The 62,998-nt window shown below is 36.5% G+C and overlaps 4 protein-coding genes and 1 long non-coding RNA gene across 5 annotated transcripts; 3 read left to right on the plus strand and 2 right to left on the minus strand.

Annotated features, from left to right (window-relative positions):
- The first annotated feature begins 7,316 nt into the window (after window positions 1-7,316).
- On the plus strand, window positions 7,317-8,093 carry LOC113272536. Its single transcript, XM_026522359.1, has one exon. It carries the CDS (start codon window positions 7,317-7,319, stop codon window positions 8,091-8,093), a length of 777 nt encoding a protein of 258 aa, XP_026378144.1.
- On the plus strand, window positions 8,093-8,614 carry LOC113272537 (ATP-dependent DNA helicase pif1-like). The gene has a single exon (XM_026522360.1). It carries the CDS (start codon window positions 8,093-8,095, stop codon window positions 8,612-8,614), a length of 522 nt encoding a protein of 173 aa, XP_026378145.1.
- A 17,179-nt stretch (window positions 8,615-25,793) lies between these two features.
- LOC113275538 (phosphomannomutase/phosphoglucomutase-like) lies at window positions 25,794-28,820 on the minus strand. Its single transcript, XM_026525066.1, has 7 exons — window positions 28,197-28,820; window positions 27,678-27,944; window positions 27,277-27,586; window positions 26,608-27,017; window positions 26,411-26,523; window positions 26,154-26,294; window positions 25,794-26,054 (listed from the first exon to the last, which is right to left on the minus strand). The coding sequence occupies exons 1-7, from the start codon at window positions 28,728-28,730 to the stop codon at window positions 25,973-25,975; spliced, it is 1,857 nt and encodes a 618-aa protein (XP_026380851.1). The 5' UTR covers window positions 28,731-28,820; the 3' UTR covers window positions 25,794-25,972.
- Window positions 28,821-31,063: 2,243 nt separating this feature from the next.
- LOC113275539 lies at window positions 31,064-38,835 on the minus strand. Its single transcript, XR_003323653.1, has 3 exons — window positions 38,580-38,835; window positions 38,431-38,491; window positions 31,064-31,414 (listed from the first exon to the last, which is right to left on the minus strand). It is a non-coding gene; the product is annotated as an uncharacterized LOC113275539 (long non-coding RNA).
- A 747-nt stretch (window positions 38,836-39,582) lies between these two features.
- LOC113272538 lies at window positions 39,583-41,074 on the plus strand. Its single transcript, XM_026522361.1, has 2 exons — window positions 39,583-39,997; window positions 40,104-41,074. The coding sequence occupies exons 1-2, from the start codon at window positions 39,583-39,585 to the stop codon at window positions 41,072-41,074; spliced, it is 1,386 nt and encodes a 461-aa protein (XP_026378146.1).
- The last annotated feature ends 21,924 nt before the right edge of the window (window positions 41,075-62,998 follow it).

Consider the following 62,998-nt stretch of genomic DNA (forward strand, 5'->3'; position numbering starts at 1 on the left):
ACAAATCTTTCTCTTTAATAGACTTTAAGGAAACATAACTTTTATTTCTGGCGATGCGTTTATTAGAGACTATATCGTCCATCCTAAAATCGCTACAACACACAAACTTCTAAGGTCTTAAATGTGTTTGTCTACTCTGATACCAATTGAAAAGGCAGGGGTCTAACAACCACACCCAACAATTCGTTTGGAAATATGAGAGGACTTACTTCAATACACTTTTTAGAGAATCAACTAGACAGTCAGACTCAATCTAGATTAAAGTATATCAAAGAGTATAATATCTTTAACTCTTAATTCAATCCGCAATTAGCAAATAGAAATCTGCGAGCCTGATTGAGTATAAGAGGAGTTACTTGAATGGTACCAAAGACCAATTTTCAAGTGTCAATCAATGTAAATCAACAACCAAAGGTTGGATATTCTAATTGATCGATCTTAACGCACAACCTGTGATATTTCAATTATATAACAAAATATAATGCGGAAAAGAAGTAACACAGACACCAGAATTTTGTTAATGAGGAAACCGCAAATGCAGGAAAATCCTGGGACCTAATACAGATTGAACACCACACTGTATTAAACCGCTACAAACACTAGCCTACTACCAATTAACTTCGGACTGGACTGTAGTTGAACCCTAATCAATATCACACTGATTCAAGGTACATTTGCGCTCCTTATGTCTCTGATCCCAACATGATATTACACACTTGATTCCCTTAGCTGATCTCACCCACAACTAAGAGATGTTACGACCCAAAGTCGAAGACTTGATAGAAAAATCTGCCTCACACAGAAAAGTCTATAGGATTAAATAAACATGTATCCCACAGAAATACCCAAGAGTTTTTGTTCCGTCTTTTGATAAATCAAGGTGAACAGGAACCAATTGATAAACCGTACTTATATTCCTGAAGAACAGCTCAGTATTATCAATCACCTCACAATAAACTTAATCGACTAGCGAAACAAGTTATTGTGGAATCACAAACGATGAAACGAAGTTTGTTTGTGATTACTTTTCTATCTTGCCTATTGGAAATATAAAATCTCGAGCCAATTATTTCAATTGCACTCAACACGATAGAAACAACAAGATCAGATCACGCAACTATAAAGATAATAGTTGGGTCTGGCTTCACAATCCCAATTAAGTCTTCAAGTCGTTAAGCTACTGGGTCTCGAGAAGAAACTTAAGGTTAAAGGAGAATCGACTTTAGTTATGCAACTAGTAACACACATGAGGTGTAGGGATTAGGTTTACCAGTTGCTAGAGTTCTCCTTTATATAGTTTTCAAATTAGGGTTTGTAATCCAAGTTACCTTGGTAACAAAGCATTCAATAATCACCGTTAGATGAAAAACCTGATTCAACCAAGCTAATATCTTTCAACCGTTAGATCGAACTTAGATTTATATACACAAATGAAATGTACCCTCATTTAGGTTTATGTAACCGTACCTAAACGTGTACACTATGTTGGTTCACAAATAGTTAACCGAGGTTAGCCATATGATTACTCTCATATCAACCTTATTCATCTTAACCATAACTAGTTCAAATGACTCAAATGAAACTAGTTAAAGAGTTGTTCAATTGTTTAGAAAACACAATTGAAATCAAATCGGTTTGATTCACTTGAATCAATCATGAACATTATAGCCACAGTTTGCAAAGATTGCATTTCTTATGATTTAAATGTTTAAGTTCATGGACTTGACCGATTTGACATAGTAACCATCTTAAGTATGCGTACGTGTTAGAGCACTGCTCGGTCGAACTTGCATGGTTGCTATCTCAAGCATGTTTTTCAATGTTAGTGATCAAAACTATAAGTATTGATTTCTAGTCTACTATAGATAAGTCTCAGACTAGGGTAGAAAGTGTAGTTGAGATCAAGAACTCCATGACAATCATCATACAAGACGAAGAACTACTCAAGGAACTGGTGGAACTTCATCGACTAAAAGGTATGTGGAGACTTGAACTTATCTATCACTCAAAAGTCTATCTACACTATCTCCTATCTTAAGACAAAAGTCATTTTTCTATATACACTTTGATCATACACATTTTTTATTTCGATCCGAGTTTATCTCGCTTATCTATTTATCAAAATATGTGTTGGTAAGCTTTTGCTTTGGCCAAGTTCATCCTTATCTAGTGACGAAAGTCATATTATGTTTCAATCACTTGAAAATGTCTTTGAAGAAAAATGGTTTGTGAATAACAACTATATAACGTCCTCTAAGAATGTTTCAATGATTGAAATGAGAGTTTAGATTATATAACCAATGTTGGATATAAGCATTATTTGGTAACACATATATGTATAAGTTCTTATTCCTTGAACCAAAGTATGCGTACTTTGTTGATCAGGAAAACCGGAACAAGAGTCCGCGAACTTTCGGAGGTTCTCATCCCGAGAAAATCTGCTGGAGTTTGTAAACTCCTTCCGGGAACTTAAGTCCGCGAACTTAGTCCGCGTACTTGAGTTGGTTATTCCTAAAGAAGATTATTTGTGAACTCTTACTTATATAAATGAAGGAATGCAATTTGCAACCCGTGGCTATAAAGTTCATGAATCGATTCGACTGAATCAAATCGTTTTTGCTTCGATTGTGTCTTGTATACTTCTATAAGATCTAATCAATTGAACAACTCTCTAACTAGTTCATTTGAGTCATTTGAACTAGTTATGGTGAAGAAGAATATGGTTGATATGAAAGTGCTCTTATGGATAACCATTTGGTTAACTATTGTTGAGCCAACAAATGTACATGTTTGGGTACGGTTACACAAACCTAAAATCGTGCATTTCATTTGTGTGCAACAAGATAAGTTTTAGATCTAACGGTTGAAATATATTAGGTTGAATCTAATCAGGTTTTCATCTAATGGTGAATATTGAATGCTTTGTTACTAAGCTAACATTGATTGCAAACCCTGATTTGAAAGATATATATAAGGGAGAACTCTAGCAACTGGGAAACCTAATCCCCACACCTCCTGTGTGATACTAGTTGTATAATCTAGAGTCAATTCTCCTTTAACCTTAGGTTTCTTCGAGACCCTGTAGGTTAGCGACTTGAAGACTTCATTGGGATTGTGAAGCCATACCGATACTACTTTCTCGTAGTTGTGTGATCTGATCTTGTTGTTTCTATCGTACGAGTACAATCGTAAAGATTGGCCTGAGATTGATATCTCTGATAGGCAAGATATAAAAGTAATCACAAACATCTTTATCTCATCATTTGTGATTCCACAATATCTTCTTTTGCCGCGTCGATTAATATTATTATGAGGTGATTGATAATACTGAGCTGTTCTTCGGGAATATAAGTCTGGTTTATCAATTGGTTCATGTTCACCTTGATTTATCAAAAGGCGGAACAAAACTCATAGGTATTTATGTGGGAGACAGATTTATCTACCGTAGACTCTTCTGTGTGATACAGATTTGTTTATTAAAGTATTAGACTTTGGGTCGTAGCAACTCTTAGTTGTGGGTGAGATCATCTAAGGGAATAAAGTGCGTAGTATCCTGGTGGTATCAGAGACGTAAGGAGCTCAACTGTACCTTGGATCAGTGTGATATTGATTGGGGTTCAACTACAGTCCAGACCGAAGTTAGTTTGTAGTAGGCTAGTGTCTGTAGTGGCTTAATACAGTGTGTGTTCAATCTGGACTAGGTCCCGGGGTTTTTCTGCATTTGCGGTTTCCTCGTTAACAAAAATTCTGGTGTCTGTGTTATTTCTTTTCCGCATTATATTTTTTTATATAATTGAAATATCACAGGTTGTATGTTTGAATCAATCAATTGGAAATCCGACCTTTGGTTGTTGATTGAAATTGATTGATACTTAAACATTGGTCTTTGGTACCGTTCAAGTGATTTCTCTTGTATTCAATAGACTCGAAGATTTTTATTTGCTTGAGTAAGTATTGAATCGAGAAAATGAGATATAACTCCTTGATATACTTTATTAAGATTGAGTCTAGTTGATTCTCTTGAAAGTATATTGGAGTTAGTCCATACAGATTGATAATTGAAATATTGGGTGTGGTTGTTGTACCCCTGCATTTTCAGTACGGGTATGCATACTTAAGCAACCGGTTTTGAGTTTGTAAAGTTTCCAAACTCAACAGAAATTTTATGGTTCAAAACTTGCCACCAGTTAAGGTAACTAGTTAAGAGTACGCATACTTAAGGTGACTAGTTAAGAGTTTTTCCAAAACCAAACTCAGCAGAAATTCTCGGTTCGAGAACTTCCGCCAGTATACGTACGGGTACGCATACTTAACCTGTCTCATTCACCAATTTCGTATACACACATATGCATACTCTTGGCTTCCGGTTTATGGACTTGTACACTAATGTGCGAACATACTATATATGATTATATCCAAAAATGGTTACATCATCAACTATTTATTTCAATCATTGAAACATTATTCTATACTGACAATATCCGTTTTCACACACTATTAACATCAAAGCAATTTTAAGGATATTGAAATAATCATTATTGAAACATTCCAAGCCTTACACCAAATGATTGTGTCACACAAACCATGTAAGATGTTACTCGGCAATTTTCTCATGATATAAGATGAACTTGGTCGAAGCGAAAGCTTACCAACACATATTTCGAGAAATATGTAAGCGAGATATACTCAACACGAAATCTCAAATGTGTATAGAGAAAACTATATCGTAACACGACTTATGTCTCAATATAGGAGATAGTAGAAATAGACTTTCCAAGTGATAGATAAATTCAAGTCTCCACATACCTTTTGTCGAAGAAGTTCCACAAGCTCCCCTTAGTAGTTCTTCGTTTTCAAGAGATGAACGTCGAGAGATTTAAGCTCAACTACACTATCTATGTCCTAGTCCGAGACATCTACAAATAGGCTAGAAATCAAGACTTATAGTTTTGATCAATAACATTGTAAAACATGCTTGAGATAGCAACACATGCGAGTTTGACCGAGCAATGCTCTAACACCTACTACCAATTAACTTCGGACTGGACTGTAGTTGAACCCTAATCAATCTCACACTGATTCAAGGTACAGTTGCGCTCCTTACGTCTTTGATCCCAGCAGGATACTACGCACTTGATTCCCTTAGATGATCTCACCCACAACCAAGAGTTGCTACGACCCAAATTCGAAGACTTAATAGATCAATGTGTCTTACACAGAAAATTCTATAGGATTGAATAAATCTGTCTCCCACAGAAATACCCAAGAGTTTTTGTTCCATCTTTTGATAAATCAAGGTGAACAGGAACCAATTGATAAACCTGACTTATATTCCCGAAGAACATCCTAGTATTATCAATCACCTACTAATAAACTTAATCGACTAGCGAAACAAGTTATTGTGGAATCACAAACGATGATACGAAGGTGTTTGTGATTACTTTTCTATCTTGCCTATCGTAGATATAAAATCTCGAGCCAATTATTTCAATTATACTCAACACGATAGAAACAACAAGATCAGATCACGCAACTACAAAGATAATAGTTGGGCCTGGCTTCACAATCCCAATAAAGTCTTCAAGTCGTTAACGTACAGGGTCTCGAGAAGAAACCTAAGGTTAAAGGAGAATCGACTCTAGTTATACAACTAGTAAGACACAGGAGGTGTGGGGATTATGTTTCCCAGTTGCTAGAGTTCTCATTTATATAGTTTTCAAATCAGGGTTTGCAATCCAAGTTACCTTGGTAACAAAGCATTCAATAATCACCATTAGATGAAAAACCTGATTCAACCAAGATAATATCTTTCAATCGTTAGATCGAACTTAGATTGTTACACACAAATGAAATGTACCCTCATTTAGGTTTATGTAACCGTACCTAAACGTGTACACCATGTTGATTCACAAATAGTTAACCGAGGCTAGCCATATGATTACTCTCATATCAACCTTATTCATCCCAACCATAACTAGTTCAAATGACTCAAATGAAACTAGTTAAAGAGTTGTTCAATTGTTATAGAAAACACAATTGAAATCAAATCGGTTTGATTCACTTGAATCAATCATGAACATTATAGCCACGGTTTGCAAAGATTGCATTCCTAATGATTTAAATGTTTAAGTCCATGAACTGACGGATTTGAAAAAGTAACCAGCTTAAGTATGCGTACGGGTATGCGTACTTAAGTAACCGGATTTGATTTTGTTTAGTTTCCAAACTCAGCAGAAATTTTCAGTTCGAAAACTTCCGCCAGTATGCGTACGGATGCGCATACTTAAGGTGACTAGTTTAGGAGTTTGTAGTTCCCAAACTCAGCAGATATTTTCGGTTCGAAAACTTATGCCAGTATGCGTCTCCTTTACCAATTTGGTATACACACATATGCATACACCTGGTTCCCGGTTTTTGGATTTATACACTAATGTGCTAACACACTATATATGCTTATATCCAAACATGGTTACATTCTCAACTTTTTATTTCAATCATTGAAACATTCTTCTATAATGACAATAGCCGTTTTCACACACTATTAGCATCAAAGCAATTTTAAAGATATTGAAATAATTATTATCGAAACATTCCAAGCCTACATCAAATGATTGTGTCACACAAACCATGTAAGATGTTACTCGGAAATTTTCTCATGATATAAGATGAACTTGGTCGAAGCGAAATCTTACCAACACATATTTTGAGAAATATGTAAGCGAGATATACTCAGCTCAAAATCTCAAATGTGTATAGAGAAAACTATATCTTAACACGACTTATGTCTCAATATAGGAGATCGTAGAAATAGACTTTCCAAGTGATATATGAGTTCAAGTCTCCACATACCTTTTGTCGAAGAAGTTCCACAAGCTCCCCTTAGTAGTTCTTCGTCTTCAAATGATGAACTCTGTGAAATCTAAGATCAACTACACTATCTATGTCCTAGTCCGAGACATCTATAAATAGGCTAGAAATCAAGACTTATAGTTTTGATCACTAACATTGACAAACATTTTTGAGATAGCAACGCATGCGAGTTCGACCGAGCAGTGCTCTAATACTATACCAATGAGTAAGAACTTCATAGCGGATAATAGATTTGTGGTGCCTTACAATTCTTGGATTCTTCAGGTATACGATTGCCACATCAATGTAGAAGTTTGTTCCACTATCCAAACTGTGAAGTATCTCCACAAGTACGTCTATAAGGGCCAGATTGTATTTCCTTTCGAGCGCAACCAGTGAAGCCAGAATCTGAGAATAACGAGGTAACACGTTATATCAATGCAAGATGGGTGTGTGCTCATGAGGCAATGTGGAGAATATACAGGTTTGCGATGAATAAGATGTGTCCATCAGTTCAACGATTACAGTTCCATCTTCCCAAGCAAAATAGTGTCATGTTATATGAGCATCAAACATTCGATGAGGTCTTGGAAAATGAAAGGATTTCCAAAACGATGTTGACCGAGTATTTTGTTACAAATGCATGTGATCATATGGATAGGCGATGGTTGTATCGGGAGTTTCCTGAACACTACAAATGGGATAAAGCAATTATGAAATGGCAGAGAAGAAGAACAACACAGAGGGTCATTGGTAGGGTATATTTTGTACCCCGTATTGTAGATGAAAGGTTTTTTCTGAGGCTTATACTCATGCATATTAGGGGTGCCACTTCATGCGAAGATTTTTTGACAGTTGACGGAAGAATATGTCAGACATTTAAAAGTGCAGATAATGATAACAGTTTGAGGGCATGTACGGCCGAAGTAGCAACAAACAAAATGCAATCTGCTTTGAGAACTCTTTTTGGTAGCATACTGGTTTTTTGCAACTCAGTGGACACCAGAAAGATCTGGGACGAATTCTTCAACTACATGGTTGAAGATTATGCAAGTTCAAGTGGTACAAGATCCGCATACTTATCAAACCATCTTCTCAGAGAGATGGGTCAAATGTTTCATCAACATGGCAAGCGACTAAAAGATTATGATATTCCGGCATTTGTCGGCATATTAGACGATAATTTACAGGTATCTGATCTGATCGAAGAGGAGGTATCCATTCCAATTCCGAAAAAGATATGATGAGTGTGGCTAAGTTGAATGAAGATCAGTCCAAGGCTTATGATGCAATTATGGGTGTCGTCCGAAGAAAAGAAAGTAGAGTCTTCTTTGTTGATGGTCCAAGAGGTACCAGGAAGACTTTTCTCTACCGTGCTATTTTGTCGACCGTTAGAAGAAATAGTGGTATTACCATAACAACAGCTACGTATGGAGTTGCGGCTACTATGTTACCTGGTGGAAGAACCGCACACTCGAGATTCAAGCTTCCATTTACCCCAGCAACAACTTCTACATGTGACATCTCTAAAAATGACAAGTTGGCCGATCTTCTCCTTCAAGCTACTGTGATTATGTGGGATGAAGCTACCATGGCACATCGGTATTCTGTTGAGGCATTCAATACGATTGTGAGAGCTATAACGGATAACAAGAAGCCGTTTGGTGGTAAGATTATTATTATGAGAGGTGATTTCCTCCAGGTTCTTCCCGTTGTACCAAAAGCTTCAAGGGGGAAAATGGTTGATTCATGTCTTACCCGTTGATGAGCACGAAAGTGCGACGCATTTTCACCCATAAATACATTAGCTGGCACTCATTTTATCACTAATAAACTTGTTTGTAGGTGTTTTTGTGAAAATAAGCTCTTATGGAGAAAGTTGCTCGAAAAGTGGTTTTTGTACCCCGGAGGACACATGTTATTCGGACTCTCAGTTTTGGATAAGGGGCACCTCAATTATTAAGGGGTACCTCAACGGATAAGGGTAATCTTCCTTACTATTTACACCCCACATAAGGCAAGTGCTAAAGGGACACCCGTACAGGATTAGGGGGAGGACTTCATCTTCAAAAATTCAAACCTGGTTTTTGGCGGGAAAATGGCAGCAAGAATTAAGGTTCGTGATTTAGAGTGGTTTTAGAGAGACTCAATGGCCAAGGTTGGTTGGGATGACTGGATTGAACGTAACAGGCATGGTACGGACTTCAAAATCATTTGGATTTGGTTGTATATTCGGCAGTGAAGAATACAGAGTTCACAGGTGATGAGTGCTAAATAGTGCATATTTATATATATTTTTGTTGGCATTTAACTCATCTTTTGCGCATTAATTCTACATTTTATCCCATATTCTGTATTTTCATTGTTTTCAAGAATAAATATTTTTATTAATTAATTTTGCATTTTTAGGTAATAAATAAAGTTCGGATGAGACGTGGAGCGAAAAGAGCAGAAAAGTAGTGAAAAGCCGGGAGAAATTACGCAAGGAAACCGCAAAGAATGGTGCGCACAACCTCATTTTCTACACACAAAAGCGCCTCCGTTCTCAGCCATCAGATCAGTTCTCAGGAGCATCCGACGGTCGCTCCTTCATAGAGCATCAAAATCTGATGTTTTTGCCGAGCACCACAGCGCTGAAATTCCAAGCCTTCAGATTAGATGGTAGTTGAATCCAACGGTCGCTCCTATGCCTGTGCATCAACTCCCGATGATTCCGCCTAACACTACAACACCTAACTCAATCTAGCACCGTTGACTTCGTTGTATTTTACATCCTACGGTCGCTACAAGCTGCCTCTTCCTTAGCCGTCCGATCTACCTACCATCTCCACACCCCACGGCTAAGCATCGCAAGACATCGAAATACGATGGGCCCGCCTCACACTCAAGCAGTCGAGAACCTACACCCAACCAAACAGATCCTTCTCCTCAAACCCATCGACCACCTCTGCCATCACCTTCTCCTTCACAGGCTCTGCAACACCATGTCCTGCCACCACCATCGCCTGCAACCCACTGCCACCACCAGACCTCGAGCTTCCTTCCCCACCACCAGTTCCATCACTGCCACCACCATCTCCAACACCCGACAACACCCTAGCCTAGCTATTTTCTTCATCTCACAACCTCTGAAACCCTAGGTTTTGGGGTGAGTAAAATAGCTAGAAATTAGGGGACAATAGGAGCAGGAAGAGCATCATAAGGACGATTCAGAGCATGGGTCGAGCAATTTTTGGAGTTTGGAGGCCAAATTTTGGGTAATAATTTATCCCTAAATTGTACTGTGTATTGATACTTTTGGGAAAAATGTGTGTGAAACCCTAATTTGTTAATTTGGGTATAAATAGGCAATGTGTAGGAGATGAAAAACTTGTTCTTGGACTAGCCAAGTTTCCACCCAATTTGGGTTAGCCTAATTTCAATTGTTCTTGCACTGTTAACCATTTGCATATGTTTTTATTGTGCTGTGTATGATGTTGTTGTGTGTATCTGTTTGATGTTTGTTAGTTTAATGTTCTAAATTCACCACTAGGGTGAAGATGAAACCTTAATGCCACTGTGTAGGAGACTACAATTCTGGCCTCTCATCACATTGCTCTCACATTGTATGTCATGCATATAGTGTAGTTAGGATCCCCCTGTGACTGAAAGTGCAGCAACCCATGTGAATTGCTTATGGTCCAAACCTCAGACTAGTTATGCTTTAATCAGATAACTAGTACCTTGGGAGGACATTTTGGTTGCAATTGGAATATCCAACTTAGTCTAGGTTAAGAGGTGGAATCAATGCCCTAGTTTGCCATCCATCTTCAACTGTTAGTATTGTTTTCTTTCATTTGTTTTGTTTACATGCATTTTCTGTTTTGCATTTTCACTGCTTACTTTTGCTCCTGCTGCATTTCTTCTATTTGCTACAATTGCTGCTGCAGCTCTTGTGCTGCTGTGCAGTTCTTTTTCTGTCACTTTTGCTGCTGCTGCATTTCTGCAACTGCTGCTGTCAAGCTGCAGCTGCCTTTCTCTTCTACTGCAGCACTTGTGCTGCTTTGCTTCCTCTCCTGCCCTGCAACTGCTGCAGCCCTTGCTCCTGCTGTTGCTTCCCCTGCTAGTGCTGCTGCTGAAGCTGCTGCTGCAATCCCTGCTGTGCACCTGCTCCTGTTGTGCATTTCCCATGCAGTTGCCAAGCCAAGTCCAAATCACTCCCAAAGGCCCAGATTCTTTACTAAAACAGAAGCCCAAGGTCTAGACCAACTGTAAGACCAAGGCCAAAGCCTAGTTCTCTGTTAAGCCCAACTCATAGTTGAACTGCTGAGCCCAAAGCTCAAATCAGCTCACTGAAACAGAGCCCAACTTTCAAAAACCAAGCCCAAATCAAATTGAACTGTTGAGCCCAAGGCTCAAACCAGTTTCCCAAAACCAAAGCCCATTTGCACTTTAAATATAACTGAGCCCAAGCTCAGTTCATTTTATGTTTAACAAACCCACTAAGCCCAATCCATTCAAAGGGTATTCAAACCCAGTAGTACATTAAGCCCAACACTTCCAAAGGGCTTCTAAGCCCAAAGCAAACTTAGGAACCCAATTAGCTAGAAACACTCTCTAAAACACACCCGATCTCTGTGGATCGACCCGTACTTGCACGAGCTACAACTGACGACCGTGCACTTGCGGTATTACTGTAGGCCCGCGTTTCCATCGCATCATTTTTATACACTAGTCCGGACCTAACAAGTTTTTGGCGCCGTTGCCGGGGATTGGTGCTGTGTTTTATCTGTGTTTTTTTTAGCTATTTTGTATTTCAATTCATAGCATTTGCATCTGCATCTGCTTCATTTCATTTGCTATTGGACCTGCTGATTCTGAACCTGTTTTATCCTCTGCTGGGACGCCACCAAGGAAAAGAACCAAAACCCAACTGGGTTTTTGCAACAATATCAGAGCAGCTGGGCTGTGCTAAAAAGGTAAGCCTAAACCCATTCATTGAGAGAACCCAACCTGTGGGCTTCCAAATTTTTTAATTGTGGGCTTGTAATAATTAACCCAATTTTTTGGGCTTTTTATTTTTCTATTTTGGGTTTGTAATAATTTATTTTTGGGCTTGTTGTTTAATTTGTGGGCTTGTATTTATTTTGTGTGGGCTTGTTTAAATTCTTCCATTGGACTTGTATTTTGGACTCTGGGTTTAGACCCAGCTGATAACCGATTGTGGGCCGCAGCCTTCCTTCCATTTCATTAGAGGCTTGCACAGTGGGCTTGCTCCCATTTCAAAAAACCAAATTTTATTTTCTTAATTTTATTTTCTTTAAAAAAAAAAAAAAAAAAATTTGCTCCTAATTTCAAAAACCAAAACTTTTCTCCCATTCAAAAACCAAATTTTACTTGCTCCCATTTTGACAACCAAATTTTTTCTAAAATATCCCATTAAAACCAAACTTGCCAAAAAAAAAAATGTCTCCCACCAAAACCAAATTTTTCCCAAAAATCCAAACCCTTTAAAAACCAAATTCTGAGCTTTGTAACATAGTTACTTAGCTTTTGAGCCAATCATGTCTGGATATTGGTCTGCTCCTGGGGATGGAAATAAAACTCTTAGAGAACTTGCTTATGGGCATATGCCACGTTATGAACCTTCCACGGACCATGATGTCAATAGTCATAGGAATTATTATGGACATTTTCAAAGTCCCGAGCCTCAATACATGAACCCTAATGACTATTCACACATGCATCATTCGCCACAACGTGAAAATGAACATTTTGCTAATGCCTCACTCACACAATCATCTCTTGTGGATCAATTAGAAGCTCGAATCGCAGCTTTAGAAATGCAATCACATGAGGAATCTGTCACATCTAATTTTCTTAGGCAACCTGAAATCTATGCATGTCCTGCATGTGGTAGTTTAGACCACCCTGTTGAGCATTGTCATATTTTGCATAATTTTAGGCAATCAAGAGAAAATCCAATGTATGAAATGCCCATGAATTGTGAGAATGGTAGTCATTGGGACCATAATCAATCCTTTGAGGGTTGCGATCAATATTTTGTAGACCCTAATGACCATGCATACATGTACCATTCACCACAATTTGAACATGAAGAATTTTGTACTCCCATGAATTTAGACTCCACCACAGAAGCTTTAAGACTTAGTGAGCAAAACTTCGATAGATCTACATCACGAATTCAGGCATATTTAGATCAGATTTTGCTTCACCTACAAAAGGAGGAAATTCATGAGGAAATGTATGTTGTCCCTAATGAAGTGTCTAGTCCCATTCATGTAAATGATGTTGAATATGAACCTAATTTAGAGGAACATGAATCGACTAACGACACCACCACTTTTAATGAGGACCAATATGCATGCTACCATGATGATGATTATGATGATATGTTAGAAGAACATGAAAATATTGTGGAACCTGTTGGTTCAATAACATACGGCTTCTCGCCCTCGACCTTCATGAATATTGTTTTTTCTAATACTCATTGTAATTCATATGATTTTGATATTGACATGGGATTCGTACAATTATTCTGTGAAGATGAGCATGACATAGGAATAGTTGAATCTTCTGTAGACACTAATATGCATGAAAATATATTTGATGTGTCTGATTCTCTACCTAGGTCACATTGTGATATTTCTCCTGATTTCCCGATGCATGAGAATGAATCTGTTGATGATGTTGATGATTCTAAGTGTGAACTTGCCAATGTGAGTGATGATTGTGAGCATGATGTGACATGTGTAGATGAGTTAGAAGATTTTGATTTGATTGATAATGATATGCCTATTCTTCTACCTAAGTCACAATCTGATGGCCTTCCACCCAACCTAGATTTGGTTTGTACCAATATTATAAAACCAATTTCTCTGAGAATGCCCAACCTAGGTTTGGAACTGTGTGCTTCCCAAGTCCTCTTGGACTATTTTGCTTCCAAATATAATACATTTGAGGAACCACAGTTGGAAATAGCATGTTTGCCCGTCCCTAGCACAGTTCATTTTGAGCTAGACCTTGTGCATGATGAACCCCCAAAACTGCGCGATTTTGTTTTCAAAATTATATCTTCTGTAAAATCCAGGTTTGGGGGTAGCTCATTTTGTTTCACAGTTTCACTTGCGTTTCTTTCCTATTATTATTGTGTGAAGCTGTTGAAATGTCTACACTTCGTCTTTTGGGTTGATCCTCAACTCTTTAGATTGTTAGTGTATGGTGAATTTTTTTGTATAAAATCCAGTAGATAAAAATTTTAAAAACCCTTTTGTTCCTTTTGTATATATTTTGCTAATCCAATATGATCTCGGCTAAAATATGTTGGATTTTTGCCTTGAATAACGGAGTTTTAATTCTGCTTTCGCCGAAATCGGGTATTCTCTCTCCTTTTACTCTACTCAGCATGTCCCTTTCCATATGTTGCATTTTAATTCTTTCCATATTTTGAAACATTGAGGACAATGTTTAGTTTAGGTTTGGGGGTATAGAGTAGATACCATGATAATTTGCTATAATTGAAAACGAACTCCTTCTTCTTTTTGAAAAAATTGAAAAATTCCAAAAAAATTAAAAAATCAAAATTCAAAAAAATTAAAAAATGAAAAATCATAAAAAATGGAGCTCATTTACCTTGAAATGTTGACTCTTGTGCAAATATGTATTTTTATTAGGAGTCTTAGTCTAGATATTTAGGCACCCTGATTCTAGCACAATTCACATAGTGATAAGAAATTTGCACGCGCACGATCTATCAATACATGTATGGCCTCGATCTTCAAGGTGTTTGATATGAAGTTACGATTGCCAATCACTTTAGAATACTGAACGAAACTTGACTAGCTTGTTCTTTGGTTGGTTGGGATAGAAGGTGGAGGTTACATTAAGAAAGACAACCATCGAATTTAACTGGGTGCATCAAAAAGGGCTACCTCTTGCAAAGTGTCATGTAATCTTTTGTTTCCTTTTGTAATTATATCAAAAGTGTTTCCTTCTTCCAAAAAAAAAAAAAAAAAAAAAAAAAAAAAAAAAAAAAAAAAAAAAAAAAAAAAAAAAAAAAAAAAAAAAAAAAAAAAAAAAAAAAAAAAAAAAAAAAAAAAAAAAAAAAAAAAAAAAAAAAAAAAAAATTTCAAGTATTTATCAATTCCATCATCTCTTGTTCCAAAAATAAAAGAGAATAGTAAATGTAAATAAGAGTCATGTAAATAGTCATCTTTTGTTGTTTCATTGTAATAAGCAAGGAAGGGTGTATGCCATTGATGTACAACGCGAGTAATTGTGAAATACCTCCAACTCATTCACAATTCTCGTAAAGTCCGGACAGCTAGCTAGATTTCGACCTCAGTTCTTAGCCTGAGAAACTATCTCTTGGTGATTAGTAGTCATGACTTCAGATCTTTCTTTACACATGTGTAGATACACTTTACACTCTTATCACATGTCCTTATTTGTTATCAGTGCTAGGATTGTGCCTTCGATAGCTAGATTGACATCTCCATTTTGCTGTGAGCTTAAACTGTTTTGCACATGTCACGTTTGATGGAATATGAGCTTATATTTTGTCCTTAGGTTTTGTAGGCACACCTCTGGTAAACCTTCACGAGACTTCAACTCGTCCACTAGGGACACTTAGTGGTTTAAAAGGATTAGTGCATACGCTAAATGCATTCGAGAGACCAGCGACAGTGGTATAGTTAGGATTTCCTTAGTTTTGTTTTACTTGAGGACAAGTAAAATTCAGGTTTGGGGGTATTTGATGAGTGCCAAATATTGTATATATTTATCCCTTTTTGTTGGCAATTTAACTCATCTTTTATGCATTAATTCTACATTTTATCCCATATTCTGTATTTTCATTGTTTTCAAGAATAAATATTTTTATTAATTAATTTTGCATTTTTAGGTAATAAATAAAGTTCGGATGAGTCGCGGAGCGAAAAGAGCAGAAAAGTAGTGAAAAGCCGGGAGAAATTACGCAAGGAAGCCGCGAAGAATGGTGCGCACAACCTCATTTTCTACACACAAAAGCGCCTCCGTTCTCAGCCATCAGATCAGTTCTCAGGAGCATCCGACGGTCGCTCCTTCATAGATCATCAAAATCGGAAGTCTCTGCCAAGCACCACAGCGCTGAAATTCCAAGCCTTCAGATTAGATGGTAGTTGAATCCAACGGTCGTTCCTATGCCTGTTCATCAAATCCCGATGATTCCGCCTTACACTACAGTACCTAACTCCATCTGGTGCCGTTAACTTCGTTGCACCTCAGAATCCGACGGTCGATTCACACATCCTTCCATCTATCCGTTCGATTCCACTCAGATCCAATGATCCAACATCTCAGCTCGCCAAACATCAAAGTTTGATGAACCCGCTCAACACCCTAAGCATCAAACCCATCGACCCAAAACAAACACCCACCTTCTTCTTCCCCAAAACTCATTTCCCCCAAATTTCTTCTCTTCCCCCGACCATGGCAGACCCTGCCATGTCTGCTCCGCCGTCTCCATCTCCACCACGACCACAAGGACGCCACCACCATCACCTACCTCTTCCCTAGTCGTGTCTGTCTTGTTCTTAGCATTAATTTTTGATGCTACCAAGAAGACAAACATAGCTAGGGTTTCACAGTGGAGAGAAGAAGGAAATTGGAGCAGCGTTCGAGTAAAGGATTAGCAGAGGAGGAGAAGTACAAGCATGGGTCGAGGCTATTTGCATCAGAGAGTGAGTTTAATTTCCAATTTAAAAATTAGGGTTTCCAATTTAGGGTTTCTGAAAATTTGGATATTTTGTAAGCTATAAAAGGGAAGTGATGTGAGATGTAAAAACTGTTCTTGGACTAGCCAAGTTTCCCCCTAATTGGGTTAGGTTTGATTTTAATTTCATTGTCAATTTTAATCATCTGCATATTTTTTCTACTTGTTCACTGTGCTGTGTATGATGTTGTAGTGTGCATCTGTTTGATGTTTGTTAGCATGTTCTAATTCACCACTAGGGTGAAGATGAAACCTTAAAGCCACTGTGTAGGAGATTACAATTTTTGCTTTTCATCACTTTGCTCTCACATTGTATGTCAGGCATACTCTGTAGTTAGGATACCCCTGTGACTGAAAGTGCAGCAACCCATGTGAATTGCTTATGGTCCAAACCTCAGACTAGTTATGCTTTAATCAGATAACTAGTACCTTGGGAGGACATTTTGGTTGCAATTGGAATATCCAACTTAGTCTAGGTTAAGAGGTGGAATCAATGCCCTAGTTTGCCATCCATCTTCAACTGTTAGTATTGTTTTCTTTCATTTGTTTGGTTTACATGCATTTTCTGTTTTGCATTTTCACTGCTTACTTTTGCTCCTGCTGCATTTCTTCTATTTGCTACAATTGCTGCTGCAGCTCTTGTGCTGCTGTGCAGTTCTTTTTCTGTCACTTTTGCTGCTGCTGCATTTCTGCAACTGCTGCTGTCAAGCTGCAGCTGCCTTTCTCTTCTACTGCAGCACTTGTGCTGCTTTGCTTCCTCTCCTGCCCTGCAACTGCTGCAGCCCTTGCTCCTGCTGTTGCTTCCCCTGCTAGTGCTGCTGCTGAAGCTGCTGCTGCAATCCCTGCTGTGCACCTGCTCCTGTTGTGCATTTCCCATGCAGTTGCCAAGCCAAGTCCAAATCACTCCCAAAGGCCCAGATTCTTTACTAAAACAGAAGCCCAAGGTCTAGACCAAGGCCAAAGCCTAGTTCTCTGTTAAGCCCAACTCATAGTTGAACTGCTGAGCCCAAAGCTCAAATCAGCTCACTGAAACAGAGCCCAACTTTCAAAAACCAAGCCCAAATCAAATTGAACTGTTGAGCCCAAGGCTCAAACCAGTTTCCCAAAACCAAAGCCCATTTGCACTTTAAAGACAACTGAGCCCAAGCTCAGTTCATTTTATGTTTACAAACCCACTAAGCCCAATCCATTCAAAGGGCATTCAAACCCAATAGTACATTAAGCCCAATACTTCCAAAGGGCTTCTAAGCCTAAAGCAAATCTAGGAACCCAATTAGCTAAGACACTTTTCCGAAACACACCCAATCTCTGTGGATCGACCCGTACTTGCACGAGCTACAACTGACGACCGTGCACTTGCGGTATTACTGTAGGCCCGTTTCCATTGCACCAAATTTATACGCCTTTCCGGACCTGCCAACAGGAAGAATATTATTAAACTACGGGATTTTCTGGATTCAGTTTGGATAGTTTCTGGTGGGATTCAATCGAAGATTTAGCTTGTTTTGGGCCTGTTACACTCAAACAGGACTGGTAAGTCCATCAGGATCGAAAAAATTGGGCTGCAGCGAAGGTTTGAAGAAAACAGGGGAGCACGCTTTCAAGAGAGGAAAACTCAGGATTTTCTTTGGTTGATTCGTCGAAGCTGCGTGAAGATATCATCCTGGCACGAGTTAGACTCAATCTATTACGAGAAATATGCATGTTGGAGTATGTCAACTCTGAGCAGACGCGTGATGAGCTAAAACATGGAATGCATATATTTTCATATCACTCTCTGTTGAAGTTGTTTTGGACAGTTTAATGAAGTAATATTCTCTGGATTATATTCTAATAATTGAAAGAGATTTTGACAACCCAGAGATGCGTGGAAAAGTTAAAGAGAGAAAGAAATATCGGTGATTTGGCAAAGGGATTAAAGACGAGATATACTGCATTAATCGAGTGGTTGAGGGTGTTGGTGATGTATGAATAGGCTGTTCGCGTCACATGAGAGGATATCAAGTGTTTGGGGAGGCTACAAAGTGGAGAAAATTGCTGCAGAGAAATATGCAGCAACAACAGAAAAACAGTGAAGAATACGAAGAATAGACAGACAAAGACAGTCGTTAAACTCTGTCGTTTATGCTTAAGATATAAGACTGTCCATTACGACAGTTTACCATTATTCTTTGTGTCAGTGGGTTTGAAACGCTTATAAACGTTGTGATTCCCTATTTTAATTGATTTTCTTTTCTTTGTAAACACCATTTGAGCAATGAAATATTATTTTGAGAGTGTTTTCACCATTTGGAGCTAGAACCCATCACTGGTAAAATGGAGGAAGTTGTTTTTCACCCATGTGGTAATTAAATTAATTTTTTTATAACTATTTTCATAGAATTTAATTGTTTTATGATTTCTATTTATTATTTGTTATTTTGTCTGATGTCGCATGCTTAGTTTTAATTACTTTTGATGCGTCATGCTCACAACTTACAACTAATGTTTTATGAAATCTACTTTGGCAGAGAATAGAGTTAATATTACTTTTATTTTGAGCTATAATTGCCTAGGATTAATTTCTGAACCACTTGAATATGCAAAAAAAATGAAATCCTAAGTCCCAGTAAATTCTTCATCTTGTGACTTTATTTTGTATATATTTTCTTATTTTTAGTATTTTCATATTTAAGCCTAGAATCAATCTCAAAAAAGTCCGAGTGAACGACAACCTTTTTTACCGCTATAAAAATTCGATCACCCGTCGGCTCTGTGGAGACATGTACAGGTTCTTAGTTTGAAGAAGAATATGCATGCAATAGGCAATACGTCTTATTCTGATTTCTTGATGCGAGTTGGTGACGGAAATGAACCTTCTGCAGAAAATGACATGATAAAGATGCCACATGATATGATGATACCCTGGACTGGTGAAGACTCAGTGTCCCAACTGATAGATGCTACCTTTCGCGACTTGGCAGATAATTCTGAGGATCAAGATTACTTTCTTAATCGGGAACTTATCACACCACTGAATGAGCATGTCGATAAGTTAAATGATCGAGTGGTTAGCATGTTTCCCGGGCAAGAGCATACATATTATTCATTTGATTCCTTGGAAGATGATTTCCAAAACCTCTATCTTTAAGAACAGTTGAACGGAATATCCCCTGGTGGTTTACCTCCTCATGAGTTGAAACTGAAGCTAGGAGCACCCATTATGTTACTAAGGAATGTTAGTTCCAAGAACGACTTATGCAATGGTATTAGGCTTATCATAAATAAGTTCTTTCCAAATTGTATTGATGCAGTGATCCTCAGTGGAAATTCAGCGGGTAAAAGAGTATTCCTCCATAATATTCCAATGAGCCCACTAGAGAATCTTGAGATGCCGTTTAAGATGATTCGCAAGCAATTCCCATGTGCTTTGCATTCACAATCAACAAAGAACAAGGACAAACAATTGAAAACACCGGTATTTATCATCCCGAGCATGTCTTCAGTCATGGAAAATTGTATGTTGGGCTTTCAAGGGGTGTTTCCAGCAACAACACCAATGTGTTAATCAAGAAAGGAAACGTTGCTGATAAAGTTGGAACGTTCACCAAGAACGTTGTGTACAAGGAAGTTCTCACGTCATCCTATCTTAGGTAAACATCTTACGAATTAATGTCGTACGCAATGTTCTTAGTCATTGTATTTGTTTTTTACTTAATGTTTTTTTCTTTTCCTTTATCATTTTAGTTTTGGTTTCATCTTACATTTTGGTGTCTATTGTGTATGGATTTTTCACTCGCTAAAATGTAAGTCGCACCTATTCTAATTTATTACAAAAGATAAAATTGTGAAACAATAATTTTTATTTTGAAGGAGGATTTTCCACCTTAGTATTATAGTTTGTTATCCCGTAAATTTTTTAACGGAACGACAACTCGGCAAGTGCATCGCACGTGCGTATTTACTAGTTTCTAGTATGAAATGAGTCAATCATCCACTTTGGTATCTTATTGAATAAAAAAGGTGATATTGTTCCTCCATTGATCAAGAATTTCGATTTTGGGATAATAATGTCTCACGTCGACTTTGAGATCTGATCTTGGGGCATTAGGATATAGTTGAAAAGTATTGATTGGCTAAGGGACCTTTAAAGAAGGAAGCATCACATTGTTCCGAATTGAGGCCTAGTGTGCACTCATAGGACATTGTAAGCTCTCTCCGTCGGCTCTTAGCCTTTCTTTATAAAATAAGGCGGCATAGCGCTACTTCCTTTCTTATTGTCTTAAGCATTTGTCTGGAAGTTCCTGCGTTCCCCCTTAGAGAGTTGGCATAAAAGCAACAAATATTAAAACTAATAGCAAAGAAGGCTAGGCTCATCGAACCAAATTATATTATATCTTCTTATACTGTAATTCTCTAATCTCGATGAAAGAGCAGGTAACTACATAAGGCAGCTTTCCCCGTTCTGTCTTCTCTACGATTTACGGGTACTTACTCGTTTACGGAATCAAAGAAGAGGAGGTTGCCTGATGAGACGTCGGTCTTTGCTAAGACTTTTCCGGGGTTGAACCCCTCTCTTCTAGTAGCCTCTCTTCCTCTCCTTGGAAGTTGAGTCTCTAAAGAGCCTCTCCCTTCCTGTCGAGTGATGAAGTCTCATCCTTACCTAATACTAGGAAAGCTCCTACGTACCTTCACTTAGGAAGTCAAGTGTGGAAGGCACTACATACCTAAAATTCCTTGTAAAAAAAGACTAGGTCGGCGAAAGATAGAGTTGACTCCGGCCAAGTGTTTTCCAATAGCGGAATCACATCCGCTATGGATATTCTTCCTTCAAGGTTGTTTACTAGATTTTTTTAATAGGGGAAGGAAGCATAATTACAGAAGAATAACTACCAACGAAATAAAAACAACTGGAATCAACAAGAGCTAACAAACACCAGCTGCGGGATATACCGACAACACCATCTCAACAGTTGATTTAGTAGGGAAAATGACCGATCTGAAACTGAAAGCTCATTTTTAGGAGGTTTACAAATTCAATAAAAAAAGGTATGTTAGACAACGTTCCCACCAATGGCTGAGATGTTCAGTCGACTCGCTCGCCCATCCACCATGTAAAGGGTCCTTTACCCATCACTCAAAATTTCACTGAAAGGCATCTCACTTGGTCATCAGGTTCTCAAAGCGAATATGCAGGTAAAGGTCTTGGACACGTGATGGATCACTAACTTTTCTCGTCGGAGCACCTTGATCCCGCTTCAACTTAGCTCGAGGAGACTTCATAGAGCACCGTCGTAGCGACTCTAGTTATACCCTGTGTCGATGTTGGTTCATCTTTTGAAATACATCGATGCTTCGGGACACGGTCCTGATTAGGGATTTATTCCATGCTTGCACTATTGAGGAAGCTGCTGAGGTCATATATGAATGCGAAAGGAATTCTTCTTTTTCCTTTTTACGTAACATACTGAGCAAGAGCATACTTATTCCATTGGGATTGGACTACCTTAGTGAGTTTTTTTTTACTATATAAAAACTTAAAAGTGGGGGGCATTCTTCCAAGCTGGGGAGGACAAGCATACAACTTGGAAGCATGGGCTCCGAACCCCTCCCGGGAAGATGAGAAGGAAAGGGCTTCTAAGGCCTTAGTAATATAGTTGAGCTTAAAGTAGCATATCTCAAGAAGTGCCTCCTAGTTGCATAATATGCCTCTAGCATATCGAAATGCAATTGAAATAAGTGAAAATAGGATTCCACCCGATGAACCTTGAAACAAGAATGTCCCATAACAACAAAAAAGCTAGGGCTTCCTAGTGATTCAAGTTGAACAATTTGGTAGTAATGGAATGGTTTCATTGTCTAAAATAAAGAACATTTCCCACAAAAGGATCAGTCCAATAATACCACTCAATGGTAAACAACAAGACTTCTTCGTGAATCTCCGCTTTTTGAATATGGAACATCATCACAACGAATAAGAATAAAATATCAATAACTGCTATATGAACTACTAGGACGACTCGGCATTGTGAAAAAAATAAATAGAAAGCAGAACCAAGCCAAGAACAGGGATCATGAACAATCATTAAACCCTGCATTTCAGATTCCAAAAACTTCTCTCTAACCCAAATCCCCTCAAAAGAAGAAATTTGGTTAACTCTCTCTAACATGAATCCTTGGGGTGCTCCTGGTCCAGATGGTTTCCAACCCGGTTTCTTTAAGGACAATTGGGAAATTATAAGACCAGCTTTAACAGATTATATACAAGATTTTTTCAGAACATGGATCATGAACCATGAGTTCAACCACTCTTTCATTACCCTTATACCAAAATCTATAACTCCACAAACCCCGAGAGATTTTAAACCTATAAGTCTTAGCAATATGACATACAAAATCATTTCAAAAATCCTGGATAATCGATTAAAACTCTTATTGTATAAATACATAGGTCCCGGTCTCCAAAGGTTGCAGATATGAGTTCGATCAACAAGCAAATAATCTATCGTCCCCAAAAATGCAAGCTTTAATATCGAAAGAAAGAGGATAACCACCTGAATAGTTTAACACCAATTGAAGAAAGTTTAAATCAAAGAAAACTTGGCAAAAATTTTCTGAATATTCCAATACGTAGAAGGTTGTCTCAAAGTCATGAAGGAGTGTAACCCAATAATGGATCTTCACAAGGTGGACTTCAGACATTCAACAATATTGGACAGGCATTAAGAAAATGCCCAGAGTTCCTTAATGCTGAAGTTGTCAATCAAATAGCTAGCATCATGGGGAAGGTATTAAAGGTTGAGCCTGAAGATGGGAATCATGTTATAAGTGCTCTTATTGAATTTAATGTGAATAAACCTAATGCTTAGAGCAAGGGCTATGCGGCCTGAGAGTCCCATTAAATATGAAAGACTTTATCAAATTTGATCGTACCATGGTAGAGGAACCTTCTCACCCAAAAATTCAATCGACTACTCGTTCAAGTGAAAGAGTGGTCGAAAGTCTCCACTATACGACAAATAGTTTGTCGTATAGAATGAATAGAATCCAAACAACACTTTGTTTGCCTTTTGGGAAATTTTTTTCCCAAAAATTATTGGACGACACTTTGTTAGCCGTCCAAAACAAACTTTAGGTTTTTTATATATATTTTTTTACTTATTTTGGGTCCCACTCGACTAAATTTTTGTGATTTTTATATATTTAAATTGCTTTGGGTCTTGCTTAACTACTTCTCTTGATTTTTGTTTATATATTTAAATTGTTACAGGTCCCCTCAGTTTGATAATTGAACTATCCCATGATTGAATTTATAGTCTATCGAATAGTCACTCATCCATTTTGAAAGGGATAGAGTGTTAACACACTTTTTCCCATAGCCCTTGCTCAAACAAGTCTTCTGATTGAAAATGCAACCGAAGTTACTCACTAAATTACTATATATGTTTTCAAAAGCAACCAAGGAAACTATGTCCTGCTTGTCTTACAGAAAATCATGTAAAATAAGAATGTGATGAAAAGGCTAAACATGTGCAAATCATTGGAGAAGTTAATGACCCAAGAGAAAACATTCTAGAATTTGGTATCGGAGAGGCAATTCACATTCCTCCAAAAAAGAATAACATAGTACGTGAGAAACGGATCAAAAAAACTTTTATGATATTGAAGATGGTTATCAAGTCTCATCGTTCTTAGAAGCAAAGGCAAATGCAGTCAAAGCATGCCAAAGAAAACTTATCAATCAGGCAGGAAGATCAACCCAAATTCAAGCTTCTCTTATCACTACTGTTCAATACCAAATGAATATGTTTTTATTACCCGATAAAACTCATGGTAAGATAAACCAGATACAAAAAAGATACTTTCGATACTAAAAAGAAAAAGAAGATACTTTCCTAGAGCATGTTCCTACAAACCAAAGAGATATGGTGTCCTCGGTTTTAAAGATACAAAGAAGTTCAATATGACTATGCTTACAAAACTAGCCTGGAAAGTGTTAAATGAACCTCCAGCAGAGTGGTTTAAGATCCTGAAAACAAGACACTTTAGATATAAAGATCCTCTCGCTAAAGATATTCCCAAAAAGAAGTCTTCTTGGGGTGTGGCAGAGTATTTAGCATGGCTTTTATATCGTTAAACAACATTACATATGTGAAGTAAGAGATGGGTCCTCGATTAAAGCTCTGTAAAACAATTGGTTTCCAAATCAAGACGATAATACCTCTATGAAAAGGAGAGGGTACCAAGTACAACACCAAATTTTTCGTTCGGCAAACTGTATTGACAAAACCTAATACAATTGCAAGTGGACCAACTTAATGATCCTTGACAATATGTGTATAACCTGATTGCTAAAAAGAGTACTTGGACGATCCCAAAAATCAATATCCAAGATCAATCTAGTCGTATCCAAATAATCCAATCGGAATTTTGCCAAGTAATAAAACTTGTTATCTATCTTTCATGATATGAATTTTACAAGAAACAAGTCTCGAAATCGATTATGATTGTATGTATGTACCTACTAAGATTGAATATGTACTACTTGCGTAAATCCAATTATAAAGATAAATATAACTAATATAATGCGGAAAGGGAAAAACACAAGACACCAAAAGTTTTGTTAACGAGGAAACCACAACTGTAAAAAATAAAAAAAACGGGACCTCGTATAGATTTGAACACCAAACTGTATTAAGCCGCTATAAACATTAGCATATTGTTGGACATAAGACTGGAATGTAGTTGAGACCAAATCCATCCTCCAAATAATTCAGTTACAATCACGCTCCTTAAGTCTCTCTAACTTTGCACGATTCTACACAATTGATTTCCTTAACATTAAAATCGCGTTCCTTGCATCTTTTTTTTTTTTTTTTTTTTTTTTTGTAGGAATGAAAGAAGAAAATGGGGTCTAAAGGGTCTTTTTTGTATATCTTTTTTGAAAGCCGGCCAAGAAGTTCGAGCCTACCAAAAACCAGCTGACTTTTAATATACAGTAGTCGTTGGTTTCTACTTTAGTATACTATTCACTATAGGTTTCTCATTGGCTTTAAAATGAAACAGGCCTCTCTCGTGATAACCTATGATTCTATCCACCAAACCACAATTCTATAATTGTCTTAAATAATAAGGTAGCAACTTAGAGCCACACATTACAATCTACTCTTCGGTGGCCGAATAGCCAAAGCTACTTACCAATAATTAACAAACATTTCAATGACCAGAACGATTTTTCTTTCTTTCTTTTCTATCGTTTTTTTTAGCAATTATTGAGGGCAATGGTGACAAACAATCATACTCAAACTTTTTTGGATTCTATACTTTTTGATGTATTTATAATAACAGTGACGCAAGAAGTTTCATATTAATTGCCGTTCTTTCCCCCTCTTATCAACCAATGCGTCCGTTTTCTGCAAACTTAACAATTTGACTGATGTCAAGCCCCTCATCCATATCACTCACCAAGAGGAACCTGCAACAGAAGCTAACAAAATTTAACATTTTTTACTTTTGAAGTTTTTTTTTCTTTTTTAAAAAAAAAAAAAAAAAAAGTATTGAGCCATTAGCTTACTTTTCTAATAAAGCTTTTGCTATGGTTTGACAACCTCCAGGAATAGATGACTGAATATTTACAGCAATGTTTGGATTGTGAATGCTCTGTCTAACGTGTATCCACCCATGTTGTCCATGTTCATCGTCTGAAACTTTTGCCCTGTATCGCACACCAAACGTAAAATTTTGCATGTATTTTAGCTGAGCTAGATGCACTCAGAAAAGGAATTTGATCTTCTTTTTATGTGTTCACATCAATTTACCGAATGCTCGTACCTGTACATGTTTGCATCAATAGCAGCTGGTTCGTCATTCGAGTCGACAAGGCAACCTTCACTTACCCAACAATCTCCACACGAGTCTAACTCCCATCCTTCTAGCCGCCCATCCTAGAGGAACCAAAAATCTAGCATGTTAATAACCGGCATTAGTCGAAGCATAGCAAAAGTAATTACGCGTGTGTGAACATATACCTCAATGTAATTTCTGAATGCCTCGATCGCTTGAACGCCTCGTTGTTTTGCAAATCTAGGCTCACAAGTTATATTTATTCTTAGCTCTGCTGAATCCGCTGGATCTTCGAATTCCTTGATCAAACCACCGATCCCTTCGTTATCTGATCCTGCAAGCTTCATTCTTACCATTTCGATTATGATCTTCACTACCATGTATGCACCGTCATCAAGGAAATGGTTCTCCTTGAGAGCTCCGTGACCAGATGTTTCCATCATGAGATGAGTTTCAATACCATCTTTATTTAACTGAATCCCTTTGTCGATAACATTTCTATAGCCGACACGGTAGAGACAATGATGACCACCTCTTTTGGTTATGAACTGTGTGAGAGCCATACTTGTACGAGCATCCGTAACAATATTGGTACCTATAAACAGTGATGCAGCGGGGTTAAATTTGAGAGTATAATAGTACACTTACTCTATGATGTGAAAGGCGAGCTAGGCGCTCGCCAAGGCGTCTAGATAAAAGAAAAACGCCCAAGGCGCAAAGATCTGAACAATTTTTTATTTTTATTTTTCTGGGCGCCTAAGGGGCCAGGCGAGGCGAAGGGCTTGGTGCCTCGCCTAGCGCCTGACACAACATAGGACCTACTTACTGCACTATTAAAATTTGTGCATATGTACCTGGATGTTCATTCAAAACAATGGCCGACATGAGAGCTATAAGTCGATCACCATTTATGGCATTCCCTAAATTGTCGACGACACCACTTCGATCAACATCGGTGTCAAACACGATACCTAAATCGGCTGATTGTTCTAATACTGCGTTCCTAGTCAAGGACATGGCAACTTTATCTTCAGGATTAGGGATATGATTAGGGAACATTCCATCTGGTTCAAGGTTCAAAGACCCAAATGTATCTGCTCCAAGTTTGTCTAAAACATCCCATGTAAAAAAACCTCCTGAACCATTCCCAGGATTCACAATTATCTGCAATATATAGTTTTGAATCAACTTGTATATGAGCCCAATTGGACCAAGCAAAAAAAAAAATAAGTGCAAGAAATACGGACTGACATACCTTAAACCCTTTAAGCGGGGTTTCAAAATGGTCCGGATGATTCACCCTTTCTCTGATTATGTCCCGTAAATGCTTCGCATAACTGCTCATGAAATCTACCTTAGTTGTAGCTGGCATGTTCACAGAGGTTGAAACTTTTGCCAGCCTATTTGCATATATACGTGCGGCATTGCCACAAATCTCCTCTACCTCGGTTGAGCGCAGCCCGCCATTCGGAGTAAAAAATTTCAGCCCATTTCTAGTGTAGGGCAAGTGAGATGCTGTCATCTGAACCAAACGCAATTCAATATGCCATGTTATACAAAATTCTAATGCACTAACCGTTTCAATTTCGAAGTTAAGAAATTCTGATATGGTGATTCCAGTTTTAGTATTAAAGCGGGAACCGTTGGAGGCCAGAACCGGTTAACACAACTTGAGTTCCAGTGTTCCACTATAATTATTGGCAGTTGAACAACAAAAAGTTTAGTACTAACTATAACTGATAACTATATTAACTACCAACTGTTACTAGCGTACCATAATTGAAGCATCATAATCAAATGGAAGAAGCAATGTACTCATAAAACAAGCTGGAGTAGTAGCAAGTCCCATGTCATAAGCAGAACAACCAGCACGTTTTAGACCGGAAAACACGGCAACGCTCAGCGAAGCTCCGGATATTCGAGGATCCCGACCAAGAGAAACCTTAACTATCTCCTTAACGTATCCTTGTTCCGTCTTCATACCATTGATAACCCACTCGCCAAAACTCTGGGCAATCGCCTCTACAGCTGGCGGAGTGAGATCAACTGTTCGACCTTTCTCACCTTCAACGGCAACTCCACGAACGTCGGATCCATTTTGAAGCCTTTTAATCTTCTCGACTTCTTCATCGAGGATAAACTCGTCATATTTTGTTGCACTAGATGATATAATGGTGGACTTGAATCGATGTGTAAAGTTCAGTTGATTCCGTTTGAATGCTAGTGCATTTGGTGAAGAATAACAATTCGTTTTATGAGCATTTTTGTGGAGAGTAGTCAGTGAAGTAGTTGAAGTCGTGGCAGCCATCAGTATCTTGTTTAGATTGAGGCTACCTTACTTTGGTTCAGGCAGAGAAACGGAATGCAGGACAATGCAAGTTGATTTTGGTGGTGTAAAGATAAGATTGATATATGCAATAACCATAACCTTACAATTCAAAATATCTCAAAGGAAAGCTCCAAATGAAGTACTTTCAGATTTTTATTTGCTCTTGTCTAATGCTTCCGTGTTTATTTCGAATTTGAATGTTTTTGTGGTGAGGGAAGGCTTAACGGTTTTAGGCATTTCGATTTTATGAAACGAATATCCGACTCCGAGATTCAGAGTCTCGTTACACCAACCCCACAACATCTTGAGCAAATCCCACTTATTATTGAACAAATATTTCAATCAGGCACTAAACTTAAAACGGGTTATAAGCTTTTTCCTCAACCAACAAGAGTTGGCCAAAGTGACTGAGGGCCAACTCAGTCACTGAGTAAAAAAAGGAATGTGAGATAACCATGAATAAATAAATCTATGGAAGGAGGGGGATGAATCATGAAAACAAGAGTCAAAGAGTTCCAAAAATGATTGCAAACGTAGCAATCTTTGGTTTCACTCGAGTAGAATGTGTAAAGCCCAAGATGTTAGGCTTGGGCCTAAAATCTATAAAGCTACAATCTACAAGTACAAAGAACACCATTTGCACAAACCCTTTATATGGATTAAGTATAGGTCAAGGAGACCCATTATCACCATAATAGCAATGGATTTTCTTACTAGGAGTTTTGTACCATGCTGAAGAATAATCCATCAAAGGTATCAAAGTAGTGAACAATGCACCCTCTGTCAATCATTTTCTTTCGCGGATGATTGTCTTATTTTCTTTCGGACATACCTCGTAAGTATTCAAAACATCATCAAAATTCTTAAAGACTTTGGTGATATGTCTGGAGAAATGATCAATTTCACCAAGTCAAGAGCTTTTATAGCATGGGATATTTCTCATGAACAAAAAATAGAAATAGCTAATACTATTGGAGTCAGGCAGCTTTGCTCATCAGATAAATATCTTGAATTACCAATACTCCTAGGAAAATCAAAAAAATTCTTCTTTCAGATCCATAAAAGATAATTTCCAAAACAGATTACAAGGTTGGTGTTCTAAAACTCTAAACCAAGCAGCTAGAACAACTCTAAAAAAGGTTGTTTTAAATTCAATTCCAGCTCATTATATGAGTAATTTCGGATTACCTAAGAATACTCCCAAGGGCTTGATTCTATTCAGATAAAGTTCCGGTGGGGACATAAAAATAGCAAAGGAATTAACTTCATAGCTTGGGATTCAATGTGCCATTCCAAGAATGAAGGTGGTTTGGCTTGTAGAAATTTTGAACAGTACAAAAATGCTTTAAAAACTAAGTTGGCTTGGAGACTATGCACGGAGGAGGACCAATTTTGGGTTAAAATTCTCAAACCTAAATATTCACCTTACTGCGAATTTTTTACATCTTCAAAGTCCTCACAATAATTCATCCCGGATTTAGAAAGGGATTGAAAAAGGCTTGGAAAATGTCAGGAATTTTCACAGATGGGATGTTAGATGTGGTACAAAAACTCTTATTTGGTATGATAAATAGATTAACGGTCTGGATGATCCTTCTGTTCCTCATAAGGAATTCCCAGAACCAGCAAGATATGTACATGTTTCAGATCTAATGTACCAAAATCCGAGAAGATGGAACAGTTCCCCTCATACAATCCATATTCAATGAAAACACAGCTCACTCATTCTAAAAATACATCTTGTTCAATGTGGTGAAGATACTTTGTTCTAGGAACCAAATAGGACTGGAAAATTCACAGTCAAAACAACTTACTAGGCCTTAACTCCTGTGCTGCATCACATGAGTCAACAACAACAACTAGTTCCTAAACAGGTTTGGAAAAATCTGTGGAATTCAAAAGCTCCACAAAACGTTAAATTGTTCATATAGAAATGTCTGAAAGACATAGTTCCAACTAGAGAAAAACTTAGTTATTACAAACAAGGTATTGATATAAATTGTCCCCTATTCAACAAGGATGTTGAATCTCTGCAGCACTTAGTTATTAACTGTGAGGAAGCAAGACCAATTTGGCTAGCTATGAATATTAATGTTCATAATATTCAAAATATTCAAAATAACCACATCTCTTTCAGGAATTGGATTATTAGTTGGTTCAACAATTCTCAAAATGCAGATGTAGAATCATGGGAATTTTGAATTCTTACTATGATGATCACTGCTTGGCAATTGTGGAAAAATAGATGCACCAAATTGTTCCAGAACAAGAAGACTCACACCGGTGTTACCTGAGAAGCATTAAAAATTCATGAATCTCTGCCTTGAAAGTTGTAAAATAAACACATAGCTAACTCTATCTCCAACTAGTATAACATGTACGCCTGATGCGCCTGCCATTTCCATTCCAAAAAAATCAACCTCTTCTTTTAATAATATTTTAATGAATAGTGCATGTTTATATAAAATGTATATTTTTATATGCACTTAATACTATATTTACAAAGATAAAAAAAAACTTCCTTGCCCACCCCAGGTTCATCCACATCAACGACTCGAATCATAAATTCAAAATAAGAGGCATCCTCTGCACTGCATATTCATCTTCGGATGCAAAAGATTTGATTTCTCCCGCAAAGGTAACTTGCTAAGAGCAAAGGTGACCTATTAATAATGTTATAACTCAACATTATTGGTTATGGAAAATACGTAGGTTGAAATAAACAACAGATTAAGTATTGGTAATAGAAAATACGTATGTTGAAATAAACAACAGATTAAGCGTAGGCAGACTTGAGCGCCATTTGTCTCCAGTTACAAACCATTAGATCCTAATATTTTAGGGAAGTCCACTTAAAAGTGTTTCCCCTTGCGATCTTCTGACCAATTTTCCACTCAAAAAGGTGAGATAGACTCGCAGGATCTACCAATGTGGATGCCATTTTAAGTAGTGGTCAAATTCATAGATTCGCAGGATCCACCAATGTGGAATCAATAAAATCAATCCTAAGAAAAATCATGTATACACTATGTCCAAGTGAAAATATCCACCAAACCTCAAAAAATGATAAAACACTTTGACAAATAATAATCTCACAGAAGCAACTAAAAGCAAATATTGATCCAGAATCAGTGTCTACCCAACATCAGATATTATCACACATGCCAGCCAAACACGATCACCATAGCTACTAACATATGCATGTTCTTAACATTTGGTGAGAGGCACATTATCATCAAAATGGGCTGCAGTGGGACTCTTATCAATCCCACTGCAGCCCTACTCATAAAAGGATCTACCTGTAATGGTTCCAAATAGGCCTACTTGAGGAAGTATTGCATACAAATTAAAAATTACAGAATTATTGCGCTAAAAAATGCGATTGCTATCTTAGCTTATATCTTATATTCTTATGCAATCGTTGACAGTCACCTAATAGCCCAATTTTGAAGCCTAATCCCACACAACATTTTTACTAATTGTCCTCTTAAACCCCAAAAAATTGTAAGTGCATTTTTGTTTATGTTCACCCTTGACCTACCATAAAAGAAATAGAAAACAAAACCATCATAATTTATACTTCAACTAAAGGTTTATAGAGGGTTTGAGGATGTCACAGTGTGCTTAGATGGGGCTACCACTTTAGTCCTCCCTTAGTAATTAGATTGGGTGTAGTTAGTAATTATTCTTTAGCTGATGGTGTCCGCTCAATTAAGGACACGTGTGAGCCATCTATTCCTTAGGGTTAGACCAATAATTTTGCATTTAAGCTGTAAGAAGAGACTGTGTAATCTAATCTGAAAATCAAATGAAACTATTCTTCCTTGGCTGTGCTACTTAGCACATATATTTGGCTTGGATCTTTGATCCAAGAGGTGTTATCACCAAATTATCCTTTGTCGATCTGTTGTGTTACCACAACAATTGGTATTCAGAGCTTTGTTTTCACCCAATTTTTTTTTCTCAATGACGCTCAAAGAAATTGAAACTAAAACCTCAGCTAATGCAACTGCTATCAGTAAAATTCAATCGGATTTCAAAACCCTTTCCGCTGATCTTACTCAACAAATTAATACTGTGAAAGCTAGTTTCAAATAAACCTTACAAGAGAATAACCACAGTCTTATTCAGTTTCTCCATAAGCCTGCAAATCACAATCGAGCTGAAGATCCAGGAGGTTCCAATCAGCAGGATGACGACTACACAAATTATTCTCATTATCATTCTAGCTTTGCTAATCACCATCATCGGATTCCAAAGCTCGACTTCCCACGATTTGATGGAGATAACCCGCGAGGATGGATTCAGAAGAGTGAAAGATACTTCCAACTCAATGATATTGAAGAACATCGGAAGTTCGACATAGCTGCCATATATTTAGAAGGTAAGACTGAGAAATGGTTCCTAGATTTTCAAGTTAATCAAAATAGAATTACCTGGAAAGATTTCTCTCTCCATTTATGTGCTAGATTTGAAAATCCTGTAGAGGAAAATTTTGTTGGTAGCTTCAATAAATTAGTTCAATCATCTACTATGGATGATTATTATGACGAGTTTGAATCACTCAAAGCCTTGATGCTACGTATGAACCCTTCTTTGAGTGAATCCTACTTTGTTATGATCTTTCTCAGCGGATTGAAGGATGACATTGGCAAACCCGTATCCATGTTTCACCCACAACTCTGGCTGATGCTTTCTCATTAGCTAGACTACAAGAACAAAAACTTCAGTTATCCAATGCAGCCTCAAAGCCATTTACCAAACCCTTCAATACCCATTACAGTTCACAGAGGCCACACACTCCTAGTCCTTTACCTCTTAAACCAATTATCACTTCACCTAAATCTATCCCTTTAACCCCAAAATCTTTTTTCACACCTACACCAAAGTCCACCCCTGCACCTCCTATCATTAAAATACTTTCTCAGGAGGACATGGACAAGAGAAGAGCTCAAGGGCTCTGTTATAATTGTTATTCAGTATACAAACCTGGCCATTTCTGTAAGGGTAAACAAAAACTATACATGTTACACATGGACTCAACTGACTCACAGGACACTGAGGAAGAAGAGGAAATGTTTGTTGAGGCACCTGAATCTCCAGTCCAATCTGAAGTTGAAGTTTCTCTCCATGCTATCACTGGTTCAGCCACTAGAGATACTATAAGACTACCTGGTACCATTAATAAGAAGATTGTTTCTGCACTAGTTGACATAGGTAGCACCATTAGTTTCATTGACAGCCACTTAGCTGCTTCCCTCAGGTACCAGATTACACCAACTGCACCTATGCTAGTCACTGTTGCAAATGGGGATCAAACATCCATCTCAGGTATTTGTTCTAATCTATAATGGAGCATGCAAGGTCACCAGTTTAAGGAAGATTTACGGGTTTTACCATTAAGGGTGTGTGACATTGTTCTAGGAGCGGATTGGCTAAAGAAACAAGGTGATGTGACTTTCAATTTTCCCAAACTAAATATTTCTTTTAAATACAAGAACAAGCACATCACATTACAAGGCACTACTCCAAAACATTCATTCTTGATGATGAGTGGTGAGGCAGTTAAATTTTTTTTTTAAACATTCACATGGAATGGTAGCTCAATTATTCTCCATTACTTCAACCTCAACACCTCCTACCACCCCAGACATTATCCTTCCACTACTACAAGAGTTCAATGATGTTTTTCTTGAACCTTCAACTCTTCCACCAAAAAGGAATTTGGATCACACAATACCTTTACAACCCAACTCAACACCTATAAACCAAAGAGCTTACAAATTCCCTTATGTGCAGAAAGGGGTAGTGGAACAATTGGTCAAGGACGTGCTTTTACAAGGCATAATTCAGCCTAGCCACAGTCCATTTTCTTCCCATATACTCCCAGTAAAAAACAAGGACAATTCCTGGCGATTCTGTGTGGATTATAGGAAGCTCAACAACATTACTATCAAAGATAAATTTCCTATCCCTATTGTAGATGAATTACTTGATGAACTACATGATTCCACTATATTCTCTAAGATAGATTTGAGAGCCGGCTGTCATCAGATTAGAGTTTTGGAGTCTGATATCCATAAGACATCCTTTAGAACTCATCAAGGCCATTATGAGTTCAAGGTCATGCCATTTGGCCTCATAAATGCTCCTGCCACCTTCCAAGCACTCACGAATGACATTTTCCATCCATTTTTGAGAAAATTTGTGTTGTTATTTTTTATGACATACTTATTTATAGTAAGAGCATGAGTGAACACCTAGAGCACCTCAAGATGGTTTTCTCTCTTCTCAGACAACACCAACCATTTTCCAAGCTCTCCAAGTTCTGCTTTATACAACCATCCTTGGAATACCTTGGTTATTGTCACATCAGAAGGAGTTAGTGTTGATCCAAACAAAATTGCTTGTATGCAGTCCTGGCCAATTCCTAAGAATATCAACGAGCTAAGAGGTTTTCTGTGTCTCACAGGTTATTACAGGAAGTTTGTCCAGCATTATGGCACTATTATCAAACCACTAACTAATCTTCTAAAGAAGAACTCCTTTCTTTGGAGCCCTGCTGCAACAACTGCATTTGAGACACTCAAAGCAGCTATGAGTTTTACCCCTGTGTTGGCCTTGCCAGACTTTTCTAAGCCATTTATCATTGAAGGTGATGCTAGTGATATATGCATTGGAGTTGTCCTTATACAAGACAACAATCCTATTGTTTACTTCAGCAAACCACTAGGCCCTAAAGCTGCAACACTTTCTACTTATGAAAAAGAGTTCTTGGCTGTTGTCACTGCAGTCCAAAGATGGAAGCACTATCTCCAGGGTACTAACTTCATCATTAGAACTGATCATCAAAGTTTAAAGTACCTACTAGAGCAAAAAATTACCACAACATTTCAACAAAAATGGCTAATCAAATTACTGGGATTTGATTATACAATTCAGTACAAGAAAGTTTGTGACAATGTAGTTGTTGATGCTCTTTCTAGAAGACCCTCTGAATCTGCTACTTGTCACTCCATGGAAATCTCTACACCCACTTGGATACAAGAAGTACAACAGAGCTATGTTGATAATAACAAGGCCAACCAACTTATATCTCAAATCCTGCCCAGTCCTGCTACTTTACCAAATTTTACCTTCAAAGATGGTGTCCTGAGGTACAAAACTAAACTTTACATTGGTTCTGGTGCCCAGATTAGAGATAAACTTTTGCAATCCTTACACACTTCTACCATTGGAGGACACTCTGGCATTCAAGCTACTTCTGTGAGAGCAAGAAGTCACTTTTATTGGTCAGGTATGCACAGAGACACAGTTTCCTTTGTTTTCTCAGTGTGATATTTGTCAAAGAAATAAAACTGATCACACTAACTCAGCTGGTCTTCTCCAACCACTTCCTATCCATGAACATGCTTGGCAACATATTACTATGGATTTTATAGAGGGATTACCTATCAGCAGAAGGAAAAGTGTAATCTTAGTGGTAGTAGATAGGTTGACAAAGTATGCTCATTTCTTGGCCCTACAACATCCATACACTGCTGCCTCTGTAGCTCATGCATTCCTCAACCAAGTGGTGAAACTACATGGATTACCTTCCTCCATTGTGTCTGACAGAGAAAAGGTGTTTACTAGCAATTTTTGGCAGGACTTATTCAGAGCTCTGGGAACTAACATTCATCTCAGCACAACATATCATCCTCAATCAGATGGCCAGACATAAAGGGTCAATGTTTGTGTTGAAAACTATCTGAGATGTATAACTGGACACAAACCTGGAAAGTGGACTAAATTCCTAGCACTTGCAGAATGATGGTACAATACAAGCTATCACACCAGCTTGAAGATTTCACCCTTTCAAGCACTATATGCGTATGCCCCTCCTCATCTTGCTTTTCCTTCTGCCACTACAACTTCAGTTGCTGCAGTTGAGAATTACTTGAAGGATAAAGCCTCTCTATTAGACATATTCAAAGAATCTCTTCTTAAATCTCAAGAGAGAATGAAGTTATATGTTGATAAGTCAAGAACAGATAGATCCTTTGAGGTTTGGGACTTGGTCTACCTCAAACTACAACCCTACATACAGTGCTCTATCTCATTAAGGAAGAATTTCAAACTTTCTTCAAAGTTTTATGGCCCTTTTAAAGTTCTCCAGTGCATTGGAAAAGTGGCTTACAAATTGGATTTACCATCCCATTCTCGGATTCACCCAGTGTTCCATATTTCTCAGCTTAAAAAGCACATTGGTCAGCAGCACATTCCTTCACCCTCTCTGCCAGTAGTAGATCATAAAGTCCAAATCATAATGTTGGCTGAGAAGCTTTTGGAGACAAGGACAATTCAACAGGGCAAGCGTCTAGTCAAACAAGGGATGGTCCAATGGACTAACTCATTTCCTGAGAATGCTACATGGGAAGATCTTTCCAACATTCACACTCATTATCCAAAGTTCATCCTTGGGGACAAGGATGATTTTTAGGGGTCGGTATTGTCACAGTGTGATTAGATGGGGATACCACTTTAGTCCGCCCTTAGTAATTAGATTGGATGCAGTTAGTAATTCTTCTTTAGCTGATGGTGTCCGCTCGATTAAGGACACGTGTGAGCCATCTATTCCTTAGGGTTAGACCAATAATTATGCATTTAAGTTGTAAGAAGAGACTGTGTAATCTAAACTGAAAATTAAATGAAACTGTTCTTCCTTGGCTGCGCTACTTAGCACAGATTTTGGCTTGGATGTTTGATCCAAGAGGTGTTATCACCAAATTATCCCCAATTTCTATCCATCTGTTTGTCGATCTGTTGTGTAACCACAACAGAGGACACCTTGAAACCATAGAGGAAACAATGAGCAATCTTAAAGTCTGGAGGTATATTACCTAGGTTTCTCGGATTCTTTGACTTATTTTGATGATTATGATCGATCATTATTTCATCTATAAGTAATATAAATCAATAAAATCAACAAACAATTAAGCTAGTGGGATTTGAAGCTCACAATTGTCAAGGACTTGTTTACCTATAACTATTCTGAAATGGACTAACATTTGCAACTTCAGTGAACATTCAACTAAACTTAAGTTCAACCTACCAATTTCATCATTCTCAGCTCACTAATCATTATTGTTCATTCAAAGCTTCACCTAACTCAATCTCTGTAAACCATTAACCAATTGTACACTCCATAGTAGCATCAATCTCAATCATCATAATCACTCACAGTCAATTCCACTAACCCCTTTTTTGTAGCCTCCATGCAACACAGCAACATCACACAAAACTGGTTTGGCTTCATCTCCCATAATTCTCAGTGCCACAATCACCACCACCATGTCACAGCATACCACCATCTCCATTTTTTTAAATTTATCTCTGTCACAACCATTGTGACTTAAACTTAACATCATCTCAACTACCCTTAAACTCAAACCCATTAACTCATTACTCATTCCTAAAGATGAACCCACCTAAATAAAACCCAAAATTTTAGAAGTAAAATTCACAAATAGAATTTAGTTTATCTGATTTGAAAGTTACAGACAAGGGAAAAGAAAATTATATTATTTTCAATTTCGGTAACCTGAATTTCAATTTCAGTACCCAAATTGCATTATTTGAAAATCCGTGACTGGAATTCCCAAATTTAAATGAATTAGGTTATAGGAATTTGACTAACCTGTGATGCTAAAGTCTTATATTTCAATAGAATGAGAAACAGACAGCAATCGCAATGGTTTCTGAAATTGGGAAGGAAAAATTCGAAATTTAGGGAAAAATCATAAGTTAAAAATCGGTGATTAAGGAAAAGAGAAGAAATAGACTAACCTGGATTGAATCTTATGTTAAGCCTTCAATTTTCCGTAGCCTTCGGTGGAGGTCGAGGTGTTTCAGACATCTCTTTAATGGAGGAGGTGTTTCAAACGAAAAGAGAGAAGTTCGAGACAGAAGATGAAAGAGAAACGAAACTGGTTTTCTATTGCGAAGTAAGGTTACGATTGTACCCTTTGTTGTATATTTGCGATGGGAGAAAGCAGTGAGGGCAGTTTTGTAAAAGAGGGTGGCCACGGTCCATAAATTCCTCTTTTCTTTATACTAGTAAGTACTAGTATAATCTCCTCAGGGTTTTTTCAAGAATGAAAGAGGAATTCGACAGGATTGTCCTCTATCTCCCACTCTTTTTAATATATGTTCTCAAGGTCTTTCTTTACTGATGCAGAAATACGAGTCTCGGAGTTTGTATCAAGGTTATAAAATCAACATCAATGCTCCTACAATCTCCCATCTGATGTTTGTGGATGATCTGTTCTTCTTTGGTGAAAAATCTAGAACAAATGTGATAAACTTGAAGAAGCTTCTTCAGGAATATGTTGGTATGTCAGGGCAGGTTACAAATTATGCTAAATCTTCAATTTTATTTTAGCAAAGGAATCTCTGCTGTTAGGAAGCAAACTGTTATGGAGGATCTGGGAGTTCGAGAAATGACTGAAGATGACAAGTACTTAGGAATTTATCCTTTGAAGTCTGACTACAAGATTGGGAGTTTTGATTTTCTAGTAGGAATATTCAATGGAAGATTACTTGGATGGAGATTACACTTTCTTAATTCTGCTGGCAGACAATCCTTCTAAAAACAGTACTTTCTGCAATTCCTATTTTCTTTATGGGTTATTGTTTTCTTCCTAAAGGGGTAACTCAAGAACTAGATAAAATCCAACGGTGTTTCTTGTGGGGTCATTCTCCAGATGAAAGAAAACTCCATTTCTTTAATCGGATGAAAGTTTTTTTGAGCAAGGATTGTGGCGGATTGGGTATTCGGAATATAGAACAGATGAATTTGGCTCTTATATGCAAATTGACATGGAGATTCATTGAGAATAAGGAAGCTGTGTGGGTTAAACTATTATCAACAAAACACATAATGGACGAGAATTTTTGGTCTGTTGCTAAACCTGAGAAGTGTTCTGCTATTTGGAGTAGTTTATTGGAAGTTAGACATATTCTAGCAAACATAATCTTCTGGCAGGTTGTAAACGGAGAAAGAATCCTTATTTGGGACGATCCATGGCTATTTCATCATACAGATCATATCCTTGGTTTTCCAACTGTTATAATGGAAGGCATTGATAGGGTATCTGATTTATTGCTTCCAGACTCAAGAAACTGGAACGTGGATCTTTTAAATCATTTATTCTCTCCAGAAGTGGTAAACTGTATTACTGCAGTCTACATCAGTCCGGCAGAGGGTGAAAAAGATTCCTTAACTTGGTCGTGTACTCCTTCATGCAAGTTCTCAACTAAATCCTGTTATAAACTTTTAATGAACAATAATCCTTCATCCTCTGAGTTTAGTGCTTTCCCATGGAAAAAATTATGGTCCTTCTCTGGTATTCTTCCGAAGGTTCTCATTTATTTGGAAACTTTTAAATAATGGGATTGCGGTGAAGTCAAATATTAAGCGGTTTGTGAACCATATACAATCTCACTGCACCTTTTACTGTGTTGCCGAGGAGTCCATTCTACACTTGATATTTGAATGTCCAAAAGCTATCTTGGTTTTCAATCAGGCAGGTTTAGCAATTAACGCTCAGCTATCTTCAGGAAATGTAATGCACATCATCAGTGAATTGATGGAAAGCAATGTGGATAATAGTTTCATAATGAGAGTCTGTATCATTTGGAATTTGTGGAAATTAAGGAATGTGATGGTTTTCTCTAATGAAGTCTTTTCAGTTAACAATGTTTTTCACAAAGCATATCAGGACTTCAAGCTATGTTTGGACAATTCAGCAATAGATGAACATCAAATCAGTGAACTTACGTCTTCAAATAATTTGTGGATTCCACCGGAACCTCATTATGTAAAGATAAATGTTGACGCAGCGTTTATACCAAACAATGGCGCAGCGGGAGATGTTGCTCAGTATCACAATGGAAATTTTTTGGAATGTGCTACAATCACTTTTGATGCAACGTCACCATTGCTTGCTGAAAAAATCGCTTGCAAATTGGGAGTAGAAGCGGGAATCAAATTTGGCTTCAATAAAGTGGTGATTGAAGGTGATGCTTCTAATGTCACAGATGCAGTTCTTGGAGCATCTAGAGATATCCCATGGAGCATCAGATCTGTTATTCTCAAAGTTAAAGATGCAATTCCTTATTTTGTATATATTAAATTTCAATGTGTTCCAAAAAGTGCTAATTACTTGGCACACGAGTTGTGCCAGTATGCAATGCATGAAAATGTAAATAACTGGTGGAATGGTAGTTCTCCACCCCCATGTATCTCTGCAAACCTCAATCTTACTGAGGTAGTTGAATAAATTGGGAGATCTGATGAGCTCCTTTCCCCCTTCAAAAAAAAAGGTACTAGTATAACACACATGCGCGATGCGCCTGCCATTGCGTTCTAAATAAAATCATATATTTAATAGCCTTTCTATTAAAAATATCCATTTACACCAAAAATGAATTTGTATGTTTTTTCTTACATGATAAAAATGTATTATGATATACTGCTTTTCTAGGACAGGTAGACTTCTTCATTCAGCTTTCTTTGGTTTTTCTTTTTTCTTAGATTTTCTTGAACCAACGATGCACCTACCTAACCTTCCTTATGCACAAAATGTCCTATAATTGAAGTGGTCTTTAACATGGGACTATTTGATATCAAAACCCACATATTTCCCATACCCATCGGTTCTCCGAGTGGAGATGGATCTATTAACATACTGTCCGAATAAATACAAACTACTGGGGTACTTCATGCATTAACATGGGCAACAAAGACTGGATGGCGAATGTTAACAAAAAATGGAAACCGTATTATCTTCAAATGCTACAATTCTTATAAAGAAGTTAACAACTGATGAGTGGAAGTAAAATAAGAGGCTACACACATATGAATGACGAATCACAACAAATAGATTTCGTGAATAATTTTTTTTTACATTAAAGACATAAGAACAACCAAGCAAATCGAAGCTAATTTAGCCACCATACAATATACTAATTTGATTTCAGCACCGAAAATAAGTCTCCAACATGAACCATGAAGCAATAAGATTAATCTGCAATCATGTACAAAACTTAACCAAGCTTTAAAATATAATCTAGCCGCTACTCATAGAACTTGCAACTAAAGCATTCAACTATAGAAGATGTAACCCATTCTTGAATAATAAGACACCAACGTTTTTGAGAGAAAACAAAAAAGGAAAAACCTAGTTAGTGCGATATAAAAAAATTTCTAAGATGGTTGCATTATGAAATCTAATATTTTTCGGAAGGAAGCATGTTTCTATTAGATTCAAATAGCCGGACCTGCGGCCTCTATATTGTTGTGTTTTCAAAAGCAGATCCTACCCGCAGGTAGTTAACGAACCCAACCATAATAAACTGGCAAGGCATAAAATATTTCCACACAGAGCATTTTGTTTCATAACTGCCGAGAGAGTGAAATTTTTTTTGTGTCAATAGAAGAATGATTCTCGACTTTGACAATTTCATAAAAAATAATGTTATAATTACTTTCCTTGAAACAGTAATATGTCCGAAAATCAACTGCAATTTGGTGCCACCTTATAGTAGACCATTTAATCTATTCGTCAACACATTGAGAAGGCAGTCAGGTCACGTGCTAGAAAACAAAAACCGAGTTGAAGAATAAAACATGTACCAACAATCCAAGGTTAATAGCTTACTTATCACTGAAGCAGAGAATTGAAGACCATAGTGAGCTTGGAATGATAAAGACAAAATTGTCGCAAAATTTGTCTATGATACTCGTTTTGCGCTGGAAAACACTTTGGGAGGTTACATATAATACTTCTAGGATATTGTTAAACATAAGTATACATAACAGAAACCATGGAACAAACATTCAAAACCAATGATGAAATGAAAAATAAAACTAAAAATATATATGGACAACTTAAAAGCCAGAGATTATAACTTAACCCTTGTTTATCAATTTCTTTTAACATAATATGTTGTTGTAAAAACTGGGAACTGATGATATATGTGAACTGTGAAGCGGAAAAACTAAAGGACACCAGTCACTAACATTGGCAGACTAATGGTACAGATAAGGAGGTAAATTTGAGAATGCAATCGTTATAATCTTCTGAAAAAATTAGACATTCATCAACTAACATCCAATCACAAAACTAACTGAAAACATTCTAGCAGGAAGAACTTATGGGTAATCGATTTGTACTGAATGATTATCACTTGAGCTGAGTGGGGGTCAGTTACAAATTTAAATTACTTCCAAGTTGGTGTGACACTCTATAGTCTATACAACTAACATAAAAAATGAATCAGAAAAACGATCAGACTCAAATTTATTTAAGTAATCTAATGGGTTCAATTTTTCAGAATTTAACACCTAAAAATGAAGGAGATAAGGATGAATCATACCTGTTCGAGAAAGTAAGCTTTATAGTAATAGCAATTGAGGAATTGAGAAAAATCCCATCGTTCCAGTTTTGGCTGTCGAGAACCCAGTTGAAAAAATCAACCACGTTTCATGAAAAAACCCTAATTAACTTTAACAAAATCAAACCAACCAAAAAATACCCTATTTTTAGTTGTTTATCTGATTGATGTTCAAAATAAAGACAATTGAGATGAATTAAAGAAGAAGAAATACAAGAGTGATTAACCAAAATTCGAATTAAGAGTTGAATTTGGGTTGGGTTGACGTGGATTACGTCTGTGACTCTGTATCTGTGGTAGTCGATCTTGGGGAGAGAGCTTTGGGAACGAAGAACAAAGAAAAAAAGAGATGAGGATGAAAATATTAAGATATATTTACCCTCGAGTTGTTTCCAATCGACGAAAACTTGGCGATATCAGGGGAAAAAAGAAAAAATACGGAATGTTAATTTGGTAAAAAAGGGTGGACACGGTCCAAAAACCCCTATTTTCTTTACATTAGTAAGATTATCAAGCTTGGTCTCCACCAACAGACGATCAGCTTAAAATCAATATAGATGTTTTCTTTGATGATTTCTTTTTTTTTTTTTGGAATTGCCCAAATTCTGCGTGATTGTACAAGATTCTGTTGGAGCATCATAGGCATACAATTCAATGGAGGAGTAGATGCGAAATTATACAAGATTCTGTTGGAGCATCATAGGCATACAATTCAATGGAGGAGTAGATGCGAAGCAGACGGAATGTGTGGCCATCACAGAAGCAATCATATGGGTCAAATAAAAGAATTTGCAGAATGTTGTTTTTGAATCAGACTGTTTAAATGTAGTAAACTCTATCAGCAGCGCAACCCCACTATGTACATTGGATGAAGTAGGGGAAAGTAGAAGAAATAAATCACTTTCTCAAGTCTCATTTTGGTAATAGTACCGTTAGGTATGTTAAAAGAAATGGAAACAATGTTTCTCATATAATAGCAAACAAAGCTAGAACTGAAAACTATCTTTTGACTTGGACATCATCCCAGATGATATAGCTCACACAGTAAGGGAAGATGTAGTCAATCTGGTGTTATGTTCCGATAACTAATTAAAGAATGGTTTCCTTTGTTTCAAAAAAACAAAATTTAAGTCAAGTATTTCTATCTCGACTTTGTTAGTTAAGGGACATCTGTCATTTTCCTTCATTTATATATTTTCAAGTAGTAACGTTTTATTATTTCCAGAAAGAGTTTAATAAAAATATTTCTCTCTCAAAGGTTTTCTCACGGTATCAGTGAGTACCAATCCTCCACCCTAATTTTCCTTCATATTTTTCAATCGATTTGTGTTTCTTCATCTTTTTCATCATCTACAAATTTTAATCTTCAATTTGATATCAATTTTCAATATATTCATCCTTTTTTTTCAACATCATTTTGATTTCCTGATTGGATCTGTATTTCATACTCCCATTTCAATCATTGAAACATCCTTAGAAGACAACAATAGCTGTCTCACACAAACTATTAACTTATAAGTAATTTTCAAGTGATCGAATGATCAATACGAAACATTCCGAGTCTACATCAAATGATTGTCTCACACAAATCATGTAAGATGTTACAAGGTGATTTTCACATGATCATATTTTGACTCATCATTTAGTTTCCAACAAATAAATTGTTTCCAACTAAACTCATCAAGAATAATGATGAACGTAGTTAAAGAAAAATGTTCCAACACATATTTCGAGAAATATATAAGCGAGTTAAACTCTGCTCGAAATATCAAATGTGTATAATGTAAAAGTCTATATAGTTATACAACTTAGTCTCAATAGGAGATAGAATATAATAGACTTCTGAGTGATAGATGAGTTTAAGTCTCCACATACCTTTTGTTGATGAAGTTCCTCCAAGCTCCCCTTAATAGATCTTCCTCTTCAATCAATGAACGTCGTGAAGTGTAAATCTCAACTACACATTCTATCCTAATCCGAGACATAGTTATAAGTAGATTAGAAATCAAGACTTATAGTTTTGACACCTAAACTTGACAAACAAGCTTGAGATAGCAACGCTTGCGAGTTCGACCGAGAGGTGCTCTAACAGCTTCTGACATGTTGGTTCTTCTATTATACGTTGATGATATTATTCTTACTGGTTCTGATGAATGGCTGCTTTAGTTAAGCATTGGGTGTTAAATTTACTATAAAATAACTAAAAGACTTACATTACTTTCTAGGAATCGAGGAAGTTAGGACTTATGATTCTTTACACTTACATCAGAAAAAGTATAGTCTAGAGTTGCTCTCTAAGGATGATATGCTTGACTGCAATCCCTGTGACACTCCAGCAGTTAAGACTTTTATAGCATCAATTAAGGATGGTGTTTTACTTGACAACACAAAGGATTATAAAACTTCAATGGGTGGTCTCTAATATCTAACTTTAACTAGGCCCGACATATGTTTTGGAGTTAGATATGTCTTTTAGTTTATGCGCTGTCCAAAAAATGTGCATTTAAATCTTGTAAAAGAATATTAAGTTATCTCAAGGGCACTATTGGAACTGGTATTACATTAAGAAAAAGGGATACTTATAATCTTAAGGTATTTACTAACTCTGACTAGGCTGAAGCCCTGACACCGGCCAAATGATCTATTTCAGGTTATATTATTTTCATGGGAGATTCTCTGGCTTCTTGATCTTCCAAGAAGCAACCAATTGTTTCCAGATCATCTGCTGAAGCACAATACTAATGTTTATCTATTGATGTTTCTTAACTCCACTAGCTTTCCTATTCTCCTATGGAATTACATATTGGTATCAATTCTCCAATTATTTTATTTTCGGATTATATCAGTGCTATTTGTTTAACTTGTAACCCAGTTTTCCATGCTAGTAACAAGCTTGTAGAAGTTTATTTTCATGTGGTTAGATAGTTGGTTTCTAGTGGCTTTCTGCAGGTGGTTCATGTTAATTTCCATCTCAGCTGGATGATCTTTTTACAAAAGAACTCTGTTATCCTACATTCTCTACTCTACTACATCAACTTTTGAGGTCTTCTCCTGCTCATGAAGATTGCACATCACCTCTAACTCTTCCTGTTGAGATTTTCTTTAGCTTTCTTCTTTGTTTTCCAGCGAGAGTGAGATTTTTAAGTTTTTATTTGTTTCAAGCTGATATTTGCTCTCTAATAGCTCTTATCAGCTTGAAGGGGTGTATTAAGTATAAGCAAAGTCTTTCTTTTTGACTATTTCTTGACTTTGTTAGCTACATGAGTTGTCCTTTTATTTCATTTATATATTGTTTGTAACAATATTCAGTAATAACGTTTTATCAACTTCAAAAATAATTTAATAAAAATATATTTCTCTCTCAAAGGTTTTCTCAATATTTCGTCCAATGTATACGACTAATGGTGTGTCTGTACACTTTGTTCCCTTCTATATTTTACGTACCTAGCCTTTCTCCTAAAATCAAAAAATTACTCTTGATTTTAAAATTTATACAATCCGATTGAGAGAGTTCTTCAAGCATGAAAAACATCAGACACAGTCATCTATGTTATAATAATAAATCTAACCAATTAGAAATATTCTTCACATATTAAGAACACCATACTTAATCAGCTAGGTTAGGATTATAAATCTTGCCGGTTGTATTCTTCGTATCTGAAGAATACCATCCATAATCGGCTAGGTAATTAGAGAATAAACCTGCAACTTTGTATGATGTTTTTTATATATGAAGAACACATGTATAATCGAATTGGTAATTTTCATCGACCTAGCTAATTGTGGATTTGTTTTTACACATATAAGTTTAACGACTATGCTTTATTTAATTAATAAAATAATCAAAATAAAGGGATGGGGGTTTGAGAAACTTTCTCACTAGTACGAGAATGGACCACCTTGTTTTTAGAGAGTTCGAATATCATAATCAATCATAGAACTACCGTTTTCTTCTCGTTGTTCTTGATTTCACCCAGTATCGCGGTAATTTCCTTTACTTATAACTATGCACAAGTTTTGGATTATTTACATGCTTTGTTGTTTGTTTTACATTGAGTAATAATAGTCAAATATAAAAGAATTGATGATGGAATGGTTTTTAAATCGGTGATTATCGATGATGATTTCGTATGAGAAAATAAGAGAAAAGGAAGATCGATGATGATTTCATATGAAAAAATAAGAGAAAAGAAAGATCGATAGGGTTCATATAGCAGAAAAAGAAGTGAATTATAAAAGAATTAAGTTTTTTTAGAATTAGGTTTATACAAGAGTTTCAAAAATAAAGGTAGCTTAGTCTTTTCGACCCAGAAATATTCTTCTCTGATTATCCCAGATGGTAATAGGGGAACTTAGGCGCAGGCCCAAAATTCTTTTTTTTCTTACCGCCAGGCCCAGAATTACTTTTCCCTACGATCGCGCCCAACATTATTTAAAATCATTAAAAACGTGCAGAGTTCCTCAATTACCCTTCAGCGGTTTTATTAACTCCCAAAAACGGTCGGAACCATTTGTTTTCTCTTCTTCTCATTTTTTCTTCATCCGTTCTTCTCATTTTTTCTTCATCCGTTTTTCTATTCCTATTCCTCCATAAACACTGTAACGGATGATTGATTATTGAAGTTGATCAAACCCTAAAAATCAATATCAAACTCTAAAAAACATTAACCCTAGAATTCAGTAGAACCAAAATGGATGAAACACCGACAAAAACACGTCTTCAGAAATCAAAAGAGAAGAAATTAGGTACTAAAACTAGTTTAATCGATCTTATTCTTGCATGCATTCGGTACATTTGATTTTATTGATTTTCGATTTTAATTTTTGTTCTTGATGCTTCAGATGAAAAAGGAAAATGAAGTCGAAGTAACAGAAAAAACCCGGTGAGATTTATCATTAGCTTCATCTGTCATTGTTTGATTTTGTTTTTTTTGAATTTATTTTTTTTAATCTTGAATACCCATAATTTTTTTTGAGTTATCACTTTATTCTTCTTCGATTTTAACATAATTTTCTCCTCAATGTGATTTTACCTTTTGATGTTGAAGATGAACAAGAAGAAATTGATAGTGTCGAAACACTGAAGGAGATGCAAATCAAGGCAAAGAAAGCAAAGAAAGCTGCACCAAAGGAAGTATTGGGTGATGCAGATAATGAGGATGATAATACAAATAAGCAATGTGTTGTCTATAAACAAGGTGCGTTGAATTCCTTCTTGTTCCTGTTATGCATCAGTTATGCACCTTAACAAAAATCAATGCATGACATATTATTCAGTTCCAATATTAAATGCATGACTAGTTATGCACCTTAATAAATCAATGCATAACATGTTATGCAGCCCAATATATGAATGCATGACCGGTTATGCATTTTTCAATATTGAAAAGGAGTTAAGCTGGGTTGTGTTTTTAAATGCATAATAAGTTATGCACCTTAACAAATCAATGCATGACATATTATTCAGTTCCAATATTAAATGCATGACTAGTTATGCACCTTAATAAATCAATGCATAACATGTTATGCATAGTTTAGACTTGCTGCATCACAGGTTATGCATATAAAACAATGTTGTTATATTTGTTATGCATTCCTTTGTTGTTCTAAATAGCAGTTCTAAAATGCATTTTTTTTGTTCTTTTTTTTACGCAGTTAAACCTAAAACCAAATCTACAGTTCAAGGAGGTACTTATAGAGCAGGTTTCCTTAGGGTAGGTCACTTGTTTAGTAAGATAAAAGACAGAGGTGGTTTGAATCCGTTGCAGGCTAACATGATGAATGTGTGTGTGTTTGGAAAGTTCTATAACTGGTTATATGCTCCAAACATGGCATACTTGGATGGTAAGAGCAACAAGCTGATGGATGAAGTCTTTCTATCATATGACCATGAAGAATTGAATCAACATTCATTCAAGTTGTCTGAAAACAAGTCCATAGCATCAACGTCTAGTGAGCTTGCTGTTACATTTCTGATTCCAAGAATTGAAGGAGACAGAGGAAATGATATTCTGACTTCGAAGGCAGAGATAGAGATGACTCAGTTACATCCCCTCGTCAAGCAATTCCCACTCAAAACAAAGCCAGGATTTATCAGCAAAGATCCCAAAGCACGGGTAACAAAGGTGTGGATAGATGATATTGAAAGGCTGGTGTTGGAAAAACTTGATAAGAAAGGTCATGAAGAGGAAGTTGTCTGCCTTATCTGCCTTTACATGCTAGTCGTCTTGTTCTTTTGTCGTTCAAGTGGAGACAATTTAGATATCTCGTATGTTAGTTTGGTTAAGGATTTGGAAACCATGGATTTACATATAAACATCTAAATAACAAGTTATGCAACAAAATAAACCTGAATAACATGTTATTCCTAATAAAATAAATGTGCATGACTTGTTATGCAGACGCATGACTTGTTATGCGGATGCAGATGCATGAAGGAACCACATTTGCATGAGACGTTATGACGCCATCTTTAAAAGAATAAATGCATAACAGATCGTGCATCGTCGAAAAAAAATGCATAAGAGATTATGCATCTTCAAAACAATAACGCATAATACGTTATGCATCATAAAAACTAATGCATAACAAGTTATGCATCATCAACAACTAAAGCATAATCCATTATGCATTTAAGAATAAAAATGAAAACATTATCTGATAGAAGCAGAAAAACACACAGTGAAAAAAAAAGTATTTTTCATAAAACCAATACAAAAAAGAAACTAAGTACAGAAAAAGTACTTGTTCATAAAAACTAATACAGAAACTAATGAAACAAAATAAACCTGAATAACATGTTATTCCTAATAAAATAAATGTGCATGACTTGTTATGCAGATGCAGATGCATGAAGGAACCACATTTGCATGAGTCGTTATGACGCCATCTTTAAAAGAATAAATGCATAACAGATCGGGCATCGTCGAAAAACAATGCATAAGAGATTATGCATCTACAAAACAATAAAGCATAATACGTTATGCATCATAAAAACTAATGCATAACAAGTTATGCATCATCAAAAACTAAAGCATAATCCATTATGCATTTAAGAATAAAAATGAAAACATTATCTGATAGAAGCAGAAAAACACACAGTGAAAAAAAAAAGTATTTTTCATAAAACCAATACAAAAAAGAAACTAAGTACAGAAAAAGTACTTGTTCATAAAAACTAATACAGAAACTAATGAAATAAAAATGAATAAGGTTCAAACATAAAAGTAATAGTCTGAAGAAACAAACAAGATAATTGCTCTTCTTTAACTTCCCTTAGGCTGCTTCGGCGGCTTCTTGTAACAGGTAGGATTCGTACATGTTTGCTTGTTATGATGACCAAGCTCAAAACAATTACCACAGCGAATAGCTCTCCTGGGCGGCTTCTCATATCTTCTCAAATGCCTATTAGCTTGTGGTCTCCCTGGCGGCCTCCTAACATCAGGTACATCGATAATATCATTACCTTCATAAACTTCAGGCCTGTTATAGTTCGGAATAGGATGAATTGCATGACTGTAGGCATTATTGAAGTATGAAGTAGTGAAATAAGGTTCAACAAAATCATATGGATTAGAACCAGACATTGTTATCGATGCGAAAGCATGCACACATGGAAACCCATAGACGCGCCACCTCTGACAGGTACATGTCCTTGCCACAAGGTTAACACTATGAGAACTGTCCCCTCCTTCCACTTCATAAACATGAGTATCGGACTGTATAACCAGCCAGGTTAAACCCCCATCAATAAGAGCCTTCATCTTATTTTCATTCTTCGGTGTGAGAATTGTTATGAAACTATTACCCGTATTCCGCCTTTCTGACATCATACTCATCACATCCTTCCTTATCTGATCCAGAAGAGCATTTGCAGGGAGCTTCTTGTGTACCTTCATCCAACTATTGAAGGATTCAGCAAGAGTAGAAGATGTCCTACCATACCTACAACCCTGGAAAAAGACATTTAACCACTTCTTTGGAGGAATATCTTCAATATAGTCGGCAACCCAACCACAACCAAGACCCCTAATAGTAGTGATGGCAGTTTGGAAACCTTCGCGACTAAGAGCATAAGCAGCAGCTTGAAATGAATCAATAACTGCACCATACCTTTCGTCAGATGCATTAATAGGTAAGTTCATCTTAAGATGATAATAGCAGAAACTATGGAAGGCTCCAGGAAAGTAAAATGGAATCGCTCTCTTTAATCCTTCTGCACGATCAGATAAAAATGTGATTGGCCTTTGATCATGATCAAGAACATTACTCAAATTCCTCATGAACCATTCCCAGTTATCATTATCTTCACCAGGTACCAGGGCCATGGCTAGTGGGAAGAAGCCTGCACAGAAAAAAAAAATATAAATTCAAGCCAACGTCTACATGAAGTATGTGCAGCTAAAAAAATGCATAATGGCTCATGCATCTAAATTAAACAATGCATAAGACATTATGCATCTAAACTAAACACTGCATAAGACATTATGCATCTAAAACAGAAATGATGCATAACCAGAAAAGTGAAAACAAATAATGCATAATGTCTTATGCATCTAAACTAAATGATGCATTAGACATTATGCATGTGCATAAAAAGGATGCATAAAATCAATAAGTGAAAACCATAATGCATAAGACATTATGCATCTAAACTAAACAATGCATAAGACATTATGCATCTAAACTAAACAATGCATTAGACATTATGCATCTAAAACAGAAATGATGCATAACCAGAAAAGTGAAAACACATAATGCATAATGTCTTATGCATCTAAACTAAATGATGCATAAGACATTATGCATGTGCATAAAAAAGGATGCATAAAATCAATAAGTGAAAACCATAATGCATAAGACACTATGCACCTAAAACAAAAAATGTATAATGTCTTATGCATATAAAACAGAAATGATGCATAACCAGAAAAGTGAAAACAATAATGCATAAGATATTATGAAGCAAAAATAAATAATGCATGAGACATTATGCACATATATAAAAAGGATGCATTATCAGAAAAATTACCATTTTCAGCATTGATAGCGGTTGCAGCCATGAGGCATCCTCTATATGTCCCTGTAAGAAAGGTAGCATCGACATAAACCATGGGGCGAAGGTAACGGTAACCATGGATGCATGCCTTGAAAGAAATAAAAAGACGCACAAACTTATTTGAAGGTGCCTCATCTTCTAATTCATCTGAACTATCCTCGTTCGCTTCATGTTCATCCGTTTGAACTTGAAAATCAATCCAACTCCCAGGATTTGTGCTGCGAATGGAATCTACATACCATGAAAGATGCGAATACGACATGGCTTCATCACCAAATATATCCTCATACACTTTCTCTCTTCCGTTGTAATCTTGGTAGTATTTCACATTGATCCCGTAGCTAGTTTTGAAAAACTTTTCCAAATCAGATGCTTTGAAACTCGGATCACTTCGGATTTCATCCTTGATCAGACTAGAAACAAATTTACTGCTGAGCCTGTGGAAAAGCCTTTCAGTTCCAACACCACAGGTATGACTGCTCTCATATTTCTTAACCTTAAGCATCCTGTTTTCAACATCAACAGCACAAATCTTATACTCCCAAGGGCAATTTTCTTTTGAGCATTTTGCATAGAACCTGCTAGGTTCATTCTTCTTATATACAAGAACACGCCCAGCTTTTAACTCGTATTTCTTCACTACGATACGTACCTCTACTACACCTCCAAAAACACTTTACCAACTTCACCAAGTAATTTATCCCAACCTTCAGTCCTAAGAACCTTGTTAACAGGCACAGAACCATCTTCAAGGAAATTCACCATAGCTTGTTCGGGTTCAGGTTCTATTACACGACTACTTGAAGCTCTACTACGACTTCTGGAAGAATTACAACCAACTTCGACAAGTAAATCAAAGCTCTTCTGACCTTTACAGTGGCAACGAGATACAAAACATTGAAGCAGAATATCAGAATCAACTCGCACAAACTTGCTTCCATCATTAAAAGAAAATCTGACATGATGCGGTAATAAACGAGTCCATTTCTGGCAAACGGTTGTCTTCAAAGACTCCAAAGTTGTGTTGACATCAACAGGATGTGCTAAGAATTCACTGAAGTAGTGAATTACAGCTAGTGCACTACCAACAAGCATTTTCACCCTGCAAAACACAAAAGAGAAAAAACCAAACATATCTATCCTGCATATTGCTTCACAAAAATTCTTACTCAAAATTAAAAGATCAAATCAACAACAACAAACAATCTACATTAACCATAATCAGATGAGAAATCAACAGGATATCAAAATCAATAACAGATAACAGATCAAAAATAAGAATGGAAAAACAAATCAAATAAAAAATCCAACAGAACAGAAGCAAAACCTAGTAAATTGGTATGTCAACATCGGAACATGAAATCGAAACAAAAAAATTTAATCGAAAAGATCTACATTGATGTTAACAAATTCAAAACCTAGAAAATAAACAAAAATTCAAAAACAAGCTTAAAAGATCTAAAAAACGATTCGAAAAACTAAATTAAGCTTCGAAAACATAAAATAATAGATCCTAATCTTACAGAAACTAAAACATAGAATCGAATCAAGATTAAACAAAAATCAGAATCAAAGATTGGAATAAAAACGAACGAACCTGAAGCTTTGCTGAGTAAATTGAATTTCTCTCGGTAATCAAGGACAAGTGAGGCTAAAGCTTTGCTGAGTAAATTGAATCTCTCTCGGTAATCTCTCTCGATAATCAATCTCTCGAAAATAAACAGGATATACTGAAACTGAAAGTGAGGCTAAACTGGGAAATAAAAAAGAAAATAAACGAATTTTGAAAACTCTGGGCCTGCAAATAATTTGTTGGCTGCTTTTGGGTGCGCCCGTGAGATTTTGTGAGGGTGGGTTTCACAGTAGGAAAATGTATAAGAATGAGTCTCCCTGTAGTTTTCACATGGTAATAACCCAAGTAGACTTTTCAAAAAAAAAAAAAATCCCTACAAAATTGCTTCCTTCTGGATTGGGTTGCTATGGGGCATTTCTTCTTATGGGCTTTTGGTTGGCTGGTTTACTGTTTCTTGGGCTTGTACAACTGCCATGGAAGGGTGTCAAACTATCAAGCACTTAGGGTGTATTGGATTCTTGGTGATTCTAGGTCCAATATACAAATGCGAATGTCGTACGACTCGTATCATTTCTACTACAAGTCTGCAATGTCCAACTTCATTGTTTGCCTGTTAGGACTTTCAGCTGCAATTTTACGCTTTAATCGTGCTCTTAGGGTGAATGTCATATCGCGCTTTGGTTTTGCTTTATGGTTGTATTATGACTTATGAGTCTAAATTATGCTTCAAAAAGAAAGGAAAAGGTATTAGGAGTCCAAGTGTGATTCCAATAACCACTGATTTCTTGTTCTGTGTCTTTCTTTCAATTATTAGGCTATCAGATCGTGTTGATTGTTTAAATATAATCAAAAGACAATCACATCGAACAATTTTTTTTGTCCAAAGCGAGAAAATCAATTAATATAAGAGGCTTTGAGTTAAAGTTCTGTCGCCCACATACGAAAACATTTTCCCGCTTAGTGCTCGATATACAATTTAGGCACTCTCGCCGAACTCAACTCGAAAGATAAAAGATGTTCAAGAATTAAAAAGAAACGTAGAGAAGGAGGAATGGAAACGCAGAGAATCCAATCCCTCTCTTCGGTACGTCTGGAAGGTGTGGGCAGCAGTCTCCACAAAATTTTGTTATTGTAGTGGCCGACCAAACATTAGCCAGTGGAGAACATTACCCACAACTTTTTACACACCAACCAAACACATAAACACTCTACAACCTTCACACGTTCACATCTCTCGGCTATCCTACACTTCTCGTCTCTCTTCTGCTTTTTGGTGGATTCGAATAGACAACACTGACCATCATTTTATCCATTTTAATTTCTTCTTTCTTGTCTTATACTTACATTTCAGTCTATACCTTGGTAATGAAATCCTTCTCATTTGGATCCATCTTTCTTTTTCCTTTTCTTATAATCGAAAAGTGTTGTTTCTAACAACCACTATAGACTATAGAGTAACAAAATTTCTCCGAAGTTACTGATCCAATAGTTTCACTGGTGATTGCTAAAGATGGGAGGGTCAATAAGGTAAATACCATTTGAGTGAATTACTTGACCATGTATTTTCACTTTTTTTTTTTTTAGAGAGAGAAAAACTAGATTTTAGTAGGAATTACTGGCTAGTCCAGTTCTAGCAGACCCAGTTAATGGCTAGTCCACCCGTGAAAAAGATTTACTTTTCTGGACTAGAGTATTTACTCTCTAGTCCAAAAACTTCGTGGAGACTATAAAGTGTATTTTATAAATTCCTAAAACACCCTTCCAGGTCTAATTAGTATCAACACATGTAAATGTTACTAGTAGTATCAATACGGTGATACTGCATATTAATATGTAATGTACTAGTAGTAACAAAAATATCTTATTGTTACTAGTAAATTATGTAACTACTTTACTATACTAAACTAGTATACTACTATAGTATAGTATACTAGTAAACTAGTAGTAACTAGTACTAGTAGTAAAATATGTAGTATCAATACATAACAATTTTTGTTGATATGTAGTATCAATACATAACATACTACATATCAATATGTAGTATCAATATATAACATACTACATATCAAACATACTAAAAATATTTTATTGTTACTAGTAAATTATGTAACTACTTTACTATACTAAACTAGTGTACTAGTATACTACTATAGTATAGTATACTAGTAAACTGGTAGTAACTAGTACTAGTAGTAAAATATGTAGTATCAATACATAACAATTTTTTTTGATATGTAGTATCAATACATAACATATGTAGTATCAATATATAACATACTACATATCAAACATACTACATATCAATATGTAGTATCAATATATAACATATTACATATCAAACATACTACATATCACATAATATACTACATATTGACATGTAGTATCAATACATAACATATTACTACTAGTATACTAGTTACTACTAGTATACTACATATGTTATTACTACATACTAGTTACTACTAGTATATTACATACTACATAATGTTATTACTACATACTACATACTAGTTACTACTAATTATTACTAGTATACTAGTAGTAACTAGTATCTCGTAATGTTATATACCAGGGTTAGTAGAGTAATTTTACTTTTTTCAAAAAAAAATTGGACTATGGAGTAAATATTTTTTGGCGCTGGACTAGCCAGTAATCCGGGTCGGATTTTCTGGACTAAACAGTAAATCCCTCTTTTCATTAAGCAAAAGACAAAGACCCGGAGGAGGCCCCAACCACAAAAAAAAAGTAATGACCATCAACAAACAAACTAAAAAATTCTGGGTCCAACTGAATCTGAGCGGCCATACCAATAGGAATATATAAACCCAACTCTCTAAAAGTTCTGGTTATTCTAGCAATGTTAGAAGCTTACAAACTGCTTTATATGCATTTATATGTCTAAAACTGATTCTCAGACTCCTAAAACTTCTAGTTTTATCCCTTACTTTGTGGAAAATACCTTGATTTTTCCGGTTGATTGAATTAACATTTTCATTCACACTATGCACAATTGACATGTTATCACTATCATTGGTCTGCAGCAGAACTTGATAAACCTACAATATAATTACATTTAACAAAAGAAATATTAATTTATTTTTTAACTCGGTGAAGAGGAGGTTTGGTCAAAGTACTATTTCTAGTTTTGTTATTATATTTGACATTTTTCATTTTATTCCTAATGTTATCATCAGAATTATATAAATATTAGAGTTGTTGCAGTACGTAGTTCATGAATTTATAATATAATTTCCTAGGCGGCTTGCAGATATCTTCAAAAATCATCTCACACCTAGACTCTCAAATGAACCATATTGTGACTACAATAAGATTGATCTTATGTGGACTCCAGAAAGATAATATTTCTTCTCCTTCTGATCCAAGTTCTCATCCACTGCTGGATGTTGTCAATATGTCTTATATCGCTTATAGCGCGTTTGGATACACATCAAGAAGTAGCTTTTCGACTTTTAGAAATTAAAAAGCAAGAAATTAGTTTGGGTGTGAAATTTCAGAACGACTTTTAGAAACAGAAAAGTCATTTTTTTGTGAAACAAAATGTTTTTGCTTCCTACTTCTGCTTCTGGCATCCAAACGCGCTATTAGAATATTATTGTCAACATAACTCTAGACTTCTTGAGCATATGGGCTAGTAACCAACATGTGTGTGGTTGTTTCTTCCTCCATGTCTTGTTTTTTTGCGGATAAAAGACTCAATTTGAACTTCATAACTGGCACAATGTCATGAGATATTTTCCATAGAAATAATTAACAATTATATGGAGTTTTTAGGTGCCATAATTATATTCCATAATTGTATGTTAATCTCAAATAAAAATGACTAGTCTTTGTAAGAGGCCATTTAATTTCATCTTGAGCTCCAATATAGGGTCTTATGTCTATAGTTTTCTGAACTTGAGATTAGCTGAGACGTTGATGCAACTTTTGAATATTCCAGTTTTCCAGTATCTCCATCTATCAACTCAGTCATTGTCGTGTTGGTATTGTCTTGACTCTTTCTGATGTTGAAGTCATTTTCACTTTCTCCTGGAATCCATTTATTTTATGTAACATTGATATCATTTCCATTGCCAATTGATATTTTTCTAATGATAATACCCAATTTCACTCGATTGCCTTCAAACTTTTTTATTTAAGGAAGTCATCGTAGTAATGCTTTTAATTAATGGGAATTTGGAGTTTTGGTGATAAATATGTTTAGTTTCCCTTTTTTGGTACAAATATAATACAAGTAAAAAATTAAACTTGAAAACGGAGGATTTGATAGTATTAACGTAGGGTAGAGATGGGACAAAAACCTAAAAAATAGGTATCGACGACATATAAGATGTTACCGAGACAAGTTTTATTTGTCTATCCCTTTAGCCCATACCGGTCATTTGAGATGAGTCTATTTTCTAATGATTCTCATGTTCAGAAAGAGTAAAATCAGAACCAACAAGAATTTTCATCAGTTATTTATAAAATTATTAAGCTCTCTGATTGAAAATTAAAATCCTTTTAAATCAGTGTAGTCTGGATAATTCATTTTAAATATAAAATTGTGGTTGTTCCTTTGTAAATATTTATTTGCTTTAAATTTTAAATTTTCTTTATAAATGTTTCAATTAAAGATATAATCTTTTAAAAAAATGAGAATGAAATAAATCCCAAATCAAAAGAGATACATTCATGGGATTATACAAAAAAAAAAAATTCTTTTTTTTTACTATGTAGGGATAATACTTAAAATTTCTGGGTATTCAATGAATGCTAGTTACACGAACGAATGACGTATCCATGCACTTCTATAGTTCTATCTATCTACAAAACGTGCATATCTAGTTAGGATATAATGGATGGTGAGTGCAAGTCTCTTGAGGGCATTTATTTATGGACTTAGGACCATTATCCTTGGTAGCTACAAGTAACATAAATTTGCCTTTAAAACCATCTCGATCACCAAGCAATATACATGATTGTTAAAACTTTGGTAAATCCCTTTCTTAATCTTATTCATAGAATACTTTAGATATTTATACATGACTCAAACTTGAAGAGCAAACCTTCCTAATCTTAAACCTTCCTAAGTCACGAATTTGAGACTTTCCTTATGGGTCTCAAATTCGTGACTTACATGAACAATTCTTTCCTAATATATTACTTACCTTATCGGTCTCAAATCCGTGACTTACATGAACAATACTTTCCATAGACTGACCACTACGGTCTTGGAAAGTATTACGGCATTTCCTAATATATCACTTTCCTTAATACCCCCCTCAAGACGGAGCATGCAGGTCACAAATGCCCATCTTGGACAAAAGACCTTGAAACTGAACTCGGCCTAATGATTTTGTGAAGATATCCGCCAATTGCAACTCCGTAGGCGTATAAGAGGGAGAAATGATTTTCTGTACTATCGCATCCCTGATGAGATGACAATCCACCTCTATATGTTTAGTTCTTTCGTGAAAAACGGGATTCTGAGCAATATACAATGCCGACTGACTATCACAAAGAAGACTCATTCCCTGTGTATGACAAACTCCCAAATCACCTAGTAATTGCTTCAACCACTTCAATTCACAAGTAACTGCAGCCATAGATCTGTATTCTGCTTCAGCTGAACTCCGAGAAACTGTGTACTGATTTTTGGTCTTCCAGGACACTGGTGAATCTCCAAGAAGCACAAACCATCCTGTCAATGATCGTCTAGTCAAAGGACAGCTTGCCCAATCTGAATCACACCAGCCTTTTAAACTTAGACTACTATCAGAGCGCAACAGAATTCCTTGCCCAGGATTTTTTTTCAAATATCTAACCACCCGAAGTGCAGCTTCCCAATGTTCTTGTCTTGGATGTCGCATAAACTGTGATAAAATATGCACAGAATAAGCTAGATCCGGTCTAGTCACAGCCAGATAAATCAATCTTCCTATCAGTCGTCGATACTTTTCTGCATCACTCAGCAACGACCCTGTTGCTAAAGATAGACGATGATTAGTTTCCATTGGAAACTCTGCTGGTTTTGCTCCTAATAACCCCGTCTCCATAATAATGTCCAATGCATATTTCCGTTGACAAACATAAATGCCTTGCTTACTGCGAGCTATCTCCAAGCCCAGAAAATATTTCAATTTTCCCAAATCTTTCATCTTGAAACACTGCCCCAAATATGTTTTAAATTTATTAAGCTCCACTATATTATTTCCTGCAACAATCAAATCATCCACATACACCAAAATATTAAGTTGCATCTTTCTTTTGATCATAGTGAAAAGAGAATAGTCTGAATAAGATTGCCGAAAACCATAATTCTTCAAAGCTGTTGATAGTTTTGCAAACCAACAACGTGGAGCCTGTTTCAAACCATACAACGATTTCTTCATTTTACATACCATATTAGGATTACCTTTCGCAAATCCGGGTGGTATTTTCATATACACCTCTTCCTCCAAATCTCCATGTAGAAACGCATTGTATACATCCATCTGATGTTACTTCCCAATTTTTAACAGCTGCAACAGCTAGAAAAGTGCGCACTGTTGTCATTTTTGCTACAGGTGTAAAAGTCTCTTTGTAATCTAAGCCTTCTACTTGATGATTTCCAAAGATCACCAATCTTGCTTTTAAACGAACCAAATTCCCATTTTCATCATACTTCTCTGTATATACTAACCACCCGAAGTGCAGCTTCCCAATGTTCTTGTCTTGGATGTTGCATAAACTGTGATAAAATATGCACAGAATAAGCTAGATCTGGTCTAGTCACAGCCAGATAAATCAATCTTCCTATCAGTCGTCGATACTTTTCTGCATCACTCAGCAACGGCCCTGTTCCTAAAGCTAGACGATGATTAGTTTCCATTGGAAAACTCTGCTGGTTTTGCTCCTAATAACCCCGTCTCCATAATAATGTCCAATGCATATTTCCGTTGACAAACATAAATGCCTTGCTTACTGCGAGCTATCTCCAAGCCCAGAAAATATTTCAATTTTCCCAAATCTTTCATCTTGAAACACTGTCCCAAATATGTTTTAAATTTATTAAGCTCCACTATATTATTTCCTGAAACAATCAAATCATCCACATACACCAAAACATTAAGTTGCATCTTTCCTTTGATCATAGTGAAAAGAGAATAGTCTGAATAAGATTGCCGAAAACCATAATTCTTCAAAGTTGTTGATAGTTTTGCAAAACAACAACGTGGAGCCTGTTTCAAACCATACAACGATTTCTTCATTTTACATACCATATTAGGATTACCTTTCGCAAATCCGGGTGGTATTTTCATATACACCTCTTCCTCCAAATCTCCATGTAGAAAAGCATTGTGTACATCCATCTGATGTACTTCCCAATTTTTAACAGCTGCAACAGCTAGAAAAGTGCGCACTGTTGTCATTTTTGCTACAGGTGCAAAAGTCTCTTTGTAATCTAAGCCTTCTACTTGATGATTTCCAAAGATCACCAATCTTGCTTTTAAACGAACCAAATTCCCATTTTCATCATACTTCTCTGTATATATCCATTTAGTTCCTAGTGCTCTCTTCCCTTCCGGCAATTCTTGCAAATCCCAGGTACCTTGTTCTTCTAGTGCTCGTATTTCTTCTTCCATGGCTTTCCGTCATCCTGGATGTTTCATTGCTTCTTTAAAGTTGCGAGGTGCATAACCCGCAGTTATAGCTGCAAGAAATTTCTTATACGGTGCAGAAAATTTATCACAACTAACATAATATATCAAAGGATACGGCGTACCTGAGGAGGATGATTGTGATGAATGAAGATGAGATGGACTATTTTCTCGAATGGTGTGCGTCACAAATCCCTTAAGTCTACTTGACGGAATCTTCGTACGCTTTCCTTTACCCATATCACCTTCTACTGCAACGTCATTGCCCGGACTCACAAGCTCAGCAGATCTCTCTTGAACTGCTACGCTTTCTTCTTCTGTCGCAGTTTCATCTTGAACTGCTACACCTTCTCCTGTTGTCGCAGTTACGCCTGGTATACCTACAGCTTCTCCTACTGTCGTTGTTACGCCTGGTACTGCCCCACTTTCTCCTTCTGTCGCTGTTACATCGTCATCATCACTCCAGTCAAACGCTGGACTCAACTGATCAGTCTCAGCTGATACACCAGTCACCTCGGTCTCAATAGAATGACCAGGCTGATCAGTCTCGGTGCGAGTCGAAACTTTTGTCTGCTGCGACAAAGATGTTGCATTCTTATATGGGAAACTATTCTCACAAAACTGGACGTCTCTTGACACTAGAAATTTTCTTTCATCCAAGTCATATACTTGCCATGCCTTTTTACCAAACGGATAACCAAGAAAAACACACCTCCTTCCTCTACTTGCAAATTTATCCCCTTTATTACTTTGATTATGCACATAACACAGGCATCCAAACACCTTCAACTGATTATACGGAGGTTGCTTTCCAAACAATATTTCATATGGCGTTTTATTTTTCAGAATAGGTGTAGGAGTACGATTAATCAAATACGCAGCTGTCAATGCGCATTCTCCCCAAAACCGTATTGGCAAGTTGGCTTGAAATCTCAAGGCCCTTGCCACATTCAATATATGTTGATGCTTTCTCTCCACTCTTCCATTTTGTTGCGGAGTGCCAACACACGATGTTTCAAAAACTATCCCATTAGTCTTAAAATATCCACGCAATGAATTAAACTCGGTACCATTATCACTTCTAACAATTTTGATATCTTTATCAAATTGTCGTTTCACAAGAGCAATAAAATCAAGAAACGTTCGTTCAACTGCAGTTTTATTTTGAAGAAAATGAATCCACACACCTCTTGAAAAATCATCTACTATTGTTAAAAAATACTGTGCTCCACACGACGATGTTGCCCTATAAGGACCCCATAAATCTATATGAATCAACTCAAAAATACAACTGAATTTACTGAGACTACTAGCAAAGCTACTCCTATGTTGTTTCGCTCTTGGATAAATGTCACAGACTTCATTATGCTTCTCCAATCTACTCACACCCGGCAACCTTTGCAATACTTTTCTGATGGATGTCCCATTCGTCGATGCCACAGCTCGTATGATTCTCCACTGACTGCCATAACTTCAACTTGAGGCACACCACATAAAATATATAGTCCACCTTGTCGTTCACCCATTCCAATCACCT

This window comes from Papaver somniferum, chromosome 4 (assembly GCF_003573695.1).
Source record: "Papaver somniferum cultivar HN1 chromosome 4, ASM357369v1, whole genome shotgun sequence".
Classification (NCBI taxonomy): domain Eukaryota; kingdom Viridiplantae; phylum Streptophyta; class Magnoliopsida; order Ranunculales; family Papaveraceae; genus Papaver; species Papaver somniferum.

What these genes read in the sequence shown, in the direction of transcription:
- LOC113272536 (XM_026522359.1), top strand. Translation starts at nt 7,317, where the DNA reads ATGTGGAGAATATACAGGTTTGCGATGAATAAGATGTGTCCATCAGTT.
- LOC113272538 (XM_026522361.1), top strand. Translation starts at nt 39,583, where the DNA reads ATGAATTTGGCTCTTATATGCAAATTGACATGGAGATTCATTGAGAAT. An exon ending in CTACATCAGTCCGGCAGAGG is followed by an intron (nt 39,998 to 40,103) that starts GTGAAAAAGATT and finishes CTCTGAGTTTAG; the next exon opens with TGCTTTCCCATGGAAAAAAT.
- LOC113272537 (XM_026522360.1), top strand. Translation starts at nt 8,093, where the DNA reads ATGAGTGTGGCTAAGTTGAATGAAGATCAGTCCAAGGCTTATGATGCA.
- LOC113275538 (XM_026525066.1), bottom strand. Translation starts at nt 28,730, where the DNA reads ATGGCTGCCACGACTTCAACTACTTCACTGACTACTCTCCACAAAAAT. An exon ending in CATTCAGAAATTACATTGAG is followed by an intron (nt 26,524 to 26,607) that starts GTATATGTTCAC and finishes TGGTTCCTCTAG; the next exon opens with GATGGGCGGCTAGAAGGATG. An exon ending in GCAAAAGCTTTATTAGAAAA is followed by an intron (nt 26,055 to 26,153) that starts GTAAGCTAATGG and finishes CTTCTGTTGCAG; the next exon opens with GTTCCTCTTGGTGAGTGATA.